The 57730-nt window shown below is 33.5% G+C and overlaps 1 protein-coding gene across 1 annotated transcript; it reads left to right on the top strand.

Annotated features, from left to right (window-relative positions):
* Positions 1-15303: 15303 nt before the first annotated feature.
* Positions 15304-50931, top strand: LOC128994470 (transcriptional repressor scratch 2-like). Its single transcript, XM_054419046.1, has 3 exons — positions 15304-15676; positions 44509-44816; positions 45274-50931. The coding sequence occupies exons 1-3, from the start codon at positions 15454-15456 to the stop codon at positions 45859-45861; spliced, it is 1119 nt and encodes a 372-aa protein (XP_054275021.1). The 5' UTR covers positions 15304-15453; the 3' UTR covers positions 45862-50931.
* Positions 50932-57730: the final 6799 nt, after the last annotated feature.

Genomic DNA, 57730 nt, shown 5'->3' with positions numbered 1-57730 from the left:
CAGTTACTGTGCTCTGATATCACACAATTAGTACTCAAACATGAAATCAGTTATTTCTTATTTTATACGGGATAGACGATACGGGATAAACGGGATAAGTCGTTGGTATTTATTACAAGGGGTTGTTTCAGACAAATTACTTGACGTCATTACCTTTCGCACTGATAATGTTGGTATAAGACACATGCCACAAAAAGTACTGTATGTAGATAGAAAATCAGTCATTGGCACATCACAGACGTCACGCAGTTTTGGAGTTATAGAGTTTTGGCTTATCTATAAATTATAGTTTGTGACGTCACCCCCTACGCCAGCAATGTTGAAATAGGCAGAAATAACAAAATAATAGATAAATAGATATGGTCATGGTCATATCAGTAACTCAGAAATCATGGCTCGGGTCAATGTTGCCTACAAAATTAAGGTCATTACGTCACCTCCTACGCTATTAATGCTGTGATAAGCATAGGTCACAAACACTACAGTATGCAGATAATCAGTCACGATCATAATCAGTTACTCAGATATCATGGCTCGGGTCAATCTTATCAACAAATGAAGGCCGTGATGTCACCTCCTACGTCAACAATGCTGAGATAGGCAAAGATCACACACACTAGTAAGCAGATAATCAGTCATGGTCATAATCAGTAACTCAGATATCATGGCTCGGGTCTGTGTTATCTACAAATATGAAGGTCGTGATGTCACATCCTACGTCAACAATGCTGAGATAGGCAAAGATAACAAACACTACAGTATGCAGATAATCAGTCATGGTCATAATCAGTAACTCAGATGGCATGGCTCGGGTCGATGTTATCTACAAATAAAGGTCACGATAACAAGAAATAGGCAAAGATCACAAACACTTGCAGTATGCAGATAATCAGTCATGGTCATAATCAGTTACTCAGATGGCATGGGTCGGGTCAGTGTTATCTACAAATGAAGATTGTGAAGTCACCTCCTACGTCAACAATGCTGAAATAGTAAATATCACAAACACTGCAGTATGCAGATAATCAGTCATGGTCATAATCAGTTACTCAGATGTCATGGCTCGGGTCGATGTTATCTACAAATAAAGGTCACGATAACAAGAAATAGGCAAAGATCACAAACACTTGCAGTATGCAGATAATCAGTCATGGTCATAATCAGTTACTCAGATGGCATGGCTCGGGTCGATGTTATCTACAAATAAAGGTCACGATAACAAGAAATAGGCAAAGATCACAAACACTGCAGTATGCAGATAATCAGTCATGGTCATAATCAGTAACTCAGATATCATGGCTCGGGTCTGTGTTATCTACAAATATGAAGGTCGTGATGTCACATCCTACGTCAACAATGCTGAGATAGGCAAAGATCACAAACACTTGCAGTATGCAGATAATCAGTCATGGTCATAATCAGTTACTCAGATGGCATGGGTCGGGTCAGTGTTATCTACAAATGAAGATTGTGAAGTCACCTCCTACGTCAACAATGCTGAAATAGTAAATATCACAAACACTGCAGTATGCAGATAATCAGTCATGGTCATAATCAGTTACTCAGATGGCATGGCTCGGGTCGATGTTATCTACAAATAAAGGTCACGATAACAAGAAATAGGCAAAGATCACAAACACTTGCAGTATGCAGATAATCAGTCATGGTCATAATCAGTTACTCAGATGGCATGGCTCGGGTCGATGTTATCTACAAATAAAGGTCACGATAACAAGAAATAGGCAAAGATCACAAACACTGCAGTATGCAGATAATCAGTCATGGTCATAATCAGTTACTCAGATGGCATGGCTCGGGTCGATGTTATCTACAAATAAAGGTCACGATAACAAGAAATAGGCAAAGATCACAAACACTGCAGTATGCAGATAATCAGTCATGGTCATAATCAGTTACTCAGATGGCATGCCAATTTCGCCTGTCTTATCAACATGTAGGGCCCCCTTATCTGCGTCACCACCCTCCCCACACTCCGGAAGTTAAGATACGGCATGGATCTCACAGATTACAGTTTGATTCTCCCTACTCATGCATGTGGACTGCGTATACGATTGTGTGTTGTTTTTATTTATCCTTGCCCAATGCCCTACTGGTGGTGGTAAAATTAAAGCTGATTAGGATTGTAAGCTCTTTCCCGACTAACGCAATTTGTGAATTAGTAAATACTGAAGAATACAATTTTGTTGCAAACACATTTTCTTTGTTGATATAAACTTAGTTTTTATTTACATAGAGTGTCCCTCGTGGCGGTTTATATTTTATATTACTTGCTCATTTATTTGCAAAACATTTTGAAACATTACGTTTTGAACGTTACGTTAGTTTATCCTTTTTGTTTTAATTGTATTCTGTGGAAATGTCAGCTCGTGAATATTTTTAGAAACTTATCAGTGACATTATAAAAGTCTAATGATTTTCTCCTATTAAAATTACTTCCCTTTTATTTATTAACATGGTGTGAATTTATTAAAACGTGTTAAGTACTCAAACTTGAGGAGTTTCAATAAGAAATGTTAGATTTTTCATCCAAGTGACTTATTTTACTGCTACCATTTTATTCATTTTACTATGTGATATTTCTAATTTTATTGTTTATAAAGTTTCATTTTTCAACTTGCCTCCATTTTTATTCCACCAAGCAAGAGTAGGGATTTTTAATTTTCAGTTTTAAATTAGTTTGAAAAAACTGTTAGTAGAGATTTTAATTTTAAATATTCACAATTTGTTTACACTATTTAAATAATTTTGAAAGTTTTAAATTCTTAGATGTATAAGCAGGTAAAAATATAAAATCAAACGTGTACACTACATTTCGTAGGTCACTCTGTACTAACGATCAATGAATTAATTTTGCAATAGTCCCTTCATAACTGAAGTCTATGCTAAAAGAATATCCTGCTGACAACTCACAATATTCAGCAAGAATATTGGTGAAATTCTACAATTCGAGTAATCTTCACAAAACATGGTTGACAATAAACATTTTACCAACCACAAAACGACAAATTCAATTAACCTATATTCGGAAGAGCAGAGGGGAGCCATCAAGGTGGCCGGTAATGACCCAAGTTGGCCAAAATTGGATCAAACTCAACAACTAGGTAATATCCTAAATGCAATATCCTGAAAGCTGATGAGTAAGAGTGATTGCCTTATCTGACACCAGGAGCGCTGAGCGCCACGCACTGCTGCCACCTACCGGATATTGGCAACACTGCTTCCGGCCCAGCTGATGGCAGAATGGAAACATGGAGGGCTGATCGTTAGAAACTACTTAGCAAATCACCTCTGATCTCACTTTGAAGACGTCAGCGATTACTTTACTGATTGATTGAGAAGGTTTGAAAACAATTTGAACTGTATTTTCTCGTGGGTCAATATTACATAATTGTATTTGTAATATTTTATTCAGTAAACATTTGGAAAACATTATGATTCAACACAAATAGTGATTCGCTGAACAGGTGAAAATTAAAACAAACAGTTTAGGTTAGCAATAGTTGATAAAACAATATATAATTTATTTTATTTTATTGCTTCAATACAGCTTACACCATTTACATTGAAGCAATTCATGAACCTATAATGTTATTGCTTCAGCGGGTTTCTTCTTGTCTTTTCACTTCAATTTTACTTACACTTTCATGCAATGCACCGCTAACATAAATTAATAACAAAATTATCAATAACTATAACAACAATGTATAAATATTTAAAAAAGATTAACAATGGTAAATAATAATATGATAATAAATTATAAATAATGATAAACAATAATAATGATGATAAATAATTATAACAATAATAATGAAAATGAGAATGATGATAAATAATAATATAATAAAACGAGGGGACCCGATGTACACAATTGCGCAGTTTTAAGTGGTCCAAATTTGAAAACTGAGGTCCAATACCTATTTACCTTTTTGAAAATTATATTTGATTAGAACAGTTACTAGGCGAATAGAACTACCAATTTGCAATAATTTTTTATTTTAGATCCAAGCCATAGGATTTATCTACCTTAATCAGGTCACAGTAGCCTATTTTAAATGCATTTTCATAAATTGCCATTTCTCCTTAGATTCCCACTGTGATTAAACATTCAACTAAAGGAACAGCTGTTAAAATTGAAATTCACATTTAAAATGTTATATAAAGAAAGTTGGTTAGCATTACTGGGTCTTTTAAAATTTACTCTAGAAATAAATCAAGCGAAAGAAGGGCGAAGCCCTAACAAAATTGTCTTTTAGCGAATTCCCTATAGGGAAGTAGCTATTACCGTAGGTGGCATGGTAAGACCTAGCCCCGGGACCGATTTACTTTTTCATTTTGATGTCCCCAGAGGCCAAAAACACCATTCGTTACATATATATATATGTCCGTGAACACGATAGCTTGAGTCATTTTTGTCCGATTTTGATGAAATTTGGTTTGAAGATGTAAGGCGGGATAAACTTGAATGAGATCGCGAACCAGCATGATCGGACCATGGGAACGGGGTTTTACGGGGGGGCTTATGGGGTAAAAATTGGGTTTTCTAATTTTTGACCCTCTAAACACAAAATTTTCCAATTTCTCTCCAGACCTTTTTAAAGAGCTTAAAAAACAAATAATTTAGTATATCAAAGTGTTTTTGTACAATTATTGGTTACGGAGAAAATTTAAAAAATTGTTATTTTAAAATTCCCAGCAAACTACAACATTTTTCAACATTCTCCATAAGAATAGAATGTTGAAAAATGTTGTAGTTTGCTTGTTTATGGATATATTTTGGTAAAACTTGGTAAATTTATTTATTTTAAACTAAATTATTAATATTTTACAAAAAAACGCACTTTTTTACCCTCCCTGTGGCAGCAAGCCTAGGTCCTCATAAAACCTAATGTTAATTAAATACATTTAATTGAAAATCAATTAAGGTAAATGGAAATTCGCTTAGTCTGCAGGTTTGCTGCGGCGGGAGTATTTAGCTATAATTTGCATCTCCACACAAGTCATAAGCTTTAAAATTCAAAAATGCAAAAAATGGTATTCTGGAAAAGGGATGTTACAGAGAAACACCTTTTCCTATCAAGTATGCAGATGTTACACCGTTATTTTTTGAAGTTGTGGCTTATTATTTTTGTAAAATGTAAAATGTTGGCCAAATGACTTATTGACTTATTGGCGACACTCCACTTCAGCAGCAACCTTTATTAGAAGTAAGGATAGGTGTTAGGATTTACGTAAGATTTGAACTTTTTTTTTATATTTATAAAAAGTTTTTGTATTTCAGGATTGTTTGATGGATTTAGAATCACAGAAAAATAAAAATAAATATTGTAACAATGCAGTATAAAAATGTTTTTAATTCCCCCTGTTAGTAAGCAAGGTAATTCAAGTAACAACCCCCTTACGTTGTCTTCCAAGTTATCCTCAAAGGAAATAGCCTACTGTAACTTGTATCATATTGTTTGGTGAGCAAATATAACTTAGCTAAAAATAAAAGTTTAAATTCTGAAATTCATATACAGTAAGTATGGTTTGTTTTATTTGTTAGCAACTGTTACAGAAATAAAAAAAATCCCAAATTATTCCAAAAATATAATATTAAAAAGTATTCTAAAGCAATTCATGACGATTGCGTTTGAGAAAATTGACACATATAACACCAGAGGAAAGGGCAAGCTTAATATACCATCATATTGGATGGAAAAAACGTTGGGTTGAGGGTTACATACAAAAATTATAACGAATAGTTTTTTGACATCATACAAATTAATGTCATGAATTTATATCAATTTATTAAAGACATAATTATTTCCACGTAGTTTTATGATAATCCTTATTTAAATTCAGTTGAGGAGTTGATATACTTTCTATTCTCCCAAGTACGGGTGCTAAGGGGTCACATGTGTGCGCCTTACAGTACTGTTGTAATATTATTATATTTAAATTGATATGAATACTTAAAAGTCTTCGTACTTTTAATACACTACTGTACTTATAGCTGAAATCAATAAATTTAAAAGAATCTTATAATGAACTGTAGAGTAGCAATAACTTTACTATCTTCATTTAATGTTTTTAACCATTCTGTGTATAAGACAATAACATTTTCGAAACCCCTCTTTGCCTGCATATTATTATAAAAATTATGAACCAAGCAATAAGAAAGATACTGAAATCTTTTGCTACAATTCCGAATAAAGCATAACTCTCTTAAATAACACAAATTTCCTCAATAAAAAAAATTTTATCAAACACAATTTCAAACAGCTGGTCGATAAAAAAATTATAAATCTATAATCTTAAGAGCATGCGTTAATTGCGCTGTTTAAATGGATAAAAATCTTGTTTCAGAGAAAAATGAATTCACTACAATAGACATATATATTAACTTTTCCAAGATTATTTTTGCTTAGGACAGTTACTAAGTTAATAAAACTGCTAATTTACAATAATTGTTTTGATAGTAGATCTACACTATAAAGAGTGATTTACCTACCTCAATCGTGTTGGAGTTTTCAAAAAAGTAGACTGTTTAAAATCAATTTTCTATAATGTTTGGGCCTTTGTTTACAATCTAACTGTGGCTAAACATTTAACTGAAATAACAGCTATTAAATTACAATACACCATTAAAGCAGTTGGTCAGCATAACATGTCTTTGAAAATGGAATTTATAAATGTATAATATGATGTAATTAAATAATTTATACATATATATAATCTAATGTAAGGGAGCGAAGCCCTAAATGAAATTACCTTTTCAATTACCATTCGCAGGTGCACTAGATCATCAGCTTTTAAATGACACCTCAATCGTAAAAATCTGTTAAGTAGGAACGGCTGAAAAAGGGATATAACAGGGTAACCCTTATTACATTAAGTATATAGATTAATAAGAATAACATAACAATTTTGCAAACTAGAAAGGCGGAGCCCTAGTACGGGTAAAAAATAAAAAATCCTATGTCCATATTGGCTTTATGTATGCAATTCAGATTAGTTGATCGAGTAGTGTACATGTAATGGACTATCAGGTTAACTCACAAAAATCCATCCCATAAAACTCACTCGTAATTCACTTGTTAACTTCCTCGTCCATTAAAATTTAAGGGAATTTCATCCGCGTTCCTTTGACAATATGTTTTCACTGCAACATTTAAATATTAAACCTCTAGTTTGTAGAAACATCTGTCTCTAGAGGGGAGATTGAGGTAGACAATCCCCTAGTACACAGGTCCGCTATCCAGGTGAGGTTGTACCACCTGCCTAGACTACAGCAGTACAGGGGTGCTAGGGTGCTAGGGTGCTGGGGTCAAGGAACACCCGACCTTGTACACACCTGGATTAGGGGAACGTTGGCAAATATTGGGTCCAACTATAATCTGTGATCTAGAATACCTAGAATACAATATTTTTAACTTATACATCCTTTGATACAAGGGTTTCGAAAACCATAAATTCAAGTAATTGTGTTAGTATTTAATTATTTGTTATGTTAAGTGTTTCTTCAGATGTGGGCCTTTGTAAACTGGTATTCACATGGCACAAAGACCTACATCATTTTGTGACCTTTTCCGATAATTCACAACCACTAGTCTTTAGAGCAATAGATCATTAGGAACAGAAGTGGTATTGAATTAAACTTTGGTTTCAAAGATTCAAAGATTCAAAGATTTTATTAGGCCATTAAGTTTGTACAATAGGCTACGTCAAAGTACAATAAAAATTCAATAAAACTAAATATAAAAAGGAAAACAAACCAAACAAAACTGCAAATCAAAACAGCAAACCATGCAAAGGTAAATAAAAATTAGGCATACCTTTTTTTTTGGTTAGCTTAGGTTAGGTTTGTATAGAGATTAGTATAGAGCTAGAACAACCTAAACCAACTTAACCTAACCTAACTATATTCCACTAGTAGTAGTGAATTAACGGAACAGGTCCTCTTTTTGTTTTATTTTTAATATTTTGGGCGGTTTTGAAATATTTGACGTGACAAATGCTTTAAATATTCACGTTTTGTTACCTGATGATGATGTTTTCACTACATAAAACAACTTAAGGAAAACAACTCAAGTACAAGTACAAAACATTCGTACTCTAGTATAGGAAAACATTTGTACATTACCTACCTTGGACAAGACGACGGGACGTCTACCTCGTGCTTTTCCTTGGAATACACAGTTACAGTTAAAAGTCGGTATCTTCTCTTCTACATGCATGGCCCGCCCATCTTAGCCATTATTTTTGGGCATCAGCACCCCTATATCTGAGTGTTTATACATTTCTTTTAACTATCCATTCTTTCGTATTATTCGTTATTTTGAACTGGTCCATATTTTTCGCAGCACTCTGTTGTCAACTACAACAATAGGTTTTATCGGTTCCTTGGTCAGTGCCCTAGTTTCTGATCCCATATATGGCACTACTGGGATATTTATGGTATGGTATCAATTGATTTTGGTTTCTACTAACAGATTTTGGACTTAAAAGTTTTCTAAAGACAAATTTTGTATACGTACTACATCGGTTGACATTTGCATGAACAACAAATGAAAAAGCAATGTATGCATTCGAACATCAATAAAATATCAACACGTAAACCAAATTTACTAAACAAATATTTCCCTAACACGAGTTAAATTTTTCATAGCATAGAGTGATAGTTATCAATAATTATAATCATTCACACAGATTATATTTACGACAAAATGTAATTATAGTTCACAGTACTAAAATCACACATTTCCTGATAGAAAAAAATATTTAGGAAATAAATTAAATTTTTTATAAAACATTAAAAATATATAGGCTCATACTAACAAACAATATTTTTGTAAACAACTTACGTGTGAAGTAAACATGTCAGTGAAGGTTTGAAACCAGATGTTCGTTAAATAAAATTACATTGCCCTTGAATTCAACTCAAAAAATTTGCATCGGCTGCTAAACCTTTTCAAAATTAAATTTTAGTTATTGAAAAACAGAAACCCAAAATTAAAATTATGTCCCTAACATTCCTATCCTCTCAAAAATATCTTTGAACAGATGAATTATGAAAATCCGTTGTTGATTTAGAATCTGCAAATAGAAAACCCCATTTTTTCATACGAGTATGAGATAATATATTATCAACATACGATAAAAAGAACACAATTGACATTTGACAGAAATCAGTTATCAATTCTGTGAATGGTCCAATTCAGCTGTCTTTGTTTTATAAGACCGGATGCAACTTTTATACATTAATAGTATTTAATTATAAATTTTCCAAACTACACAAAATAAGCCCAGTTTACACTCTAAATTTATTTGCCCAAATCTGGTTTACGCAAACCAAATTGTACAAACAATAATGTCACATAGGGTGATGTGACAATTTTACAAACGTGCGAGTTCCAATCCCGCTCGGTTCCCAGTTACAGGTATGCCACTTGTGGGAACGCCGGTTCTGGATGGGCCCATGCCCTCAGGATCACATCCCGAGTAACCGGACCCAAGTCGGATGACGCGCCGGATGACAGGAAGGCTTCCGAAGGACGTGGAGGATCTCTTACCGGAACAGCACGCGCGCTTCCCGCTATAGAGTTACATAAGTCTATTGTACCGCTGCGCTCGAGTAGACACTTACACACAATGCTTGGAGGTTTTAGGGGTTGCGGATTAGGGTGGGAACTAATACGCGTTGCTGACTTAAATATTTTATTTTGTGTAGTGATGACTGGGACGGTTGCGTCGTCCTGTCCAGCTACTTGGAGGTCTAATTGTGGCTATGCACTGTGGATGCAATACTCCATGGTGTTGATTAACGCCCGTACTAGTGAGTACTACGACTATCCGCAGTACTATACTGATCATTAGACCAATTCGTAAATACCAAGGCAAAAATGTGGTTCGGATTCCACTATAAACTTTTTGTATCTTAGTTTCCAATGGCTGTATGGTCTATTAATTAACAGCTGTGTCTAAGGACCATGTCGGCCTTAGTCACTAACAAGACTAAAAGATCGCGCCACTCATCCTACACTCATCTCCATTCATACTTGGTTTAAAATGCATTCGTATGCATTAAATGCATTAAATGCATACGTATGGTCGCCATTTCATAATAAAGGTATTAAAGTATTTGAATGACGTTTAGTCAAATAAGAACTTTTGCTCCTTCGGTAATCGTCCAAGCAGTGTATGAATTGCACACATGGATTGACTAAAGAGTCCAGAAAGGTTAAAGAGAATGGGAACAATCGTTGGTTTTATCAAAGATCAAAATAGATTAAGAATTGGGAATAATTTATTGAACCGCGTTGTCTGTGATGTTAAATTTACTGAAAGTACGTAAAAATACGTAGGAATAATAGTAAATAGCTTCTTTATCAGCATCTTTATTGTTATTAAATTACCTGAAAGTACAAAAATACGTGTATATTTACACTAAAACTGTTGTCGCACAGGATGTCGTTGATCACAACCTACTCCTATTACGGTCTTGTTTACCCTTTTCTTACATATTGTGCACCCGTTTGGGGTAACGACAAACGTCAAACTAAGAAAATATTCAAACTGCAAAAAAGAGCCATCAAATTAATCTCCAGCCTAAAATAAAGAGAGTCTTGTAGATCCCTTTTTATTTTCATATAAATAATAGTCTGACCTTCCCATAAATTTTCATTTTTGAATCTATGACTTTCTAAAAGAAAATTTGACAATGTTTCATATTAGAAGAGTCATTCAATCTTGGAAGTAACTTTGACCTACCTATTCCACGATCCAGTACCACTTTTCATAAAAACCAGTCTTTCTCCATGTATCCGTATTTTTAATTCTCTTCTTAATACAATCAATGGCGAAAATTATAAAAAAAATTAAGCATGGTCTGAGGGAACATTTAGTTGATGAGGAGTTTTAGAGTGTTTCTTCGTTTTAAAAATGTACATAGTTTGTACAGTTTGAAGTTTGTATATTTATTTTAATGGGTCGGATTTTACTTGTTTGGTTTTAGTGACTTTTGCCCTGTACATTTCTGTATTATTTTGGCAACAAAACTATTCTGATTTTGATTCTGAAGGCGGTTAATTCTTATAAAAGATGGTGAGTGGTGAGAGATTTCGATTGGACTCTCCAATCATCATCAGACCCCATAGGCGAAAAACCATCTTTATTGCAATCCTTTAAATGTATTTACCGTCTTGTGAGTAAATATGTATTGCATTATTTCAAGTGTGTAATTTGAGGTATTTTTTTTACTTTCAGGTATAATAGTAATAGATGTAGATTCATTTAAAACTACATTTTAAGTAGGAAAAAATAAAACAAGCTGTAGAGGGATTGTTGTTTATACCAAAAACCTACCAAATGTAAGTGGACAAGGAGTTAATGTATTATAATATTTCTAATGTAACACTGGTTAAACCAAGAAGTCAGGGGCGTCGTCTTGGGGGGGGGGGGGGTAGGGGGGGGAGCCTCCCCCCCCTAGAATCCTGGAAAGAGAAAAGTTGGGAATTTCCTTGCCACGAGTTGGGACAGTTGGGAAATCAGATACAAGAAAAATATATTTTTAAACTAAATAAAATTTAAAAATATTTGCGAAAATCCATCAAAGATCAAAATTTCTTTGACTTGGACGAATAAACTTGATGTTTCTTTGATTTAATTTAACTTTGATTAAACTAGGCTAAACCATGGCTAAACACGCCTTATTTTAAGAAATCGTTAACCAATTAGCGGTATAGTTTGTTGGAATTTCGTTTACGAGAAATTTTGTTCCTTATTGGACGTATGTTGGCTACCTTGATCCTGTCCTGTGTTGATGATTTTCTGAATGATCCGTCTGCGAGACTGCGAGTTTGAATTTTGAAAGTGCAAGCGGCGTAGCTATTCAGTTCAATTATGTTGTTTGTTAGTGTTTACAAGAAGTTCAAAAATATTTTTCATGTCAGTCAAATAAACTATATTTTATACCTTTTTTAGTAGTATTTGGAGCAGGCTTACTGACAGGAGTACTTGCTAATAGGTAGATTAAAATAACATTAAAGATAGGTTTTGTATATCGGTATTGCCTTTAAAACTCTAATTTTTAATAACCTAAATGAAATATTTATTCTCTGAATATTATCTAAAAAATCTACAAAAGTGATTTATCATTCCTAATTAAGAATTTACAAAAATGAATCAACTAATCACTCTGAAACAGATCTACATAGACAATAGACAAAACATAACCTAAAATTTGATGTTTGACTTTCACGTTTGAGTTTGATTTTTGTCCAAGTTCTAGTTTGATGAAGGTGAAGGTTAACATTTTTATTGGATGTATAAGTTTATTATCAACCAAGTTGAACGTTTTTATTTTATACAAGTCTTATTTTAGGTTTATTCTTTTCTAGACTAGAATAATATTATTCACAACACTGATAATAATATTTCATCATTACAAACTTGTTTAGGCCTAGTTGTAAGTTTTATGAAAGTTAAAGTGTTGATCTTAATATCAACTTCTAAAAGCATTGTAATTTCATTATTTTGTAATAAAATATTGTTTTTCTATACTAATTTGTACTAGGCTTATTTTATATCCCTAAAATTTTACACTGCTACCACAATGGTTTGTAAAGTTTTTTGGATTTGAAGCAATACTTATTCAAGTTTTTGAAGTCATAAAACTTCATTATGAATTGGTAGAAGTTTTAGACGTTTTTTGAATTGAGTAATTTTGTATACATGTAAAACTAGCTATGTTTTGTTAATGCAAGTTAATAAATACTGAATTGAGTGTGACTGCAATGTTGTATGATAATTTGTAGATTTTTAAAAATAGTACAGCAAATTGATTTTTTTTATAAAAAATAGTTGGGAAATCTATGTTAAGCAGTTGGGAAATTTGAGGCTTCTCCCCCCCCCCCCTAGAATTTAACCAAGCAACGCCACTGCAAGAAGTGTATCTTTATAAGGTTACATAATGTTTAAAATAATTGTCATTTATCTTAAAAGGTAAAAAATACCACATATTTATCATTGCGTCAACAGTTTTTTGTTGGTCAAAAGACGATTTGAATTAATTAGCTTAGTAAAAGTAGTTTAAATAACTTCAATTATGACACACCACTGTACGTATTTCATAGTGATGTTCAATGGCATGTGTGGCATTAGTTTGCATACTACCATACTAAAATAATATTTCCAAAATCAGTATCCTCTTTACTAATGTACTACGCGACGACGTACAGGTTGCAGAGCACCCTGCACGTAGACTCTTTCTGTAGCCAGGATCGTACGGCTAAATAGCTAAACTATAAATTTAGCATGATGATTCGTTTGATACTATCGACTCATTTATAGGTTGCAGTTCACATGCTCCAAACTGCACATAAACTTTTTTCTCGCTGATAGTTTGCACAGAGTTTTCGAGACTGTTTAACTGTCTGTACACAGATCATATTGATTTTATTGTTTATCAGCTAGAATTTTGTTTGTATTAAAATTCATTGTGTAGCCCCTGAACTGATGATTAGACTAAAATTTAAGGCACATACCTTCACGTCCACAGTTCATAGATGTATGGTCAAACCCACTACATGTTTCGCCTATACATAGGCATTGTCAAGTGGTCCTTCAAGAACGTTTCGTCCATTGTAGACTCGTCAAAAAACATTTAAATAAATACACAAAACACGATACGAAACATTTAACACTTAGTAGGCCTACTATTTACCGGTCGCAGTACGGAGGCAGTATTTGTTTGTGTTTTGAACTTCTTGAACTGGATTACATTATGTTCTATTATGTTAGTTTTATTTTATGTTTAAATTAACTTACAAACACTTAAAAACTCTTCGTGCCATTTCCCTAAAAGTTAGATTTCTTGACATTGATATTTCCTGTACGTTTTATCTTAATTATATTTAAGTAATTTCTGTGTTTTATTTTACAGATAGTATAAGTCCATCGACGTGGATTACTAACAAATATTTGCTTGTCATGTAATTTTTGCTTTTAATTCGCTTAGAGGCATTAAAATTTAAATTTAAAAGAGTAATAGAATTTGTATCGGTCTTGTAAAAAAACAAAGCACGAAAAACATCCAAATTTAACACACAATGCATTCTTACTCACATTCTAAACAAAAACTAGTTCTTTATAGCTCTGTGGATGGATGTTCTTTCGAGAATGGAAATTATTAAGTTCCTTTCCGGTTGAGGAGAGTGTGCAGTATGTAATATTAGTTATTAGTTATAGTTATTTTACAGTACAATTCGCAGGTAATAGTGGATAATAATAATTATGACCTTTTAATAAATATATAATATTTCAGTCGATTGCAAACAAAATAAAATGATGTAGATGTCATTTAAACACCTCGTGTGTGCATTTATTTTAATGATAATAATTTATTTAACTTTATAACTGTATTATTATAAGTTGACGGGTTTTCTTTTTCTTTGTATAGTCTTTGTATTTTATTCGTTATAAATTCTCCTTCCACCAAGAGGCAAAAGAGTACATCAGTGTATCTTTTTACAGTTGTCTACGGTGCTTGAATCTTCTTACACAGTGTTAACAATGAAGTTTACGTAGACATTTATATTAATTTTTTTGTCTTCAGGGTCAATTATATAGTCAAAATTTGAATAACTTATTATTACTATCATACTAGCCAAACATTCCCGACGTTCAATTAATAACTCGGAAAATATTTTCAATTTAAGGTTTTTCACAAAACAGTTAAACTTTTTTCCAAGAATGGTACGAGATACGAAATTAAAATAGGCTCAATTTATTATATAAATCAATTGAGTAAAATGTTGAAGTTACTCTTCAAAACAAATAGGTAGCGTAAAATTTAGATTGAAAATAAAACTATTGCTTGAGTGTTATTAGTTTACCCCGTATAAAAAAATATTGTATTCTATTTCTTCTAAAAGTACTAATTCACTACTTATTTCACTACTAATTACTGCATAGTTGTGTATCAAATAACAAAATCTGCTTTGTAAGAGAAAATCACCTACTTGAAAACTTCACACTAATGACCTGCGACACCATTGTTTACGCCGCAACAATGCTGTTTATTGTTGTGTGTATTGTTGAATAACACGTGACGTAACGAAGCAACAGTCGAGAGTCACCTCCAATTAGCGGTGGGGGCGGCTCGAGGGGAGGGGCGACCAGAGGGCCGTCATATTTTTCAGGGGTGTAAGAAGCCCCGATGCGCGCGCACACTGGAGGGGGGCCGGGGTGTTGCGCCCTATATAAGCGGTCGCTCAGAGGCGCTCCGGTTCAAAAAACCGCACGAGCCTCTGGGGTCGATTTGTTCGGTTCGGTTTTTTCTCTTTTTTGTGTTTATTTTTCCTTATTCTTCTCGCTGGTTTTGTGTGTTGTGTGTGTCTCTGTGTCTATGTCGCCCCGCAACCTCCCTCCCAACGCTGCCTCCCCCACGTGATAATGCCGCGCTGTCTGATGGCCAAGAAGTGGAAGTCGTACCCGTGGCCCCAGGCTGCGGAGGAGGAGGAGGAAGAGATCGACGTCGTAGGAGATGCTGTCGGGCCTTCGCCCCAGTGCTGGGGTCCGTCTAGTCCCACCGCCGCCGCCACTGCCCCCAGTCCGCCTCCGCAGTCGCCGCTACCCTCCGACACTGATACTGGCCGCACCATCCTCTACCATACAGGTGGGTGTCACGTGACTAGCTGCTATAACCTGTAACTCTTACGTACTGTTACAAAATACAATATTACGATGACGTAAAAATCATACTATACTTTCAGCAACTAAAGATAAAGTAAAGGCTACTGCATTAGAATAGTCTGATAACATTTGTAATGTTTAAAAATATTTATCACATAGTGTTGCTAATGTCTATAACAATTTATATCGGACCATTAAATCAATTTTGCTTTGGAAATTGCATTTACACCTGGCTCAAACTTGACCCAGGTAATTTGAAAAATTGTACAATAAACATAAGTTATTCAAGAATATCTTTTGAAATATAAACAAACAGCTGCAAAGTTTTGCAAAGTCGTAATTTGTTGTGTGTAAGAGAGCTAACCTAAGACAACTGTGATCATTATAATAATTCTTTTTTGAAATGGTTACCATTTGAGGTTAGAAACCCTTGGATCACTTTTCATGACAGGCTGTTAGATAGATTTGCATTCCTCTATAGGATCGCTGTTCAATAAATAACCAATAATGTTTAATGTGTACTTTTTTCTACTGTTTATGCCACTTTATATTTGTTTACCAAACCCAGGCTCTCCCTAATTTAAACCTTATTTGAAAATGAGAATATATTACCGACTCAAGAAGTAAAATTTTTCCTGTCCTACTAACTAATCAAATGTTTTCTCCGAAGTTCATTTAGCCATTGATAAACGGACGGTTTGGTGTTGTATATCAATAAGAAAGTAAACTAACTTTTCATGAACAGTTTTATTCATAAGAGTTTTAGTGGTTTGTGTGTATGTGATCATTTCAAAAGGTGTAACGAATATGTATCGTAGTATGACACAATCCTTCATCTCCTAGGAAATGTATTACAAATTATAGGTTATTACAGTCAAATAGTTAATTTGAAAGTTTCAGAGCAGTTTTTAAAGATTATAAATAAAAGGAACTAAGTATGACTTTACTTTTAAATAACGATTCTATCTCTTTTATAAGTCTTGTTTTGACTAAACGTTTGAAAATTATTGAACTAAATTGAAACTGTCATCTTGTTATTAACTGCACTATGAATGAAATATTAGATAGTTACGAAAGAAACTGCTACTGATCATTTTATGAAGTTGAAAGAACTAGTTTTAAACCGGTTAGTGGTTACTGTTACAAGGACCCTCCTGAATCTCTAATTTCATCCCTCACATACTCGTGACACAAGGTTAAAAGACGTCTTGACAAACCCTGAAAATAATCCTTGTGGTAAGACAAAGTAGAATTAAAATTAGAGTAGAATGTGTATTGAACCATAACCAAAATAGTAATGAGAAAGAAATTAGATGTTTAGTAAAATTGAGTGTTTGTAAATTTGAGAAAGATTTGAATTTATGACAGGCAAATTTTATTATAAACAATTCTACAAGAAGTCTCCTTATAGTACCTATTGAAAAATTAAACTTTTTTATTTGTATTTCTTGTCCAAAAAGCTTTGAGTGCATTGCATATTTTATTTTATTTGAGGTTAAATTTTACATCTGCTTAACTCTGTAGATGTAATAATAGGGGACAAACCACCAAAAGTATTGAAACAGCAGATAGTTCTAATTGTAAATACCTACGAGGTTAATTTATCTATATGAATTGAGAGTACATACACAAATTAAACGTTCTATTTGGTCATCATAGTCACAAGGTTAGTGATATATTCTATACAAAAATAAGATATGGAATTCAGTTGATCTATTAACATAGCAAGTCTACAAGACACTATATTTAATCTTTGACGAAGTATTTAAGTACCACGGTTTTATGTGGTAAAATCAACAGGACTACCAACAAGTGTGCTTCAACAAGTTCAATTTAGTTCTTCGTGCTTTCTTCAACAGTGTACATTGTATAGTGTATAGTGTATGACGTGTGTATTATACACCCACCGTCTACAGGGCGTGTTCCAAACCGGTGACTGACAGGCACAAATTGGTGTTTATGGACGTCTCGTGCGTGCGAACACGATCGATTATAATAACACTGTTGCCAGGAGCTTCTTGATCGATAAGCCATCTGCGAAGGAAGCTCATGGCTTACAGGTGGGTTTGTAGCTTGTACAAGAAAATAGGGGAATCACCAGCTGGAATTCAAGAAGAAGAAGGTTTAGGAGAAGAATTTTAGTTCATTCTAACGAATTACTACTACATTCCAACTTAAACTCCAATTGACGACATTTTACGAATACGGGAAGTATGTTGAGAAGTAAGGGGTAATATTAATACTACTTTTTCGCAACACCACTTGAACAACACCCCCTTAAAACACCCTTTAATCTTCTTAGGCAGTTTTTTTTTTGAGGAGAAACTGGTGGCTTATAGATTTGAAGTAGATTTATATTACCACTACCAGATAAGCAACAAAGGAATCTTAGTCAACAACTTAACAAACCAGTTAAGTTGTTAAGTTCAGCTAAGTCAACGAAAACAACCGTCTTCGGTTTTCTAACCGGTCTACAGTAACTTAACACACATCATTACTAAAACACTCATGAACTCTTTAATTTAGCCAAATTGACAACATTCATACTTTGGCCAAGTCAACATAGTAATTGAACCTCATAACATTTAATTGGATTAGATTGTGTTATAGAACTGAGTTTATGTTGATCATTCAAAACAAGATCACATAAAAAAATTTCAAAATGCTACAATTAGTCATAATTGTTAAGCATACGAAATTCAATACACTCCTTAGTGTACAAAGATAAACGGAATAACTCTCTCACAAATATTGAAATCAACACTAACCGACACTCGTTACTCCTAAATGATACTCAAATCTCATTACACCTGACGAAACAAACATGCAATCAAGCGCGATCCAAATTAAGGGACTGATTTGTAAAACAAATGAACGATTTCAATTAAGCGCTTGCAAGTTCCGTAGGTTTATTCAGGTCCATTACACACACAAAGGTACAAACGCCGGGGTTCAGCCCGCATCAAAAAGCAGCAGAGATGCCAAAGTTGGGCCCAGTCTAGCAGAAGACCTCGCTATTACTGCCTCATTCTCCTCAAAACGTTATTTCTCCCAACGAAATTGGGCTTTTGAACTGCACAAAAGCGTCTTATTGGAAAACCGATGAAAGATTTCGAAATGTGAGTTACAACCACGATGTGGGGATAAGGGCAATATTTTCCACTTAATGGAATAAGGGAATCTGTTAAAAATCTCATAAATAAAACCATTTCGTTAGTCGTACATTTCTATATGGTTTCATAAACTACTTTTTTACAGCTACCATTACACATAATGGGTGTGCTAACTAAGATTGTTTTTACTACCTGTTTATTAATTCCATTTTATAAAATGTCTGGTACTATATAGTGGAAGCCATTATTAACAAAAATTCTACATACATATGTATTTATGATTCCTAAGTTTTATTTAATATAATGGATTTGATTGTGTGCCTGTATACAAACTGAAGACCAATCAAATTAATTTAGATCAATCAGTTCTTTATGCGAGTGGTCGCACTTTAAACCCTGAGATATTCTAATAAGACCGTTGATATTTTAAGTACGTTATTGCAATATCAATTTTGTCCTAATGAATGGTTCCATTTCTTTACATCTTTTTGTCGAAGGATAGAGGCGTTCCGCAAGGTAGTTGCCTGGGGCCCATCTTTTTCTCAGCGTACACTTCTGATCTTGCGAGTCAATTAAAGTGTTGTAACATTCATTCATATGCAGATGGCACCCTTCATTACTTTCTTTTAATCTTTGAATTTCCTTGACACGATCAGAGATGTTAATTATAATTTTAGTGTGGTTAAGCAATGATCTGAAGAACATAGACCTCAATTCAACCTTATCTCAACCTCACCTACATCTTTTCCTAGCTTTATGGATTCTACATATGGTTCGATATTTTTCCTCAAAACGAAAAATTCATCATAACAGTTGTTGTTATTTATGTTGCCTCGTTCTAGTTACTACCACTATCTACAGCTAACTACACTGTCTTCACAAAGTAAGTTACCTCTAACCCTGACTATATAACGTTACAACCATATCCTTTCAATATAGTGTTTGAACAATTTTTCTTCTTTCATGTTCAAACTCATAATTATTTTTCACAATCGTAAATGTTTTATCTAAAGATTTTTCGAAATCCTACAGAATAAATGGGTTAGTCGATAGCAGAGTAGCCGGGTAGGGTTGCAGGGAAGTGACATATTATTAGGGCGCTAAGATGTTTGCAATCCCGGGGGATTACCTCGCTCCAGGAATTATTTATCAGGGAAGCGTGGGAACAGGCACGTGACTCGGCTAATACCAGCCCGGGAGTTTTACACCCTGCGAAAAGTTTGGGTGTTGGATTTTATGGCGACAATTTTCAGATTAAGGAGTTCACGTTGTGGTTAAACAAGTCATTATTCTCTAAATAAAGTACCGATGATTGCGGTAGGTAAAATAGTATAAATTCTCAACCTGTTATAAAAACCAGATATCTGTTGATTATAGTTTGATTATAAAAAAACTTTATGTCTAATACAAGCACTTACACAAATTTTAATTTAAAACCTTAAAAATACTCTTAAAGTTAGTTTGGATGAGTTTTTATGTCATATTGTATAATGAATTTCCATTCACAATCATAGAACGTTTCAACAAATATAGAAACTGTTCAAACTTATTTAAGGTCATTTAATACGTTTGACAAGTTTGCGCTATCAAATTAATTTCCTCAAAATAAACATGAATCTTTACTAATCACTTAATTTATTTTTCATAATTTTGCAAGCATAATGAGTTACAGATGCATGCGAAATGTCTTGTTTACGTGCATGTCTATGGTGAAAAATTTAATTAGGTTATATAACATGTGGAATAGCTACATACTTAATAGGTCTTCACCTCATATCAACGAATTATAAAGATACAAACTCCACACGAAAAAAAACTTTGATTAGAGTGTATTCATGTAAAATTTTAACCAATTTAAAAATTCTTAAATTTATATTACGGATCCTGTTGAGTACGTACATAATCTATAGAGTACGTACATAATCTATAGAGTATTCATTTTATAGCCGAAAAAACTCTAGAGTTTTCATTGATTCTTTAGTGTTATTTTTTTCGTAAACATCACTATTCGTCCTGATGTCGCATATTGATACCTAAAACATAATTTCCCAAATAAGGTCGGTTTATGGGATCGCTCCAACAACCCCATTGACCTATGATTTCCTAACTGTTATTGTTGCTTAGGGTGATACAATTTTAGGCCAAAACTACTTGGCACATGCCAGTTATGGCGGCCTGTGGGCCAACTCGTAGTAATTATCGTCTGTAACGATCCAGAGGGTTTTTTGCAAACTTGGCAATAGCTATAAACCGAAGAGGGGGGGGGCTGACGTCACTGGAGGAATGTTCGCCCCCTGACCGCCCCCTGTGGCCCCCTATACACCCCTAAACCGCCACAGTCGCCCAGTACAGCGCTGCTCGTCGCCCGCTCACTCCGCTCCGGCCCGCCGGTCCTTCAATCATGGTAACACTGAAAATTTACTACTAAAAATGATTTTTTTTTGCTAATTTTTCCTACTAAAAATTTCATATTTTGATAGAAAAAGTATATAAATTTATATCACACCCTTTCCGTAAAGTTTTGTTTAATTACACAGCTTTAATTATCAAACCAAAAAAGTTAAAAATTTAAAATTTTTTGTATAAACGATTCAATTAATTTTCAGTTGGCATTATACCAAAATGGTAACATACAAACTCATATGTCCGTGTAGCACTGATCATTCACTAATTCAATTAAGTTTTCAAGTATTTAGTAAGTCTTAACATTAACCGTTTGGATAAAATTGGATTATAAGTTTAAATAAGGTTTTATATTATTGAAATTAAATTGATATGTTGATAAATTTAAATATTATACGGGTGTGCAAAATTGAATTTATAACATGAGTAAACAACTTTTCCAAACATATAATTTTAAAGTTATGAACAAGTTAATAAATTTTACCGATGAAAATACATTTTCTCTAAAATATATTTTTTCACATTGGCAATCTAAAGTTCCACGTCCATTTATACAAAAAAATCTAGATAGCGTTTCAAGTAAATCCTCCAAAGTCCTGTGCCGACTTAGGAGTCGATGTCGGATAGAATCGATATGGAAGGGCCATTTGTTAGACTTTAGATTGGCTTCCAAGTCGACCGACAGGTGTATTTGTTCGTGTCACACCATCGATTGAAGTTCCGCGGAGCCGGAGCGTGTTCTGCACTTACACGCACACACGCACGGTAAGTTCTCCGCTACAGCTGATAGTAGAGTTTATGACGTCATCTGTTGACAGAACCACTTTAGCGCAGGAAGTAAACGTTAAGCTGTTACGTTAATTGTCCAACTTGACGTTAAATGTTTAAGGTGTAATTGTTGTGTTTTTAGTACCTTGTAACAGACAAATTTATTGTAAATTTCAGGATGAATGTAAACCTGTTTACAGTTTTGGTGTACAGCAATGTGTACTTAGTGTATATGAAGGTGGTTTCTAAATTCTTATTTTCAGAGGAACATCCTTAATTGGTTAAGGAAGAAACTTTAATGGATTCCTAGGATTGTAAGTTCTACAACTGTCACCAATAACACATTAACAAATTTAAAATGGTACATTTTTGTGACTAAATAAATAAAATTGAAAACTGCGTATACTGTAGTAAGTAATACAATGCCAATATATGGCCACGAGTTGATAAAACTATAAATATAACGCGCCAACAACCCCATTAATTTTCAAAACACCAATGATACAACAAAAGAGATATCGTTATAGCTACACACAAATTTTATAGACATGTGGAAAAATGAGTCAAATAACGCAATAAATGTATCGCCTGTCTTAATTGTTTATTTTTATTTTTAGAACATAATTTAGTTTAGGACTTATGTCTGGTATTTTATTGAAACCAGATACTCTATAAATACTTGTAGATATTTTATTAAGTTACCGTTCTTAATAACCCACTGCACTTAAGAAGTTTATTTACTGTTTTAAAAATTTGTCTAAATCAAAATAGAGAGGACATACTTCAGTTTCCCCTTAGAGTGGTATAAAAGTTTTTCACTATCATGGGAAATAAATATATACCTATGTGATAACATATAAACTTCAAATTTTTATACCAAGCGATTTTGACAAATGTTTACAATATATTGCATCAGTAAAAATAATAATTGAAGCTTCCAAAACAATTATAGAATATTTTGAAAGGTAACGTGTTTTAAAATAAAACAAAATGGCGGCTTGGAAGATGGCGGTCCCTGTATGAACTAGTATTGATCTATTAACTCCTAGGCTCTTTGTATAGTATCTACGAAACTGCTTTCGACTACAAATTGTTCATATGGCGTTTAAGCCTTACAATAGTTTTGCAAACATAAAATATTATAGAATATAAATATTTATTTTTGATGTTAAGAGTCCTTTGAGCCTAGACGTTCTAACTCATAAAATAATTAAAACTACAAAGCAAATTTTTATTCTCACAGTGTACAAGATATTTAAATTGAAATCATTCTGATGATTGAAACAAATATTTCGAGATGGTAAATAACTTTTCAGCGGCTGTCTGAAACTAATGAAATTAACATTGCTCTTATGGTGGGCAAATTCAAGATGGTAATATCACATTGCCTTAGAAATGGTGTTTGAAAAGATATTGTTGAATGATAAATAAATCTTCAGCAGCTGTTTAGAACTATCCAAGGTGGCCGCTAGCCTCAAAGGCCTTTTAAATAATAATAATAACATTTGTTTATTTTTGCATTTGGTATTAAACGTGCCATGGAGGGTTAACTTGACGAGACCGATTTGTTATTTTTCCCAACGTTAAAGCTGCGTGGAAACAAAGAGTCGCTTTTTATGCGAACGAATAACCAAAATCATCCAAACCCTTTAATGAAACCCTTTTTCCCAATCGTTCCAATGAAAATGAAACCCATCCTGCTGTAATCACATTTAAACGATTGAGCCGCTTGGAAATGGGTAAAGCCGAGTGTGCTTTTTACTGAGTAAAATAAAAATAATAATACATAAAGGTTTTTGTTATTTCAAGAAATTTATTAAATAAAAAGACAAATCTTGAAGCTGTTCGAAAAATCTTATCGTACGGATTGGAAAATTTAAATACAGCAAGCCGTAAATAGATAGTCCTTAGCACGCGTGTTGATTTTTTAATATTAAACTACAGTAGTTTGAAACTTTGATATACATCAATTTGTATCTTTTATACTGTATACGGGCATGTAAAATATTTTGCATTTAAAATATGCATTATTGGATTTAAAAAAAAATGTTTAATGCTAGTAAATATTTTTTTTTTACCAATCATTAACTTAACTTAAGAGTTCCCCACTACGATTGTATTTTAAGTATACCATTGAAGAGATAATTGTGGTTTAAGTCTTATTAAATGTTTTATGACAATCCAAATAGTAGGCAATATTTTAGAAATATTACTAATAAAGATCAAGAAAAATATTCAATAAAAACCAATATTTTAAAAGAAGAAACCACATCTAAAACCCAAACGATATCGAGTTCATCGTTAACAAGCAGATCGTAATCCTTTGTGGTCTTCAACTTCATTAAAACCGACGTGAAAAACTCACAAACCTCCGTCATTAAAACACAAAGCCCGTCCATTTGAACACTAATTGAAGAGGAATCAACCAAACTAATTACATTAAAGCGATTGAAGCTGTCAATAAAACAAATCCATCGATATAACGCAGTTATCTTGAATTGTGGCCAGGACAACATTAGTGTTTTGTGGAGTGGTTGAGGGGAAAGCGGATAATACCATGACAAACACTAATCGCATTAAAAATGGCGGGAAAATCAACATAGATTGACGTTCGGGTGGGATTTGCGCGGGTAAATAGACGCGAGTATTGGAACGGTGGCGCCGGTTTAATGATCCTGTATTGAACGGAATACTCCAAATGCTTAAAATGATTTCGGTTTTACTTAATTTAATTATGTTTTGTACAATATTGATTTTTGTGATTCCTACAAAGTGTTTTTATGTGAATAAAAGATTAGTAAACTGTGTGTTGACTATACTTTGTTTACAATATTTAGGTGGTTTAAAGGGATGTTCCTCCACTACTATTTTGTATTTAATGTATGTTACTTAATCAGCTGTTTAAAGGTAAGGGTCAATTGGAGGAGACAGATTTCTTACCCTTAACCTGCTTATATTTGAACGAAGTATATTATTTAAAATCCTAATTTCATTTTGTCTTCCATAAATAAAAAAGATTAGCTGTTTATTTACTAATAAAATTATTTTACGTAAATTTGTTGGGGAAGATTTTGTACCTTGAAATGGTTGTGAATGTGCTGTCATCTTTCACCCTAATATTTTATTAAACCATTGTAATTTCGCCTCCAACTACTTGGAGCACTCTCATACTGTTCCACTGTGGTTTTAGTGCAAATATTTTTTTTCTACAGAATATTCCTTTTTAGTCCGGTCGTTATTGGATAAAAAATAATGTTAAATTCAAAATGAACTAATCAAAACTCAATGTGTTGTTAATTTTTTATAATTGAAAGTTCTACAAAACTCTATTAATTCTTTTGTTTATAACACAGAACTTGAGAACTTGTTCCATCCCACGACGGAAGCTGCGAGGCTGTTCTCGACATGAGAGCTAAGTTTGAGACGTTTCTTGATGAACTTGTGACTCCAAAACTTGTATATCTCTGCTTAGAATTCAGAATCTTCATTTAGTTAATACTTGCTCTTCATTGTCACATTTTCTGTTATTTATGCAAATTTTATGCATGGGTGGCCTTTTTTAGACACGATGTAGTATTTGTCCACATAAAGAGAAAAACGTCAAAATAATTCTAAACAGAATAAATATTAAATATTTTGAAATTACTTAAAATTAAATGGTACTCTTGAAACAATTTATTCAATCACTACAGTAGTTATTACCAATACAGTAAATATTGTAAATTGAATGGGACTACGCATTACACAATAATTAAGTTATTCCACTCAATTTATTTGTCAATTAGTTGAGTTGAATAGCACCTTTGATATCGTTGTAATTACTGAATCAAAACCACTAAATTGGAGAAAATACTTTGTGCAAAGTTAGTTTTCATTGTGGTAATTTTGTGTTATGAGAGATACTATTATGGACATTTTCAAACAAGATAAAATTTTCTTAGGCGATTGTTGTGGTTGCATGGTTTAATTTTTTACTGATCTTGAAGCAAAAGTTACGCAACAAGCTATCGAATAACATAAGAAAACACATTTAGAACGTGAAAACACGAAAAAAGTTTGAATACCGTTGATATGACTTAAATTTAACATTTCAACGTTTTTCGTGTTTTTCTATTCCAATCCCCCCAAAAGAGGGGGAGTTTGTTTGAAGCATTGATGCATGTTTTGAATTTTCAGGATGAGTCGAGAATGTTCATTTGTCAATCTGTCATCGAAAGCTCTGACGGGAGTTTACAGCTCTCGGATTATGTCGGGATGAGAAAAACGAATAAAAATGATGTTTTGGAGATATTCTACACGGGAGCTGTTTTGAACATCAGTTTGGATGCTCAATTACAGCCTCTGGTTAGAAATGTTGATGTAAACTTTAAAAAAATACCTTTAGTTTATTTTGGAGTGGTGTGGTTTCCTTCGATATAAATGAATTTATATCCTTTTACATCAAACAAATTGAATTGAAACAAGAAATATAAACTAAAATCTCTGAAATCTAAATTTTTACGATATTTGTATTTCTTTACATGATTGGAAATTTGAACCTTTAGAGGATTAAAAAAAACTATCTATATGCTCTGCTATACACAGAACCTTAATGGTTAAAGTAAATGATTTCGTTTAAATTGTTTATGAATCAATTCATGTTTTAATTTATATCATATACACGTTGTTCTAAGCTCTTTTTAAACGCTCCCTTGTGCCAATATCGTAATTTGAAGTCCTTAAAAATCCGTTATAACCTCAAAATATCCAAATATGATGTAATACGATTGTTTCTCAACCATATTATGATTAATTTAAGTTCGACGACACATTAATGAATAATCATTTTTAGTTTTCTATCCATAGTTTTTTTTAAAGATATTTAACACTTTCAAGTGCTCACAGACTGTACTTACCCCATTTATATCCACACTGTAAGGGTGTTTTTGGATGACGCTACTGGTGGTTTTTGGCCCCACATTGACATGGGTCGATGTTAATGGGCTTCGACCGCGGGTTGGGAATTATTCAGCAAAGGTCACATTTGCTTTCTACAACAACTAGAATTGAATTAGTATTGTTGACCCTTGCCAGTAGTGTTTGGATTTGAAATTGTTGATTTTGCTGAAATTATTTTGGAGTTCATATTTTAAAAATTAAGTATAGAGTAACATTTTTTAATTGTGAAGTCAGGATTGAAATTAATTCGTGGTGTAAAAGCAATAGCAATAATTTATTGCACATTTGTAAAAAAAATTAATTAAAGTTTTTTAAGCTATTTTAAGTGTTTAACAAATTACCATTTATTTACTTATAGCGACAAGCGTTCAGGGGTTTAAGTTAAATTCTTGACTATACAAGTTTCAAATTTGAAAATGAAAAAAATATGTTCCAAATGAAAGCTCTTTTTCGTAATTATCGTACAACCCTGAAGTCATAAACGTGTAAATAGTATTTTTTATTTTGATTTGAAACTTTCAACTGCTATCGAATACTGGGAGTTTACGTATTATTTACGATATATTATTTTAAAAAATCATTACAAAATTTAAAAATATTTTACCATATTTTAACTTTAGTTCAATTCAGGCTAAAAAATATGTTGCTAAAAGAACCCTTATCGCCCTTCTGCCCTCTCGGCAATACCACTCGTACGAGGGGAGCTCGACATATTGAAGAAAAACATAACTGCTCACATCGGTCGTCAATTTGTCAAGTATATCGGCGTTCCCATGGATATTTGTAATTATAAAACCGGACTGAACGATCCGTGCCGTGTAGGGAGATTAAAATATTAATTTGTCGTGTGGGTTTATAGGCTTGGCGCCGGGACTGGCCATAACATTGCCTAATACAGCACAGTATTGCCAACAAATAATTGAATGTCCCGATATTGCCCATTTCACGGACCTGCGAAGCTGTATGGGAAGTAATGACTGGTTTTGACATAAAGCGTGGTGCGGACAATATATTGTGGCGTTTCGGTTGGGTATAATTTATAATTGTGTGGAATTATGGACGATATTTTGTGCGTTGGACTATGTGGAGAGCGGTAAAAATATATAATGACTGAAATATTACTGTACCATTCGATTAGTTTTTAATTATAAAAAGTTAAATCCGACATGCAATGAGAATGTTGAAAGGAATTGTTCAAAATTAATTGATGTTAAAGCTTTCATGGTCTTTTGCAGTATTTTTTTTATATTTTTATTTTTATTTAACGCTTAGGCACTAATAGTTAATTAGGGGCTTAATTGATAGGGGGAGCGAACTGGCGTAGTGGTTAGAGCGCTGGAATTCAGTCCCTGAGGACCCGGGTTCGATCCCCGCCAAGTCACCAATGGATTTACCTTAGTGATAATGCCGCAACCCCTAGGTCTAGCCTGAAGTATTGTAAAAACAATCCAAGGGCTCATGCCTAGCATCCTAGGACAAAAAAACTGATAGTTAATAAAAAAAAAAACTATATTACTATCCCAGCTTGTTTTCCCCCAGAATGCATAAACTTGTACTTAAAACTATTCGTTTTGGATAGGAAATTCAAATAAATAGTTGATGATAAATAATATTTTTACTATAAATTGTTTTTTTTTACATTGATTGGATACTTTGATATTTAAAAAGGAACTAAGAAATACATTGCTAAATTAAATCTCTAATTAACTATCGAGATTTTTTTCAAAAAAACTAGTACACACTAATATGAAAAAATGTAAAGTTTAATCTCATAATACCTCAACAGAATTTTTTGACTATAATATTGTGGTATAATTACCTCGTCAAGTAATCCAAATGTTTATGATGTAAGGTTAAAAACCTACATGTTTCACCGTTAACACGGCATCGTAAGGGACATACACATAAAAGACATTACTGTTAGACGCACACAATAAATAAACAAAAATAAATTGAAAAATTAATAAGAATTTTTTTCAGAAAGTCGAGACAACAAATCTATCAAAATTGAATTAGGTCCCTCTCTAGCAGAGAGCACGTTCATAGTCAGCTGAGCATATGAAATAATAAAGCGAAACGTGCCTCTGTCGGAGGGAGGGAAATCAATACTAATTTAATTCCAGTTTTGGTCCGAATGCAGATGACCTTTGGCGGATCATTAGTGACCTGTGGTTGCTCATTAACATTTGCTGTGACATTTGGGTGGAAAAATGACACCACAATCTCTGCCAGACACACACACAGATAAACTCACGTGATCGAACAATTGTGTGGATGTGTGGACTATATTGAGCATACATAAAAACATTACTGATTCGTAAATCTTGTAGTAGAACTTGAATCAGAATGTATACTATTTCTATTGGCCACGAAAATATATTTTTTACAAAGACTAATGTATCAAAGACTAGTACGGTTTAGAACTGTTTACGTTTCGGTTTTGGAGCGGTCCAAACCCTGGTTTGTAACTGTTTTACGTCGACTTTTTGTTACAAAGCAACATTTATCGGTAGTTCAGCAATAAATTGTTTCAAATTCAACCCCGCTTGGAAATGAAACTTCAAATTTTTAAGCGAGCATTGTTGTTATTGCTCAGCTACTTATTTTAATTCATATGGAATCTCGAAATAACCCTGATTTCAAAGGAACCTTTTAGTAAAGGGACAGTAATTTAAGAGAGACATTTAATTAGGTCACTTGTATTCAACTTTACAATCGAAAGAAACGTATTGTTTAGTAATGTATACACTTCAAAACTGTAAAAAAGTTTCATGGTTGATTTTCCCAAGCAATTATTGCACCACAAACGATTATAGACATATCACACAGTTCCCTTGAAATATTTTTTATATAGACTGTCAAGAATTAGATAACCTGCTTCGATACATACTAGACATTTTAGAGCTGTCTTTTAAATGAAGAAAATCTAAGTGAACTCCGCTTTTCGTGATTCGACAGGGCTGCGTCAGTAATAGCTCAAATCTGAAATCCCTAACTACCCCTGCACGCAAGCACCCCCTCCCTTGCGTTATCGTGCTTTTTAACAGACAAACCCCGAGATAACGCCAGCGGGATACGGCATTGTTTGGATACTCACCAAAATATTGGTTTCATTTAAAGGGCTATCGCTGAATCATCGTTAGGGTGATACAGGTGTTTCGCTTGTTGGATTGTTGTTGATTAATTAAATTGTTTGAACGCTTTGAAATGATCCGGCTTTTGGTTTATCTAGTTTACTTCATTTGATTTACAACGTTTTAATGTTTGGTTGCGGATCATGGATGGCCTTGTGAATAATAGTACCTTTTCGTTTTGAATCCAGTGAATTTTTTTTATAATTTTTATTTGTGGTAGGCCTATGTAGTAATTAATACCTCTTCTCGTTGTCTAAAAGGTTTAAGTTTCAAATACCAAATCAGAACAGTGCTCTTTTTTAAACTAACTGAATGGTACTTACGTATTATAGCGACCACACCTAATAATTATAACCTAATCTAACCTAACCTAAAGGTGGTTAGGTTAGGTTAGGCTAGGAAGATTTTGTTATTAAAACTAGTTAAAACTTTATTTGGAAGCCGATTTATTGATGTGGTTGGTTTAATACGTAAGTACCAAAGGAAACATATAACGAACAAAAATTAAAAAGTACAATTGTTATAAGTAAGTTTAATTCTGCCAACGACAGAAAGTAGCTTTGCAGATATTTCGCAGGCTTTCAGAGTACGTTTTATCGCAAACATCTGGCAAGGTAATTACCATAAATAAAGCAGAGCGACGCGACGCCAGCGCCCCTGGCGGAGGTATTGAACATCGCTTCTGTATGGCATTACCCAATAATGTCAATACAGTGGGGTAGTCTAAGAGTCTAAGATGTTATTTTGTAGCACCACTCATCAAATTTTCACATCCAAACACCGTTGTTGATATTTTGAGGAAAATTAGATGTACAATTTAAACTGCTGTGTTGAACAAACTAAGTATTTTTTTTTTTTTTTTTTTTTTTTTTTTACTTACCTAATTATTACTAGATAGAATTGTTTTGTTTTTAACATGTGAAGTATGTTTACTATATTTTTTAGCTACAAACCAAACATGGATAGTTAAATAAACTTTACTCTCAATTTACTGGTTTTAGCTTCATAGGTCGATTTTTCACATCCTTTTGGTTACCATAAACAACTATCATTATAAAAGCCACAATTTCTACCGTAACTAATTTACAAATTAATTTTAACCATCTGTACGCCTATTCAGACCGCACATTGAGACCCTAACCCTGTTGTAAAATAATATTTCTCTATGTAAATTGTTGATGTTGTATCTGAAGTATTCCCTTTATGTATATTCAATGAGCGGCCACAGTTTGTTATTGGTAGCGGTCAGGCGTTTACGTTGGTTCTGAAGAACACATTCTCATTTGCATGCGCAAATGTAGCGGCAATGAGGGGGTTCTCCCTCCTCATTAACAGGCTTAGACACAATGCCCAAAAGTAGCCTTGTTTTGCCTCTGTTTAATTGGGGAACAGCTGACAGTATATTGCGTCTTTCCCTCTCAAGATATTAGACAACAGCTGGTGCAGGGATTAAAGTTTAACAAGTGTAATTCAGGCTCAGTCGTAAAAGCTGGTGGCGAAACGTAATTTTAGAGACATGAATTTTAATGTTGTTAAAGTTCTAAAAGTTAAATTACTGTTTTTAATACTAGTTTATACATTATTACTGTGGTTATTGTATTCAATTTACAGTATAGAAATTTACACTGGAAATTAAGAGAAATGTGATTAAGCATCTGGCCAGGCAGTTAGGCATAATTATAACACATTTTGATGTAGTTGTTAATTTATTTATAATTTTTTATAAATTTCCTATACTCACAACGGCTAAGTTTTAGTAAACATGCAGAATTTAAAAATAATTGGTGGAAAACAAATTTTACACACAGTATTGTAGTTCCAAATTTCATTTGAGATTTAAGGGTGTCTACAGTAGGCCAAAAGGCATTGTAATTAACTAGCAAATACATTTATGAGATAATCATAAGCAAAGCTTAAGTTAATCAATTATGTAATGGTCTTGACCGTTGTAATGTAAAAATCAAATCAAATAAGAGGCAATTCAAAAAAATATAAAGAATGAACTACATTCTGTACTGAGAAACGTAAAAAGGGTATTTATTAATGGTTGTTAGTATTAGTTAACACTTACGGCAGTGTATTGGGTTATAAAACTTATGACCAACATTATGAAGATACACTCATTGACTTTTCAAACGTACATAGGGTCTAAAAAGTGTTAGATGAGTTTTAAACCCTTCTTTAAAGTTTTCGTTGTTTCGAATAAAAGCAAACACCTTGGGAATGGGTAGGTGTGAATAAGCAATAAATAAAAGTAAGGAGCGTAAAGCCTAATAAAGTGGCACTCAAGTAGGGGGGGGGGGGGTTAAGCCCCCGGCCCAGCGTCAGTGTTACAGATGAAGCGCATTTATTAAGCGAATACGAGCCGTTTTTGTCGAAATTGGCTACAGAGGAGCGCACAACGGGCAACAATCATTCGGACCAGCACTGGGCTGTTAGGATAAATTAAACGGGAGGGGAAAGGAAAAAGGAATTTCCGTTTTAAATTTTTACACCCTGGGAATTTAAACCTGCTTGACGCTGAGATCTTTTTGCGATTAGGGTTAATGTTTAGGCCTTTAATTGTCTCGATGGAAGAATCCGAACAAAGAACAATAAGACGGGATCAATATTAGGCGCCGTGGACTTTGGAACAAACGTTTCATCATTTATCCGACTTGAACAGCCATTATACTTCCATTACGGCCTTGATTATCTTTGCTCGAAGGCAACAGCTTTCTAAGGTCTGATTGTTATTCAGTCTTATTGGAATTTATCAAACCCATGTTGAAAATAAGTCCTTAAAATCTTAATCTCATCGCAGTGTTGATTTTGTAAGAGTGATTGTGCTTTTCTTCATTTAATTGATAAAGTTCTTAAGTGATATTAGAGAGACAGAATAAATTTTATTGAACAATGTATTTAGAGTTGTCGGGATTATTGTAAATGGTTTAGTATAGTAACTATCAATTTTTAACCTTAGAATATTTTGATTGGTGTGGTAATAAATACTTTGCTACTGTCTTTTTTTATCTATTGGTACTGAACAGTTTATAATATATGAATTTATTCGTAGAGTTTCAAAATTTAAATACATAAAACTTCGACAAAACGACTTAATATTTCTCTAAACTTTCCAGCATAGCATGCAAAATTTAACTCCTCTTTTTTGCAAATTTCCAAGAAACTCCTGTCACAAGAGTTAAATACAAAGAGAAACTAAACAAGTCTAAGGTAACATCTAAGTCAGAACCACAGAGGAAATCCTTTTTGAGTCCACTTCTAAGTAAAAGACAAACACCTCACAGCTTAGAGTTTCCTTGCATTGCCTAAAGCTTTGACAAAACTTCAGTGTATTTTACAGTTTTTAACGTTATGCTAAGTACATTTATTACACACCATTTCTATAACCACAATAATTGGTCCCAAAAACATCACATCCATAATCCATCCATACGTTGAGAAGACGCATCAATCATCATCACTGGTTTTCAAGATGCACGTCATACTTAAGACAAATTCGATACATTAAACATATTAAAGCTAATAGCTCAAGCCTTGCGCGTTTAGCTGCAAAACTTCCAAATCCCGTGTGAAACTTCGATGTTACTCAATGTCACTTTCCTTTTAGCCTCCCTTGCACTTTGTTTCATACCGGCTTCTAAGTTTATTCTGTCAAACTTCCAAGTCGGGATAAAGTTGTGTCAAAACTCCGAAGATGTTCTGACAGCAACTGAATTGATAAGATGAAGTCTGATAAGATTTCAGTGCCGAGAGCAGATGCTTGGTTTTGATAAGCGTTGTGAGTGGTTATCTTAAAGTTAAAAGGGTTTTATTATTCACTATGAACTTTTTGAATTCTATAATATATCATAAAGTACAGTTATTAAAGTTTGTGTGGCAATAACAAAAAATATTTGTGCAAAGAAAGGCTTATTTTTATCTAAAATACCTATAAAATACCAATGAAAAAAATTGAATCTTAGATCTTAACACTTAAAAATAATTGTTCTAATCCTGAAATGTAGAAAGTGTAGTCTTAAAAGGTTATCATTACAATTGAAAATATAAAATTTTATATTTTGATGTTGGATGTTTTCCTTATTAACCAATTGACTCGTCAAAACCCTGAAAACTGAAACTCACCGAATTGTATAGAGTAAAAATGTAAGTATGTACTAAATAAAATCCTGTTTATTAACACTTTATTTCATAAGTCGTAAATGAACGTTAAAAAATACATTGTCAAATTGCTTCACCTCCATTAAAAGTGCACCGGTGTCTCTGAAATAAGCATTTAATTGTTCGTCTGAGGAAAACAAAGCATTTGTCAAGCTCTGTGGAATCAATAGTCGGGCTTGGTGGCTCCCTGTTATTATGGCATTAATCCAGCCCCGAGAGGACCATTATAACTTCATTAATGTCTTTATTGTTTGTATCCAATTAAGATTTTATTTCCAAACAGTTTCATCGGGTAGGAGTAAACAAATACTATCCAATCAATTCAATCTTGATATTTTATGATGTTGGTCGTAAAGTAATACTACTGGGAAAAAATTGAGTTTGAATAAATGAAAATAATAACAACAAAATTAACCCATCCAATTAAAATTAAATCATGTTTGTTCAACTGTAAGAGTCTTTTTTGTACACAGACAATGTGTCAAATAGACCTTTTCAAATTAAAATATTATATTGAGTGTAAAATAAAACAGTCAACTTTATAATAAAATTTAAAAAAGAACTTTATCCATACCTACTTTAACCTTTAAGCACCACCAGTAACCATTATTTTTAGAGTAAATGGTTCTTAAATTCAAAAACTTTAACAAAAGTTTGACAACTATCAACAACAGAATTAATATAGAGGATATAAATCAGTACAGAAAATTATATTTACAAAAATATTTAAGTTTTTAAACGGCAACAGATAAAAAAGAATGGAATGGTTTGTGGAATTAAATGCACTAAATTATAAAAATAGACGTGACTTAAAATAACGCAGTAATAACAAACAACTAAATTTTACAAATACGTACATTTTGCATGAGTTTGGATACAATTAACTTTACTTGTATCGCTTATATATATTAATTACTGGCATATACTTATCTAAGAATATCTAATCGTGGATGGTTTTCAACCATAAACTATTCATCATAGTACATCTAAGTAAGGTTTAACTTTCCTAAACATTTTATTTTCACAAAACCTAACAAAAAGAATTTAAATCAACCACAATCGTCTGGTGATTGCAAATGTTTGAGTTTCAACAAAGGCAGACTTGAAGAAGAAAGCTAATTCAAGCTTGTTATTATTCAAGGCAGGATCCTGCAGTTTTGTAGCTTCTCCCAAGACGAGGGACAAATTCTGCACATAAATCATCCAAATATTTCTTGGTATGCAGAGTTACATGGATTTGTTTGCAACTTATTCCCAACATCAATTTAATTTGTGACCATTGTGTGGGTTAACTTATGATTTAGATACAATAGGCTATATTTTATAATTTACTTTAAGTAGTGTCTTCAGAACATATTTAGATTCAGATATTCAGCATTAATATTTTCAATTAGGCTCGAGTTGAAAGTAACAGATCAAGTAAGAAATTTAGGTTGTAGTAATTAAAGAAAAAATAAGGTAAAAAGAAAATCGGTATTCAACTCAGGACCTTTCGGAGAGCTAAGTTTAAATTCTCGTGGAAATTCTTGTCTCTTTATTTTGTTTTAATGTAAGAGTTTTCCAAGTGACACTTAAAACTTTGCCAACTTATATTTTACATTTGTCTCCCTGTTGAATATATTTTTAGTAATTTCCTTAAGTTCAATAAAGACAGTAAAATGTTTGGAATTGTTAATTTTTACATTTTCTAATATTTTACGGTAAAACGCAGGACACAAATTTTCCTTATTTTACATGACAAACACTTACCAATTAATAAACAACCATTGTATAGTTCACAGAAAAATCATTTCATACATTTGTAACTACAGTAATTAAATTAAAGTCTAAAATATATTTTCGTCAACAAAAAGTGTTACAGATCCAAAGGAAATGTTGCTAAAATTACTCTAAATGAATGCTTAAGACAAAATTAAGGGCTACAATATCCCGACGTTGTAATGGAGCCCCATTTATTAAGCAAATACACGTTTCCCCCTTTAAGCCTACTCTGTCTGGACAATGGTTTGAACAATCTGGACAAGCCGAGGCTGTTGGAGTAAGCAAACCGCATTAGGCAAACGAAGGAATTTGAGTTATTTTTTTGATAGTGCTTACAATGCTTAAATGTTGGTTTTATTGTACAATTTTAGTTCTTTCGGGTACATTAGACAAGTTATGTTAATAAGCACATGGATTTTAAATTATATTATTCTGTGGGCTACGTCAATTATACTGATTTCTATGTTGACTCCGTTTTACACAACTTTTAATGCAATTTGGACTGTTATCATAGAATAAATAAAAAATGTTTTCTTAAAAATTGCAGTTTATGCAACTTGCCTTCTTTTTTGGGGTTTTATTTGAGAAGAGGGCCGCCATTGTTTAAACTGAGGAAAACCCATAGTTTTGGTTAGGTTAGGTTTGTTTATAGCTTTACTGACACTTTTTTTTATCAACTAAACATAATTATCAAAACTCGAACAATTTAATCGTGTAGGGAAACTTTAAATAGTGGCAGCCCTCTTCTGAAAAAAAAAACTCCTGTCATATGTGGAAAATAAAAGGGAGGAAGAGCAAAACAAAAATACCATTTTAAATCCCCTCTAATAATCTATAGCTAAAAAAACATAAAAAAATAATGAAAAGAAAGAATGTACACGTTTACAAATCTTCATCTGTAAACTTACCAGGTTGAATGTACATTTGACTTTTAACGAGGACGTTAGAGTGAAAAGAAGTCGGCGAAGAAAAGGCGGGATTGCTTGATTGGAACGCTTTTAAGGGCAAAACAAACAGCACTGATTACAAAAGTTTTTGTGGAAAGCTGGAGTTGGTTCTAGATAATGGACGGAGAGCAAACAGCCAGGGATACTTTCCCGGGGGTTCAGACATTGCTATGTAAGATTATTGTAGACATTCTTTGGGGAAAATAATTTTATACTCTACTTCATAGAGTTTGGTTTCACTATTCTCCAGAATAATTACTTCATTTTGTCCACATATTGTTTATTTATTAAATAGCTTCTAAACACTTATCTGTCAACTTGTAATCATACCCAAGCTAAAGTCATAGTATATAATTCTTAATTTTGTAATAGGACTTTAAACTTTAAATATTTTAATTTTTTCACTTTTATCAATTTAAGTTTAAATTTTGTATTAACTTCTGTTTTATTGGAAGAATTTAGGGGGAAACCTGGTTAATTAATGATAGTTATTAAGAACGTGACCAAGATGAGCGGATTTGAACCTCATCAACCACTAATCACCACCAAAACTAAAAACGTTAAAAAACTTGTTTAAAATAAAATATTCTCTGGTTTAAAAAATTTCCTCCTCTAAAAACCTCGTGAAAAATTCCAATTGAAATAATATCGAAAATATACATAAAGACACTTTACTCCTGCATCATGACAACTTCAAATACTTTTAATCCTTTTAAGCTTGGCAAAGGTGATAAAAGTGCAACTAAAGTGAAAGATAAACATATAAGAAAAATTCCTATAAAATGATGAACGTACAAGCGTGTGAATGAACAAACGAGATGTTGCAAATAACTTGCAGGATGAAAGCTAATTCTGTTTCTTATTCTTCTTCGTTTATACAGTCGTATATAGGGGTGGAGGAGTTTAAAGACCCAAGGGGTTTAACTTAACTCTTAAGCTCGTAACTTGTTGAGCGTGGGGTGTAACTCTTGAAACTAAATTATAGAAATTATGTAGAATATAGTGTAATAGATCCATGTATAAATCGTGTGCTAACTGAAATACATGGGGCTATTGTATGCTATATCAAAAAGGGCTGCTAGGAGGAACTTTTCCTAAGCTCTACTCTGAGCCAAGCGCTCTTCTTATACAAAACTACACATAATTATAGGACCAACTAAAAAAGGGCGGCATTAATAAATTTTGGATCACTCTCATATATCATTTAACGTATTTATGTGAGCTTCCAAGCAATGCATACGTGTAAATTTAACCAATATAATTTTAATTATGATAATATAATTAACTTTCATAATGATAATTGTTATATAGTATAATTATTATTTGTATTTTAAAGCTTAAGATCTAGGGGTTATTCTTTGTTTATGAACAACTTTTGGGCTTCACTCACCTATTGTCTAGTATTCACATTAAGGTACAGTTAGGCTTGTATAGTTAGTCAATAATAAATGTAAGTGAAGCCATACTAACCAAGGGAGTATGTTTTACAAATGATGAAGACCACCAAATTTCCAACAATGAATAATACGCATGTGTAAGCATGTAATTCAAAATTAGAGATTTCTTCTATTTTAAAAAAATTGTTAACAGTTTCAATATTTAAAAAGCATATTTACTTCATCAGAAAATATTTAACCACTGATGTAAAATACTTGTTGAAGAGCAACAAGGAGTCGAAGATAAGACAAGAGCTAAGCTTGAACAAACTAAGTAGAAGTCTGTTTGGCTTGGATTACCCTGAACGTGACTAATCGACGAACGAAACTTGTGTCTGAAATTCACTTCTAAACTTTGACAAGCGCTTCTAAACCCCACTTTACTGACGGTGCGTCTTGTGGAACTTTGTCGTGCTGATATACGTTATCATGTAACTTGTAACTAGAATCGGCTGTAAGGGGCTTTTGTATTGCAAATTGTGGTAAAATAATCTATAGACGGAGAAAAGTGCTTATTAAATTGATTTAAATAAATAATCCTATGGATGTCTACACTACAAATTATCCCAACATATACAACTAGTCATTAATGGTGGACCGCTAGAGAGACATGTTGAATTAACGGGTTTAATGAAAATTTAAACATATAATTGATTGCTCGTTTGATTAATTTTCTTATATTTTAATTAAGATAGGTTCTACCCTGCCGATAAGTATATGTAGTTTGACTACTAAGGGTTCTTGTACCAAAACAATTAATTGTAAGTTGTACATGTAAATATAATTTTGTAGAACTTTTATATAGTAACTTTCAGATAAAAATATAAATATTTTTTCATATTTCCAAGTACTCGGTTCAAATATTTCAACACAAAGCTAACACTAAGCAAAATCTAAAATATTATCAAAATATATTACCTAGGATTTGTTAATGATTGTTATCTCATCTGTTGGTGAAATTATAAACAATCTCTATTGATCATTTATACTACATCGCGAGACTATCTGTCTTCTTAGTCAGCAATTTAAATAGTCTGAAAACAATGTTTACTGATCAAAAACTTAATTTTCTTATAAAAAACCACCACAATTCATTAAGAAAATTTCCCTTGGGTAAAATGGGTAGACCAAGATAATAGCAAAGTCAACATGAAGCCTAACAAAGCATTGCGCAGCGTTGCCGCACTCAAGACAAACACAATTAAATCTAAATGACCCAGCCAGGTCAATTCGAGCTACTTCCTTAATATAATGAGCCGGTTGCAAAACAAACAGAAAGCCCCCGCCAAGTTTGAAGAAAGATTCCCATTATACTTGACAAACTCTTTCATTATCAACGATTTATGAAGAGTTTCACTGGGGTTGAAACTTTCAGAAATTCCTCGGTAAAGAAGATTAATTGACTGTTTAAAAATTTGTTGGTTTTGCTGTTTTATTTTAATAATTGTATGACTTGATGACATCATACGTTCCATCAGTGTTTTATTATTGCAAAATAACTAATTAATACTTAACATGATAACAACATGCAACACTGATAAAAATATGAGAGTTTTCTGTTATCTGCCAATGCTTGTACCCTATAATTTACTCATAGCTCTTGCTCTAGTTTCTAGATTATTGAGATAGACCTGTGTGTTTTCTGTGTGTGTTAAAGTTAGACAAACTTATCACACTCAATAAATTTGAGTCATTTTGTACTTAATCACTAAAATAACATAAACATTCATTTTTAAGGAACATACTTTTATTTTTGTAAGTACCCAAAAAAAACTTATGTGTTTGTTCTCAATAAGTGTTCTCAAACTTGAAGTTCTATTGATTCCACGATTTCGGTGATTCGAATTAACGAAATATTTAGGCTCAAAAGAGCCATTATATCTTCCGAATTTTATCATAACCTTTCACAATTGACTTAATTTATGAGTCAGCATTTGTTATAAGAACTGGGTTACCCGTCTTGAAAATTTTCATAAACAGCAAGGGAAGTAAGACACAAGTCAGTCAATGTACCGAAGGTAGAACATTGCTATTTACACAGGATCTCCGCGGATCCTGCAACCTCCTTTGTTGAACAATCCTGCAGGATCATCCAAGCAGAATAAGGATCCTGGATTAGCTTTCATCTTCTCCGCTGTATCTTATTTGCAGACGCGCCCCTATGTATATTTCCCGTTCATTACAATGTTTCCGCCCTGTTCGCATTCTTCTAACTCGTTAATGATGTTTGTATCAACCCTCATTTTCTTAGTTGGTAAAACACGGTATAGGGGTAGTTGATTACGTTGTTGCTGATTGTGTTTGGATTACATTGGGACCTTCGTATGACAACGACTGATCGGTTTATAGTTATAAATGTTTGCAACACGTTTCAAATTAAAACCACAAGATCAATAACTAGTACAGAAAGAGTTTGATTACTATCCTTTATTTCTAAGAGCAAAACATACCATTGACGTACTAGCATCTTGAAAATATTATATCCTATGATTTTCAATCACAGTATTAAATAAACACATAATGGCTTAAAATTATTCCTACAAATAAAGTAAGTTGTGAGTGCTATTTATTTAATCGCTACTGGATCCAGATACTCTTTATTTGTCGTAGGACTATTAAATAATGATCCTATCTATCAAACGGTCTACAAATTTTTTTGTCCTAGGACGCTAGGCACGAGCCTGGGATTGTTTTTCGCATTACTTCAGGCTAGACCTAGGGGTTGCGGCATTATCACTTAGATCAAATCCATTGGTGACTTGGTGGGGATCGAACCTGGGAACTCAGGGACTGAAGTCCCGCACTCAAATCACTACACCAGCTCGCTTCCCAAACGGTCTACAATAGGTACTATAGTAACGAGTAATTCAAAAAGCTAAATGCAAAAATATACATTTTAAAACAATAAATAAATACATTGAAATATTACGCATAAAACACATACAACTATTTTTAAGCAATGGAGAATTTACATAATAAAATGTATATTATTTTGTATTCTATACATTTGATCCAAATTTAAAATAAGTTGATTGGAACACTTTCTTAATGTGTTTACATAATAGTCCTTTAATTTAAAATTCAACAATTTAAAACATTTAATTGTTGAAACAGCTGATTGCCCAGAGCTAGGTCCTGTCTATCGTCGGCGTTCCACGCTGGCCTTTTAGCTTTAATTGTGTTTGTTTTGAGCTCAGCTAAAGTCAACATTGAACATTCTCGCTGTTGGTTTCCCTTTTGTGTGATCAACTGTTATCTGGGCCCGCGCCGATAAAACTAATTGAAAATGTTTCTCCTCCTTCCATTCTGATAACTCGATACAATTTTCACCATAATAGACGAATAGACATTAGCCTATTGTTTGAAGTAAATTACGTTATGGTATTAATTAAATATTGTATGCTGCATTGACTGTTTGCTGTTCTTGACTAGCTCTTAAACGTTATTAGTTTCTCTTTTTGTATTTAGTATAGTTCAATAATGTTTTTTTCTTATTCTTAATTTTTAATTCGATTATCAACAAAAATAGTTGAAAGAGTCTGATAAATTAAATAATTTCCTTACGTTCAATCTGTTCTATTAAATCTTCTTTTCCTTCAATGTATCACTTATTTCAACAATGAATTGTTTTTATTGAACTATTATTAAAGATGTAAGAATAGCGTTTCTGCAAGCTAAATTTATACATCGTATGGGTAAAGTTTTTAAGTTTTGAGCACTATTGTATTATTTAAAATAAATAATTCATTACTCTTCTTTTCTTAGAAAAAATTTACAAATTTCTTTATAACAGGTTACGTACCTTGACGTCCACAATTCCTTAGTCGGTATTCGTTGACTATAGTTTCGACTACTGCGTAGTCATTATCCCGACTAAGGAATTGTGGACGTCAAGGTACGTAACCTGTTATAATTGATTACCAATTCCGGAAGGCTTCAACATGAATAAATTTCTTTAGTTGCATAGATAAACACAAAAAAGTAAATTTAACATTCAAAAGAGTAAATATCTACATAATATTTTTTATCAAGTTTTTACTTTAACCATGTTAATTCATCACTTATTTTTACTCGAAAACATGTCCTTTAACTTTTAAAAACACTTCCTACAGCATAAAGTTCGAAAACCATTTAAGTCAAAACTACTCGTTAATGAAAGACATATGTATAAGATTTTACCAATAACTTCTACCTATTTTAGCAAGGGATGTTTTCAAAAGTAGTTATATTGTACAGCCCTTGTTGAAGGGAAGTTTCCCTACAACTGTACCAGGGTTTCGACGTCAAACATCAACATGGAGCTTCATCACAGAATGTTGACAAAGACAAGCAAACTTGGCAAGTCATTGTCATATGAGGTACACTCCAAACCTGTCGCTACGGTTAAACTTTGGGCTTTAACGCAATATTGATCAGGGAGGAATTAATTTTGGTGTCCATCAAAAAGGTTTGAAATAAAAAAAATCAATTAGAGGTTCGTATGAGATACAAGTGTATGGTAAAATTTAGTTTAAAAACTATGAGAAAAAGGTTGATTTAAGGGTTTGACTGTTCTGCGTTTTGAAGGATGAAATATACAGTATTACTTTGTATGATTGAATGTGTGCTGTTGATCTCAAAAACATAATTTTCCAAATAAGGACAATAATTTATTGTAAATCCAAATTTACATTAACTTTTGTTATTTTCTAAATTTCGATATTTCAAAAAAACTATACAAACATAAAAAGTGCAAACGAGATTTTGATCCTGATTTTCAATACAAACACATAGGTCACGTAACGATAAATTAGTCTTAAAATACAACCAATACAATCTACAACCTTTATTTTGTTAATTAGTTTTTTGGACTTTTCCAACGTTTCTTTTGTTTAAAACTACACAATTTTTCTGGGGGTGGATTCAGTGTTTATAATTATATTTTATCTATAGCAAATAAAAAAAAACTCTCATACAGTTATTTTACGAAATTATAATTTTTACCCAAACGACAAAGAAAAATTTACGTCACTTTCCTCTGGCAAAAGTTTTTATAATTTCAACTTCTCAATCGACATAGCCTTGTATCTTCAAAGTTCCAGAAGTTGCAAAACCCGCCGACAGCAACTTGCATGTGATATCCAATTTAATAAGAGCTGGAATGAAAGTGCTCGCTGCAGACTACGAGCGACGAGCGACTTAGACAATCGCTGAATGCGCCAGACTCATTATGAATGTTAATACAGTTCCTCAGCAAATAGAGGCTTTCAGGACCCGCCTTCGCGAGAGGCAATTCCCAGCTTTTCAATGTAAATAGCTGGCGCGTTGTGGATTTAGTAATCGAAAAGGATACTAGACGATTCCTGCGTTTTGAGTAATTTAAAAGAAAATATGTGGCTTAGGAATTTTTAAGAGATGTTTATCCTCTTATGATACATGCAGATATGTTTGGTTATATTGGAAAAGACAGCTCATAAACTTGTTTTTTGTTGATTGTTGTATTTAGTTTACGATCAAATACCGTAATTACAAGAAACATTTTAAATTATTAAGTATGTCCCCGATTGTAATCCATGTACTACCATAAATTGTGTAAACTCACTCTAATGAGTGGGAACGGTTTTCATTATTCATATAATTACACACTAGATAAATCAATCATGAATATGTCTCCTTCACATTCCTTTTAAAGGCTTTTAACCAAATAAAACTATTTTATAGATGCATCCAGGTATTCATTGATTTAACTTAACGTATGCTGGATTTGTAAGCTACCATTTCTTTACGAAAAATATCGAAAAGAAGTAAATATAATTTATAAACTTGTATATTTTAACACTTTATTAGAGCTGATTTGCAACTTATTTCGAAGCCTATATAATAATAGTAATACATTTTGTAAAGTGGTTATTGTACTTGCCTTCAAACGTGAAGGTCGCTGAATTGATTCCAAACAAGATCGTTACCAGAAGCAGATTTCATTTGTCATTGAGCGATCAACTAATGATGCTATCCAACAAAAGGTCGACGCAAGACAGGTTTGGGACCAGGGTTTAGAGCGTACAAAAGAAGTTAAAAAGTTCTCACTGTGTAGATGAACACCAAAAAAATAAAAATAAATTAAATTAAATCTTATATTATTGTTGTCTAATAATTGTATTGCCTTTTGTTGCAGGCTATGATCTTCCCCACTACTCCGCCTTCCTCCCTCGCGAGCCGTCGGTCACGCCACCGTCCTACGCCACCCTCCAGACGCCCTCGGAGTCCCTCAGGGCAGTTCCTCGGCCCAAGTCTCTGGCCATGTGCTACACCAGCACGGGCGCCGCTCTGTCTCTGCCGCCGAAAAAGAAGGACATCTACAGGCCTTACTCCCTGGACGACCGGCCCTCGTTGCCATGGAGACCTGCCGAGGAGGATCTGTCCGCCGCTCATGCTATCCTCGACCTTAGTGCTTCCACGCCTGCACCACTGCCACAAGTACAGGTGCGAATAAGTTTGAGTTCAATATATTTCATGTTACTTTAATACCCACCACTTGCTGTTGTTGGTATTAATGGCTTAACACCATTTAGCAACATGATAAATGAAACAAGGGTGTAAATTATATTAATTATTAGTTGTTCACGCTGTCTTGAACTGACAAAGAAAGGTTGCTAAAAAAATATGGTTAAAAGAGTGCTTTAAAACATTTATGGGCTTAGGATTGAAACAGCGCTGAATTTTATTTACACATGGAATTCAATATTTTATCTTCCCAAACACGAAATCTACGGTCATAGTAATAACATACTGATAAAATATGCGTACACGGATAGTTAAGGCTGGCTGCCTGCTTCTTGTAACACAATCACAATTGGGTACCCATGTTAAAAATCATGGACTTGTTACACAAAACTGAAAACCAAAGGATTTAATTTTTAATGCTGTGTTTGTTTCGCAGGTAGAAAGCAAGCAGTCACAGGGCAAAACCGTCGCTTACACCTACGAGGCCTTCTTCATCAGCGACGGGCGGTCGAAGAGGAAAACGGTGCCGGGAATACTGGAGGACTCGAGGCCCAAATACACCTGCAGCGAGTGCGGCAAGCAGTACGCCACATCGTCCAACCTGTCGAGGCACAAACAGACACACCGGAGTCTCGACTCTCAGGCGGCCAAGAAGTGCATGACCTGCGGCAAGGCGTACGTGAGCATGCCGGCCCTCGCAATGCACCTGCTGACCCACAAGCTGACCCACGGCTGCGGCATCTGCGGCAAACTCTTCTCCAGACCGTGGCTGCTGCAGGGACATCTCCGGTCACACACGGGGGAGAAGCCGTACGGCTGCGCTCACTGCGGGAAGAGCTTCGCCGACAGATCCAACCTGCGCGCTCACATGCAGACGCACTCACTCGACAAGAACTTCGAGTGTACCAGGTGTCACAAGTCCTTCGCTCTCAAGTCCTACCTCAACAAGCACCTGGAGTCCGCGTGTCTGGGAGACGACGACGTCCTGGGGTCGAACTCCCACAGCTATCCTCCATCCGTCTAGTCCTCGTTGTGGGTAGGAGTCCTCTTCTACTCTTCGGATATCTTCACTAACTATCGACGACACTGTCTTCTATTTTTTAGTTTGTCCTTATCGAAACCGAATTACTTTTCTAGTCAAATCTAGTCACACCGCGATACAGGGAGATCCAAGAGGGAAGGGATTCAGTGGCCTACGCCCTAGTCTCACGTAGCCTTAGTTAGACGCTGTGCACCGTCCACTTTACGTGTCTAGTCAGAGTATCTAAGTCTTAGTTTTAACGAGAATCAAAAGAGCGCTATAGATTTGTACCCGCGTGTTGTTATATCGTGTGTATTATTTCGGTTTCTAGTCGAGCGTACGCTTCGTTTCCGTTCATGTTAGATTCGTTAGAGAGCTATGCGATGAAGCGGTAGTTTTGTAAATGAGTTTTCCGTTTTGCTCGTGTTCGAGTGTGAACAACGCGTTTCTAAACAACGAAGTATTTATCGAAATATACAACGATGTACTAGTCAGTATTTTGTAAGTATCGGTAGACGTAATTGTACATAGGTGCACTTATATACAGTTTCATTGATCCGTTTTGAGGTTATGTTTGTATTTTGAGGGTAACATTTCATCGAAATGACCGTATGACTTTTGATCTCACCCGTAGAGTAGGCAGACCACTATTCAGTTGCCGTTTAGGTGTTAGAGTAGTCATATATGTCGGGTTTATATTTTTTTTGCAAACCATGCTTGTGAACTCATATTCTCTCTTATTCACATTGATGTCAAGGTTTGAATGTAAAATAGTCATCAGTTTGGCAGCGATAAAAGACATGTAAAAAGACACCGATTTTCCGGTTCAGCATCAATAATTTTTTGTTATCTATAGAAATGGACGGACAGAATGTTATTTAATACAATATTCCTTATTCATTTTAAAATTTTTACTACTGAATTTTACATTAAATTTAACACCCATAAATATTTAAATATATTTCCAAAATGTTTAAGCAGGCATGGTATAGTGTTATTTGCCTGAGATTTTCGATCCAGTCATTCAGCTAGAGTTCCAAAGATGTTTGTAATAAAATGTAAGAAACTTTGTTTTATTGTATATACTTCGTTTTAAGTCATGTAAAGAGTCATGTATATTATACATAAACAAAACGGAATTGAAATCACAATTTTCAATTGGTATCCGACTTTCAATTTTTCTTCAAACCTTTTCTAAAACTCCTCAAAAGTTGATAACTTATTATGTTCCCAAACGATAAATATTTGGAAAATAAAATACATCAGAGAAAACAGTAAATGTTCAGATCGGTTTTGTTACTGTAATATATTGTTATTGACGTTTCCGTTTGCTATTCGTACCATACAGTAACATTCCAAGTTCTAGTCAGGGTCTAGTCCCTTATTTTGTAGTCATAGTGTATATATTCGTGTATAGAACGGCAGGGGAAGGTATTTGTGCAATATGCAGTAGATAGAGTGTGACTTGCGTTCCGTTTGCATTTATCAGTTAAAACATTTAAAAAAAGGTGATTCGCTCTGTTCTTAGGGGTTGCAAATGTTTGCACATTTCGTACAATTTTTCTATTGACTTCCTTGGTAATATTGTTTCATTAAATTGTATGGTACCATACAGGTATGACTTATTAAAACCACAATTCTTTAAACTCACACTTATTCTCTATTGCATGCAACAATCTTTTTCTAAATGCTTTACATGTATTTTGTCTCTATATATATTTAATTATCATCTCCTTTTTACTTCTTTCCCGTTCAACATGCTTAACATAAAATATTTAAATCCTCAAAATACTGTTGATAAAACAATACATTAATTATAATTTCTTATAAATACGAAGTAACTACATACGATTTACACAAAACATCAATTTTTATCAATACGAAGTAAGTACATTCAATTTACACAAAAACATCAAATATCAAAACCAACTACTTTCATTGCACTCAACTCTATTCTTCATCTTCTCTTCACCCTGCTTTCCTCTTACTCTGTTCTACTGTCGCTTCTATAATGCTCTAATGTATACCTTCTAAAACTACCCTATACTGTAATACTCTATCCCACTCTTCCAACTATCTCTTCTTCCTCTTCTTCTTCTTCCTCTTCTTCTTTTCTTCTTCTTCTTCCTCCTCTTCTTCTTCTTCACAACTACTATAACTTTCCTTCTGCGTTCTTCTTCGTCTCAATCTGTCCACTTTAACCTTTCCCTGAGGCATTTTTCCTCTGTTTACGCTTGACTGAGGTAAGTAGCCCAGAGCCGGGGGGTAGGGTTTATTGGTTTTGGGGGGGGTCGCCCCATGTTTGCTCTGCGGCGTCAGCAAACATCACCGCTCAGATGCCGTTTGTTGTGCGTGTTTGGACGGGCTTAGAGTGCTAATTGTGAGCAAATATAAGAGCGCAACATCATTAGGCGTAATCCTGTAAGCTCATTAGCGGGACAAAAGACACAACTGTTGTGGTCAGACGAAAAGGATTTCGTCCGCATTCATTGTTGGTAACAGCATTGAATGTATAACACTATATTCATTGGTAAAAGGAAAGATAAACTTGTATTCATATTCAAAGCTGTCAATAAATACGTCTTATTATTGAAGCGCCCACCGCCCACTATGAGTTTTTTATACAGTACTATGAATATGGTTGTAGTGCTCACAGCAAAATTTGAAAGTTGCTGATTCAATTTCAGAGTGTTCTTCATTTTTAGACAAATCTGTTATACACCAAAAATTTTTAAAAAATTATAAAATTATTGTGTTTCCCTTTTTAAAACGAGCATTTAACAAAGATTGTTTGAAGCTATAGTCACTAGTCCTTCTCAAGTATTGTTCCGCCCTTTACAAGAGAAGCGCCAGAACAGCCAGCATTAGCGTATGAATGGGAACACAGAGCGCCATTGTGACTGTAAATCTTGCCGTAGCACCCCCGAACAATAGTGGACGATATTTCATCCCCAAGTATTTTGCAAAGGTAAAAAGCACACGATTCGCAAATCCCGACAATCCAGTAATGGGTTTTAATTCCGGTAATAGTTAAAAACTCCATCTCTCATTCGGACGACAATGAATCCCCCGCCCCCTAACGGCTCCTGGGGGAACTAACCCCTGCCAAACAAACAATGTCATTCCAACGTCGGGGATTCGCTTCGTTTACAACATTGCGATGTTCTCTCACTCTCTCTCTATCCCCCTATTTCTCTCTAACTCTTTCTCGCTCCCTCTATTTTCTGTCTCTCTATCCCGCATGTCCCAATGAATACTCTCATTTGCATGCAAGTCACTACCTACTTTAGAATATGGAACTTTGAAAGTTGATAATTGTTGGGGACACTTAAAATTGCTATTGTAAAAGGGAGATGTGGAAAACCAACTCTACACCATTGTTTATAAAGTGTTTTTTTCGTACATACACTACTATCCCACCATTGGTAGTACAAATACACATAATGGCACATTTACACTCTCCTTCTCTTTCATCTTTACCTCTTCTCATCTATCTCTTTTCTGTCTCTTTACTAGTCCACCCTTCACCTGTACTTCTGTATCGTCTTTTCTTCATCTCTTCACCTTCCACCTACTTTTTACTTCTTATCTCTAACTTCTGTGTCTATCTGTCTTCCATAGTGTACTTTCGTGGTGCTACTATTTTCTCCTTTACAAGATTATTCACTAACGTATTCTACTAATTCTGTGTGTACTGGCCCCGTATTACAGAGCGAATCAAGATTGAAACGAGTGGGTTCTAGTCAATGAAACATTCCAACTAAGTACTTAATTAGGATAAGAAATTTAGAATAAGATTGTATAAATAGTATAAAGTTGTAATATAGAGCAATAACTGACGAAAGTCACTTGTAACTCAGTCATCGATACTTACGTTTACAATTAGAGTGTTAGGGTTGAATTTTTGTAGAAAATAGGCTGAATGTTTCACCAAATACGAAGCAATGTTATGATCACTATTCAGTATTCAGAAGCGGTAATATTTACGTCAATTACCTAAAAAATATTGTGTGAAAAACAAAAGTGCGATCAAGAAATTTGTCTATTTGTTACAGTTTTATTGATATTGTTGAGAAATGTAAAGTTTTATTGTTATTTGTTGGTAACATTGCTTCCGGCGTGTGTGCACGTAGTGAATGACGTAGTGTGTGTAGATGACACTTGATTTTGTTACTAGTTTTTGTAAACTTGTATTTTGTACATTCATTATTGGCGATAGCGCGGGGTAAGATGACTTTGAGAACGAAAACTAATGAGTGTTTTTTGTAGTAGTTTGTAGGTTTTTATAACGTTTACCAAAAACTTTACCTGGGTTTTAAAATTGTTTTACAACTTCATAATGTGACTAATGTGTTTACAAATTGTTATAATTGTCAAGTCAATTGTAAGTTGTAATAGTGTTTTACACTAGATATTGTTGGAATGTGTCCAACAGCAATAATGCTATGCATATTTTCGATCTTGTATAGTTGTAATACTATTGTACTACTTGGAACATCTGGAGAACAATTGTACTGTACTAGTGTCAATTTCGAGATTTCTTTTGCTTGTTACTTTTATGGTACCAAAAATTCTAAAATACTTTTACATTTCATCAAAAGCAATATTGTAAGCAATCATGTATGTCGAGTGTTCATAAAAAGCAATATATTTGTGAAAGTTCTTGTTCGAAAGGTGGTTTTATCCTGTAAAAGCCTCGTATTCACAAGCAATAATATTGTAGGAGGGGGAACCCCCACAATAATGTGTAGAGCAATATATATAATAGTAATATATACGTAGGTTAAGTTATACCCGTACAAGCTAGATATACACTCATTCCCTTTCCATTTTGGATTAAAGAGACATTACCAACTGGGACTTCCTATCTTTCATTCCATTTCAACGAAGAACAAGCATAATGTGATAGTTAATGTTGACGTCTCCTTAATTCAAAGTTTTGCCAGTAGATTTGCTCAAGTTTGTTTCTCACTTAGGCCACGCCCCTCATCCCATCTCACCTATCGTTTTACAAATAGTGATCGAATTTTGTATTATATTATTATATTTTCGTAATAAATAGATTGTAAAATGTGAAAACTCTATTTTCTTGACCTAATTCTCTCATAGTTGTGTTTAGGATATTTCTGGTATTTCTGAGAAAAGGATCAGGATCAGATACATAAATATAGTCAAAGGACTGATCGAAAGTATTAAGACTATTTTAATGATACTATGAATTCGCAGAAAATATAAATACTGCTCTGTGTTTTTGAAAATGCATAAAAAAGTACAAAGTAATGTCAGTTTTAACCAGTTTATTTTAAAAATTGGTGAAAGAAAAACTACATAAATAGTGAACAACATTAGCGAATACAAATGTAACGTTTCTATACTCTGTGATTAATATCGAAACTATTCAGTACTGAAAACATTAATTGAAACATTGATGATAGTATGTGATAATCATTCTACAAAAACCTTACTCAGTAACATGCTCGGGAATCCCCTATACTAGATCGCTTGACGGATCAAATTTAATAAAACCTCTTGAAAGATTATCAAAACACGATAAATTGCATGGTGAATGTATTTAGGGGTACATGATTAACATCAGCCTGATTAATGGGAACTGTATGGTCTATCGATGCACTGAGTAACAAAAATCTCCTGATTAACCACAAATTAAACTTCAACTCAACTACTTCTCAATCAGAAGAGTAAATTACAGCATATTTTTCTTTTAATCCCTTTTTAAAAAAATATGGCCATGAGGAATTAAAAGTATGCTAAAGGTGTGTAGAGCTGTCCTTGATCATTGAGCTTTTTGAAAAGCTAAATAAAATAAATGGTCCTGACTAATGAAATAGCTGACCTTGATCAGTAACAAAGCTACAAAAGTCATCTCACTCCATTCTACATTCATCCTTCACTCATATTGGAGTTAAAATAATCACATAATTAGCGTATCCCCTTCTCAAATGACAATGATGATAATAGACAAAATTCATACCGTGAAAAAATTAATACATTTTAGGGTAAGATGAATTAAAAACCGTTTATTAATAAGGAATTACGGGTTTATTTATTACAATAGTACGTTTATAGCACCTCATTTAAGGTTTATTAATCATCAAGCAGGCCAAAACCTAAATTTGTCAGGACAAAGTTTTAATTTTAACCCCAAACACAAAAAAAAATATTCAAGGTTTAAATAAATTTTCACAAGGAATTAAGGCTACTTTTCGAGAGGCTAACTCTAAGCTGTGAAATAGGACATGTCCCTAAGACAAAACCTCAAACATCTTGCATTAAAAAACCTAAACGATTTGTATAAAAGACAAGCACCTTTGAACGATCTGGTGGCTAAACGCTCCCAGAATGTAAGTAGCTTAGCAGTCTTGATGGTAAATAAGACCATGTCTGCAAACGGAGCCGGGGGAGTCGTGATTCCTCTTTATGACGCCAACTTTTCCCATTCCCCTGCCTTCCCACCCCGACCACCCCATAGTGGCCATTATCGCAACGTTACGGCTCCTGATAAGGCGTACGACTACGATCGTGGCGCCGGGACCACATTACTGCCACTATGTGTGGATCAACACGGTATATCAACAGGGAGAGGGAGAAGAACAAAGGTGTGTAAACTTGTATCCTATACTCTTATATGAGCAATGTTTGCCTGTATGTATGTATACTTCTGTGTGCTAGCACATAATATCAAAAACGGCTTCGACGATTTCCTTCAAATATTGTAAATAGTTTTTTCCTAGGCCTAAAAACGTGTTTAATGCAGTTAAAACTGCCAACAAAACTTCTTATTACGTAAAAAAATAGTTGAAAATACATTTTTTTACATTGGCCCTATTGGTTGCCAAGTACTATGTTGGTTAACACGTTGTCTACCAGCTGCCATAAACTTACAGTAATCCTCTGTATGAGAGGCTTTGTGAGACCTGGGGCCTGTTTCATAATAAAATACAAACTAATATTATTAGTAAATTAGCTGATTGCCCAATTCAAATATAATGGAAATTACAAATTACCAGTTACAGCTTGTAACTTGCAGTTTATTATGAAACAGGCCCCTGGTAGGATATGTGTTAAACAAAATAACAAGGGAAAATAAAACAAAAACTTGTAACATGTGTTTATAACAAGCCATCCGCAGTAAACAAGCATTACAAAATACAGTACAAAGAGAAAACATCAGTTCTTACTATCGAGCAAAGATTACACAGAAAATTACTCGATTTAGAAGTGCAATGGAAATAAACTACCGAGCCATAGCTCAGTCCCCAGTTATAGTTTTTTTTACGATATACAGATTTTGACATTTTGATTAAGCAAGCGACACAATACATACTTAGTATTGTATGCTAAATACTTGAGATATAAATGAAGTAGACAAAATGAAGTAAGCCATCACGAGTATTGTTTTAATCTATCCAAGACCAAAAATATTTAAAGTCTAAGGACAAGTCGTAATCGATATCTAAATACAGTCAAATTCTCAAATACATAGAGACTGTACACTTTAAAATAAACACTTAAACAATAAAGTTGCTAAAAACCATATACAAACCTAAAATTTCTTTCTGAAATTAATGAAATCCCGTTGAATAGAATTGGGTTATATTGGTTAACAGGTGCAGTTGGAACCGGCAGTGAAATAATTCAGGCTCTCCTTGCTGAATCGATGGCTGGCGTTAGCGCCAACAGTTGTTGGGGGGAGGGGGGCTGCAGGCCCTACAAACTTTGCTGCTGTAGCCAACGCTGATTTGGAACTACTTCAACTGGAACGAGGACGCACTTAGGCTCGACAATCACAAACTACCAGTCATTGTAGTTCAGCACTAACTGGTTTTGTGTGGCTTTGTGTTTAGAAAAAAATGTCAATTTTTTTGTAGAGGGATGAGATATTGAAGAGGCAAAACTGTACATTTTATGAAGAGTGTAGAACTTATTTAGTAGCAAGTTATTATATTGTTTAAAATTTACCTAGTTAAATTGAAGATATAAATATAGAGATTATTAAAAAAAAACTTTTTATATGCAATTCAGATGTATAAAAAAGGTCTATTATCAGTCATTATTATTTAGTTCCTTGCAATATTTATCAATTTAAATTGATTCTTTCTAAGTGTATCTAAATTTATTAATTGCTGTTAAAAGTGTTCACTGTATTAAACGTGATTTCACTTGTCCAAAGTATGTACAATTTAAAAATAAATTAACCAACATATTACAATAAATCTTTATTGTATGTAGCCATAAAAAGGCAACATTTTACAGCATTTTATTGTTGTATCAATTAACAATTTTCAAAAATAGATTTAAAGTAATTAAATTTTATTTAGCAAATTAATATATATCACTTATCAGTTGATGTTGTGGATTCCTAAAATATAAGTAATATCGAGTCTGAAAAGGTTTCTGAAATTTGTTTTATATTTCAGGTGATTAATCATTATAATACAAAAAATCATGGAAAACATTTTCGTTGATCAGAAAAAAGGTATTTGTCAACCCTCAACTAGAGGTTAAATTTGAATTGGCAATGGATATATTAATCTAATGTGACATGAGTTAAAACCACACTGAAGTTAATTGTTGTATTTATTTTTTACAAAAACTACCCTAGCTGGCTAATAGTTTTAATATATTATTTTCTTTATTTTGGCATAATATGAAAGACTAGTTGCTTCACTACGGGGTGAGAATGAAGAAAAGAATAATTCGGTTTTTTAAACCTACTTTAAGAAACAGTTACAACACACTTGCCATGAAACATATATGCAAAGGTCAATTGTACTTATAATTAATTAAATGCATATTTCTTAATTAATGCCATCACTTTATATAGTGTATTGCAATACATGCAAAAGTGTAATTCATTGACCACATAGCAACAAGAAACAAATCTTCATAATAAACTAATTTAATTGAATAGCAGAACGAAACACAACAGCTGGAATAGTAAATTTTCTTCATAAGAAATACATTGGGATTTTGATGGCCTGTGGGGCAATGCCCGAGGACTTTTATTACAGGAATCGGTGAAAGGAGGAGTCTACACAAAAAATTCTTTATTTTGATACCTCGTTTGTAAACATCCGTCCATTATTAATGGAGGAGTAGTGTTTCGTAGAAATCGCCTTCACGTATTATATATAAGGATTCAAACAGAATAAAACTAAAACATATCAAAAGGACCATTAAATATATTGTTCCTAACATTAGTATCGGATTCAAAATTTGACCAATTTTCATCACAACAAAGCCAAACAGCTGCCAAAAAATGTTAACCAAAAGTTGAATCATATTTTAATATTACGATACCTCACGTAAAATATTCGGGTGCGCTGAGAACAATCCGTAAACAAGCTCAGAGCGCTTTAATCCCCTTAAGCCTCTTTATTTTATCGTGTCGTTATCATTGTGAGCGTGTCGGTCGTGCCTGGAGGACGTAATCACTCTTTTGTGCTTTTACCTGCAGTACATTAATAAGTTTGACTCTTAAGTGACTTAGAATGATATAAATGATAACATTTTTATTTGATTTTGATTTCTAATATAACTTTAACAATAGATGACTACTTGAGACCCGTGAAATAGTAGGACATTCCTTTTAGCTATTATCTAGTATTGTAGTATTGTATTTTTACATCGGTTTTTAACATTTTTTGTGTGTATTTACGCCAGGAAATTTTAAGTTTTGAAAGGGAACGGTCCAAACCCTGGTCTTGTTACTATATAACGTCGACGTTTTTGTTGGGTAGCATAATTTATTCATAGCCCAATGACAAATGTCATCTGGGTCTGGAATCGATCTCGCTTTGATTCGAACCAGCGACCTTCAGATTTGAAGGCGAGCACTATATCCACTCGGCTACCCAGACAATTTGAGAGTACATGGGAAAAGAGGAAGAAATTCTTTTTTTTACAAATAACAACTACTTTATTTTTTATGCACAGTATTAACGATTTGTCCAGTACGTATTAGTTTGATTCGTTAATTCAGGAACAGTACTATCGGTTCTACTTATAAATAAAAAACAGAGTATAAAAAAATGTTGCTAAAAATACGAGTCAACGTAAACTATTCTACCAGGAAAATATTGAACATTGGCTAAATGTTTACTAGATTTTTATATAAATTTAATTTTTGTACAATAAAGAAACTAGGTAGTTAACAAGGGTGTCAAAAGTATAATTTTTACTTATTTAAAAAGGAGTAACTACCAAACAGGCAGAGTGTCAGTAACCAAAGTAATTCCGTATGCACAATCCATAAACCTGCGAGTTGCCAAATTCACAATTCTAGGCAGCGACGTTCGTAGTGGGTTTATATGCTTTTGTCACGATTAAAATTTACCTTCAGCTCTTTACAGTAATGCACCGGCTCACCCCTTGCTTTACATTAAAGTGTTAAAGTGTGGGACTTCGGTCCCTGAGGTCCAGGGTTCAAATCCCACCAAATCACCAATGGATTTTATCTAAGTGATAATGCCGCAACCCCTAGTTTTAGCCTGAAGTAATGTGAAAAACAATCCCGGGCTCGTGCCTAGCGTCCCAGGACAAAAAACCCTTGCTTTACTGGAGACGCCAGGCCTATCACTAAAATCACTAAAAATAAACACTGTAATATTGCTGTAGGCGTACACGTATCTAAACAGATAGTTTCATTGATGCATAAAGCCTTATAACGGTATTGTATTTTTGGGAACTGGGGCTTAAACTGTGTATAGAACACATTTGTGAGTGTAAACCGGCCATGTCAATACATACACTACATGCAATTTTCAAATTAACTGTGACTAAAACTTTACACTAGTCTACTAATTTTATAATTATATAAACTAACATAAAAAATAATCATTTTCTTAAGATCAGTAATGCACATTTTTAATGCAATTTCAACGAGCACTTAACAAGTTACCAAGATACTCTTCAATTTAAATTCCCATGACGCTTAAAACTTTGACGATTAATAAGCTTCCAAGAAACCCCAGTTTAATGAAAGAAGACAATATTAATAGCGTAGCTTTAACAGGATCTCGTGCTGAAGGGCGGCATAGCGTCAATCAAGGGGGGATCGCCCCCCCCCCCCCAACATCAGCTGTTGTAAGTGGATGCTGGATTTTAATCACCCTTGCATAGAGTCAACTAATTATGATTGTTTAATGGGTGAATTGGCGCGAAACAGAGCGCCATTGTTGGGTACAATGCTTCCTTGGAATAATGCCTCGCTCTCGGTTCTCACAGCTTCACCCTCATTTTGTCCTTGCTAAGTCAATACGGAATATTGGGATTTGGAGTTAATTAATGTTTTTTCAATATGAAAATCATTGGATGTAAAGAGAACGGCGTTCGTAATTAGTGAGGAATTGGTGTGTAACATTCATATTGTTCGGTAACAATAGAACTAGGTTAGTGTGAAAAATGTTAAAATTATATTTATTATATTATTATAAAATTAAAAAAAATAATCAACAACCGAATTAAGTATTAGGCGTGCTGCAACGATACGTTGTGTTCAGTACTCATACTTTGTATATATTTTCCAGATGTTTATTTATAAATGTGCACGTATTTTTACTTTTTCCACCAGCATAAAATTATTCCTTTTTATTGTTCGATACAAATCTTGTAAAGTGGCTTTCCTGGATAAAATTCCCTCGTCATTGCTTTAGAGCAGTAATATATTTCTCTGATATCACCTCATACAAAATTTATTATTTCCTTGTACATATTGTATTAGGATACTTGTTTTATTTTAGTATATAAGTGCATATGTACACACGTTGTCTTAAAATTGTTATAACTTATTTAAAATGTTGTTAAGCAGTAAAGTCATGTTCATTTTTTAAATTCACGTTCGAAATACGTA

Source organism: Macrosteles quadrilineatus, unplaced genomic scaffold (assembly GCF_028750875.1).
Source record: "Macrosteles quadrilineatus isolate MER2022 unplaced genomic scaffold, UCM_ALF_1.0 Scaffold_5__1_contigs__length_97177068, whole genome shotgun sequence".
Classification (NCBI taxonomy): domain Eukaryota; kingdom Metazoa; phylum Arthropoda; class Insecta; order Hemiptera; family Cicadellidae; genus Macrosteles; species Macrosteles quadrilineatus.
This window is presented reverse-complemented; position numbering and strand designations above follow the sequence as displayed.

Bases quoted from the DNA above. Each gene is read 5' to 3' on its own strand.
- LOC128994470 (XM_054419046.1), top strand. From the start codon at position 15,454: ATGCCGCGCTGTCTGATGGCCAAGAAGTGGAAGTCGTACCCGTGGCCC. The intron at 15,677-44,508 runs GTGGGTGTCACG...CTTTTGTTGCAG, and splicing joins CACCATCCTCTACCATACAG to GCTATGATCTTCCCCACTAC. The intron at 44,817-45,273 runs GTGCGAATAAGT...TTTGTTTCGCAG, and splicing joins CACCACTGCCACAAGTACAG to GTAGAAAGCAAGCAGTCACA.